This window comes from Xylocopa sonorina, unplaced genomic scaffold (assembly GCF_050948175.1).
Source record: "Xylocopa sonorina isolate GNS202 unplaced genomic scaffold, iyXylSono1_principal scaffold0014, whole genome shotgun sequence".
NCBI lineage: Eukaryota > Metazoa > Arthropoda > Insecta > Hymenoptera > Apidae > Xylocopa > Xylocopa sonorina.
The window spans coordinates 5,097,489-5,166,065 of NW_027490090.1; the positions used below are offsets into that span (position 1 = coordinate 5,097,489).

The 68,577-nt window shown below is 43.5% G+C and overlaps 37 non-coding genes and 1 pseudogene across 37 annotated transcripts; all 38 read left to right on the plus strand.

The window, feature by feature from the left end:
* Positions 1-12,965: 12,965 nt before the first annotated feature.
* On the plus strand, positions 12,966-13,085 carry LOC143432024 (5S ribosomal RNA; annotated as a pseudogene).
* Positions 13,086-18,076: 4,991 nt separating this feature from the next.
* On the plus strand, positions 18,077-18,196 carry LOC143431997 (5S ribosomal RNA). The gene has a single exon (XR_013102843.1). It is a non-coding gene; the product is annotated as a 5S ribosomal RNA (ribosomal RNA).
* Positions 18,197-18,520: 324 nt separating this feature from the next.
* Positions 18,521-18,639, plus strand: LOC143431984 (5S ribosomal RNA). The gene has a single exon (XR_013102830.1). It is a non-coding gene; the product is annotated as a 5S ribosomal RNA (ribosomal RNA).
* A 325-nt stretch (positions 18,640-18,964) lies between these two features.
* LOC143431985 (5S ribosomal RNA) lies at positions 18,965-19,083 on the plus strand. Its single transcript, XR_013102831.1, has one exon. It is a non-coding gene; the product is annotated as a 5S ribosomal RNA (ribosomal RNA).
* Positions 19,084-19,408: 325 nt separating this feature from the next.
* LOC143431914 (5S ribosomal RNA) lies at positions 19,409-19,527 on the plus strand. The gene has a single exon (XR_013102762.1). It is a non-coding gene; the product is annotated as a 5S ribosomal RNA (ribosomal RNA).
* Positions 19,528-19,852: 325 nt separating this feature from the next.
* LOC143431987 (5S ribosomal RNA) lies at positions 19,853-19,973 on the plus strand. The gene has a single exon (XR_013102833.1). It is a non-coding gene; the product is annotated as a 5S ribosomal RNA (ribosomal RNA).
* Positions 19,974-20,298: 325 nt separating this feature from the next.
* On the plus strand, positions 20,299-20,417 carry LOC143431915 (5S ribosomal RNA). Its single transcript, XR_013102763.1, has one exon. It is a non-coding gene; the product is annotated as a 5S ribosomal RNA (ribosomal RNA).
* A 325-nt stretch (positions 20,418-20,742) lies between these two features.
* Positions 20,743-20,861, plus strand: LOC143431916 (5S ribosomal RNA). The gene has a single exon (XR_013102764.1). It is a non-coding gene; the product is annotated as a 5S ribosomal RNA (ribosomal RNA).
* Positions 20,862-21,186: 325 nt separating this feature from the next.
* LOC143431917 (5S ribosomal RNA) lies at positions 21,187-21,305 on the plus strand. The gene has a single exon (XR_013102765.1). It is a non-coding gene; the product is annotated as a 5S ribosomal RNA (ribosomal RNA).
* A 325-nt stretch (positions 21,306-21,630) lies between these two features.
* On the plus strand, positions 21,631-21,749 carry LOC143431918 (5S ribosomal RNA). The gene has a single exon (XR_013102766.1). It is a non-coding gene; the product is annotated as a 5S ribosomal RNA (ribosomal RNA).
* Positions 21,750-22,074: 325 nt separating this feature from the next.
* On the plus strand, positions 22,075-22,193 carry LOC143431919 (5S ribosomal RNA). Its single transcript, XR_013102767.1, has one exon. It is a non-coding gene; the product is annotated as a 5S ribosomal RNA (ribosomal RNA).
* Positions 22,194-22,518: 325 nt separating this feature from the next.
* LOC143431920 (5S ribosomal RNA) lies at positions 22,519-22,637 on the plus strand. The gene has a single exon (XR_013102768.1). It is a non-coding gene; the product is annotated as a 5S ribosomal RNA (ribosomal RNA).
* A 325-nt stretch (positions 22,638-22,962) lies between these two features.
* Positions 22,963-23,083, plus strand: LOC143431988 (5S ribosomal RNA). The gene has a single exon (XR_013102834.1). It is a non-coding gene; the product is annotated as a 5S ribosomal RNA (ribosomal RNA).
* Positions 23,084-23,403: 320 nt separating this feature from the next.
* LOC143431947 (5S ribosomal RNA) lies at positions 23,404-23,522 on the plus strand. Its single transcript, XR_013102795.1, has one exon. It is a non-coding gene; the product is annotated as a 5S ribosomal RNA (ribosomal RNA).
* A 325-nt stretch (positions 23,523-23,847) lies between these two features.
* LOC143431921 (5S ribosomal RNA) lies at positions 23,848-23,966 on the plus strand. Its single transcript, XR_013102769.1, has one exon. It is a non-coding gene; the product is annotated as a 5S ribosomal RNA (ribosomal RNA).
* A 325-nt stretch (positions 23,967-24,291) lies between these two features.
* On the plus strand, positions 24,292-24,412 carry LOC143431989 (5S ribosomal RNA). The gene has a single exon (XR_013102835.1). It is a non-coding gene; the product is annotated as a 5S ribosomal RNA (ribosomal RNA).
* A 325-nt stretch (positions 24,413-24,737) lies between these two features.
* On the plus strand, positions 24,738-24,856 carry LOC143431922 (5S ribosomal RNA). The gene has a single exon (XR_013102770.1). It is a non-coding gene; the product is annotated as a 5S ribosomal RNA (ribosomal RNA).
* Positions 24,857-25,181: 325 nt separating this feature from the next.
* Positions 25,182-25,302, plus strand: LOC143431995 (5S ribosomal RNA). Its single transcript, XR_013102841.1, has one exon. It is a non-coding gene; the product is annotated as a 5S ribosomal RNA (ribosomal RNA).
* Positions 25,303-25,627: 325 nt separating this feature from the next.
* LOC143431923 (5S ribosomal RNA) lies at positions 25,628-25,746 on the plus strand. The gene has a single exon (XR_013102771.1). It is a non-coding gene; the product is annotated as a 5S ribosomal RNA (ribosomal RNA).
* A 325-nt stretch (positions 25,747-26,071) lies between these two features.
* LOC143431925 (5S ribosomal RNA) lies at positions 26,072-26,190 on the plus strand. The gene has a single exon (XR_013102773.1). It is a non-coding gene; the product is annotated as a 5S ribosomal RNA (ribosomal RNA).
* A 325-nt stretch (positions 26,191-26,515) lies between these two features.
* Positions 26,516-26,634, plus strand: LOC143431926 (5S ribosomal RNA). The gene has a single exon (XR_013102774.1). It is a non-coding gene; the product is annotated as a 5S ribosomal RNA (ribosomal RNA).
* Positions 26,635-26,959: 325 nt separating this feature from the next.
* LOC143431990 (5S ribosomal RNA) lies at positions 26,960-27,080 on the plus strand. The gene has a single exon (XR_013102836.1). It is a non-coding gene; the product is annotated as a 5S ribosomal RNA (ribosomal RNA).
* A 325-nt stretch (positions 27,081-27,405) lies between these two features.
* Positions 27,406-27,526, plus strand: LOC143431991 (5S ribosomal RNA). The gene has a single exon (XR_013102837.1). It is a non-coding gene; the product is annotated as a 5S ribosomal RNA (ribosomal RNA).
* A 325-nt stretch (positions 27,527-27,851) lies between these two features.
* Positions 27,852-27,970, plus strand: LOC143431927 (5S ribosomal RNA). Its single transcript, XR_013102775.1, has one exon. It is a non-coding gene; the product is annotated as a 5S ribosomal RNA (ribosomal RNA).
* A 325-nt stretch (positions 27,971-28,295) lies between these two features.
* Positions 28,296-28,416, plus strand: LOC143431996 (5S ribosomal RNA). The gene has a single exon (XR_013102842.1). It is a non-coding gene; the product is annotated as a 5S ribosomal RNA (ribosomal RNA).
* A 325-nt stretch (positions 28,417-28,741) lies between these two features.
* LOC143431928 (5S ribosomal RNA) lies at positions 28,742-28,860 on the plus strand. The gene has a single exon (XR_013102776.1). It is a non-coding gene; the product is annotated as a 5S ribosomal RNA (ribosomal RNA).
* A 325-nt stretch (positions 28,861-29,185) lies between these two features.
* On the plus strand, positions 29,186-29,304 carry LOC143431929 (5S ribosomal RNA). The gene has a single exon (XR_013102777.1). It is a non-coding gene; the product is annotated as a 5S ribosomal RNA (ribosomal RNA).
* Positions 29,305-29,629: 325 nt separating this feature from the next.
* On the plus strand, positions 29,630-29,748 carry LOC143431930 (5S ribosomal RNA). The gene has a single exon (XR_013102778.1). It is a non-coding gene; the product is annotated as a 5S ribosomal RNA (ribosomal RNA).
* A 325-nt stretch (positions 29,749-30,073) lies between these two features.
* Positions 30,074-30,192, plus strand: LOC143431986 (5S ribosomal RNA). The gene has a single exon (XR_013102832.1). It is a non-coding gene; the product is annotated as a 5S ribosomal RNA (ribosomal RNA).
* A 325-nt stretch (positions 30,193-30,517) lies between these two features.
* On the plus strand, positions 30,518-30,636 carry LOC143431931 (5S ribosomal RNA). Its single transcript, XR_013102779.1, has one exon. It is a non-coding gene; the product is annotated as a 5S ribosomal RNA (ribosomal RNA).
* A 320-nt stretch (positions 30,637-30,956) lies between these two features.
* Positions 30,957-31,075, plus strand: LOC143431932 (5S ribosomal RNA). Its single transcript, XR_013102780.1, has one exon. It is a non-coding gene; the product is annotated as a 5S ribosomal RNA (ribosomal RNA).
* A 325-nt stretch (positions 31,076-31,400) lies between these two features.
* On the plus strand, positions 31,401-31,519 carry LOC143431933 (5S ribosomal RNA). Its single transcript, XR_013102781.1, has one exon. It is a non-coding gene; the product is annotated as a 5S ribosomal RNA (ribosomal RNA).
* Positions 31,520-31,844: 325 nt separating this feature from the next.
* Positions 31,845-31,963, plus strand: LOC143431948 (5S ribosomal RNA). The gene has a single exon (XR_013102796.1). It is a non-coding gene; the product is annotated as a 5S ribosomal RNA (ribosomal RNA).
* A 325-nt stretch (positions 31,964-32,288) lies between these two features.
* Positions 32,289-32,407, plus strand: LOC143431945 (5S ribosomal RNA). The gene has a single exon (XR_013102793.1). It is a non-coding gene; the product is annotated as a 5S ribosomal RNA (ribosomal RNA).
* Positions 32,408-32,727: 320 nt separating this feature from the next.
* Positions 32,728-32,846, plus strand: LOC143431934 (5S ribosomal RNA). Its single transcript, XR_013102782.1, has one exon. It is a non-coding gene; the product is annotated as a 5S ribosomal RNA (ribosomal RNA).
* A 320-nt stretch (positions 32,847-33,166) lies between these two features.
* On the plus strand, positions 33,167-33,285 carry LOC143431949 (5S ribosomal RNA). The gene has a single exon (XR_013102797.1). It is a non-coding gene; the product is annotated as a 5S ribosomal RNA (ribosomal RNA).
* A 325-nt stretch (positions 33,286-33,610) lies between these two features.
* Positions 33,611-33,729, plus strand: LOC143431936 (5S ribosomal RNA). Its single transcript, XR_013102784.1, has one exon. It is a non-coding gene; the product is annotated as a 5S ribosomal RNA (ribosomal RNA).
* Positions 33,730-34,049: 320 nt separating this feature from the next.
* LOC143431937 (5S ribosomal RNA) lies at positions 34,050-34,168 on the plus strand. Its single transcript, XR_013102785.1, has one exon. It is a non-coding gene; the product is annotated as a 5S ribosomal RNA (ribosomal RNA).
* The last annotated feature ends 34,409 nt before the right edge of the window (positions 34,169-68,577 follow it).

Below are 68,577 nucleotides of genomic sequence, written 5' to 3' on the forward strand. Positions count from 1 at the left end.
GGAATGTGAGGCAGCGATGCACTGCTGTAGTGTACCTGGGACCGTTGCTATAAATGCTGTGCCCCGGCCACGAGGCGGGACGATGTACGGTGGCCGCTCCCCACTGCATCGTATGTGCAGACTTTGGGAAGCCGGCCAACCATCCGTTGGGAGGGCCGCAATGCAGACCGCACATCCGTAGGGCTAGACAGATCGCTGTGAAAACTCCTTCAAGGAGGGAAATCACCACAACCGCCAAGGAGGTAACCGTGGTGGAGATCGTGAACGTGGGGATATCTGCCCTCCCCCCCTTAGGCATATAGATGAAAGCGCCGCGTTGTTTGCAACGACGCTGGTGGAGGGCACAAGCCGTGGGGAAGCTACGGAGGCGGACTAGCCTTTACCCGTGCTAGAGTCCTACAGGCGAATATCAATCACGCCCGCCGTGCCCACGGGAAGCTAGTCGAGGCACTGGCGGCGGGCGTGGTTGATATAATCATGGTCGCCGAGCCATATGTTCTTCCCGACCGTCCGTCTTGGGTAGTTCGGTGGCGATTTCCGAGCCTGACGGTTCATCGATGCCCCATACACCCGTAGCTTCACGGCGGAGCTACGTGGCCGTCAATTGGACAGGGTTTTTGTTGGTTGGGGTATATGCAGTGCCTCGTTGGCCTCTCGCAGACTTTGAGGAGTGACAGGCTTTGAAGCCCGTTGAGTCTTTGTTCTGAGGCGTAATATAATCCAATTTTTTTTTCAATGTGGGGAAATCCTTATGGACCACTCGGAACTGGGGTACTTCGGGGGTATGTCGGACTCCTACCGGCTAAAACCTCACGGTGACCGTCCTCGGCGCTGCTGGGAGGAAACCAGGAACTCTGGACGAACACGTCCGCTGCCCCCCCCCCCTACGGGGTCCTCCATGGTGACTGGGAGGACCCCCTTCCTGGAGGGGAGTATGGTCGACCAGACCCACTCTCCGGTCCGAGGAATGAACGATGGCTAGATCACTCAGCCACCGCTTCCGTCCCGGGGGACGCGTGCAATTGTCGGTACGATTCTCCAATCGCACCGACTGCACCCCCCGGACGACACCCGTGAAAAGACGTGGGGCACGACCACGTATGTGGTCCTTCCTGCACGGACGTCGTCGACGCCTCGGGCTAGGCTTGGCCTGGAATGACTAGGAGCCCTGGGTGCGTCAGACCCGATACCAAGACCCGACAAATACCGAGTCCTGGCCCCTGAGGCGTATTATTAGGCCCCTGGCCTTGAGTAATAGCGTGGATTTATGACACGGACACCCGACCGTACCACTTTTCAAGATTTTCAACATTTCTATAGTTCACTGCTTTTTAGTCTCCTTTTTTGCAAGCCAGAAGTCAAGGCACATGAGTTGGCCTGCACGTCTGCAGGCCAAATATACACTCTAATCTTCGCTTCTGAACTCAATGGTAATTGACGTATCCAAAACAGCGGTGACCCTGCAGTGAGCGAGTGCAGTATCACCTTTGGACTTGAACCCCAACCCGTCTCCCTCCCCTTACGAGAATTTTGGGTGGACATTTCGTCTTTAGGCCGGTCCGTTATACATGGGAGATAAAACATTCCTCATTCGCCAGCTTGATCACCTTAGTTTTAAAATAGTCTATGTAATGCATATGTTCACTAGTTCTAACATATTCGCTTAGACCTAGACATATACACATAGAATAAAAAATCGTTATCGTATAGAATAAACTGTTACTGAGCAAAAACTGAAAGCAAATAGTTTCGTCTGAAATACACTAGTTTTTCATTTCTAAGGAGACCCGTCAAAAGAATTACTAAAACCATCAATAGCTTAACGTGCGGCAAATACTTGTCGGATCAGCTCATTTCCTGCTGTGGAAATAGAAACTTACTGATCGTTACATATGTACAAGCGCTACTGTTCCGATAGGACATCATCTTTCGAAAAATCAGTTTTATTAAAATCTTTGAACAGTCCTTCCGAGACGACCACCACAAACAGCTACTGTAGGGGATATAAGAAAGGATATTGTCAGGTGAGTCGGTTGGGCTCAGGGATTCGGAGAAATCCACTACAAAGATAGTGTTACACAGTGTTCTATTAATGATAAATGCTATATTCCTAACTCTACTCTAGAGTTCTACTCTACTCTCTTCAATACCTTTTCTGAATCTACCTTCTTCTTTCTCCTACCCTTTAACTCTCTACTAGACAACAGGCATTGTCTTCCTGAACAATCATGTGCTTCCAAAAATTTTGACATCTACTCACTTATCTCCGCCCGAAGTGCTCTCACCCCGTGACGGAAATTTCCTGGCTCTCTAACGATGGTCAGGTTTCATGGTACCCACTTTACTCGAACCCCCTTTTGGTCCCTTTTCGGCAGGTCGAGTTAGCAGCAGTATAATAAAGCAATATTTGCTGCAGAAATAACTAGCGCGGTTTATCGTATGCAGGAAAATTTTAAGCTATCTTTGACGAGGCGTTTTAGCCTTTAATATTTTTAAGAAGTGTAGGCAAATCTCGCGGTCCCAGAAGGGTTCTCAAAATTTATAGGAAAATCTTCATTGCTGTTAATAAATAAGTATGTACTTTATTAACTAGCAATCCTAGTCACTAAACGCTCTGTACTTCCTAATGCTAAGCTTGCTCTTTACTTAGTCGCTGTTCGCTATTCTTCTCGATCTTTACTCAGTCAGTGCTCGCTATTTTTCTCGATCTTTACTCTGTCGCTGCTCGCTAAGCACTGACTGTTTTTCCCCTCGGATTCACCCTATTTTCTTTGGCACCTCGGCCTCTCAAACCCAGTCGCACGCAGTCACTTTATTTATTGCATTCGCACACACTCAGAATCAGTCACACTCTATAGAATCAATAGAAGTTATAAACTTTAATCAATGTCCTGGATAGCATATCCGGACCACATAAATCAAGGGATCATTAGGCTCTAGGTAAGCGAACTACTGGAAATCCTGCATTATCGAAAATTTAATATTTGACAATAGATTAAACCGCTAACGTCCACGTCGCCCTTCCCAAACGATGAGAAGGGCGGCACCAACGTGAACAAATAACGTGACTGGCTTACCCAAAAATGTAAGGTATCACCGAAACGAACGGGTAAAAGAGAGCATTTATAAGCGGATACAAAAATTTGTCAAACAGAATCATCGCAGAGATTTCTAGGTGGAAATTAGATACGCTATATCTAATAAACGTATCGAAAGAAACTTGTGACTTATTTATCATTCAACACCGAAGGCACTCTCTCCCCAAAAAAGTTCAAACCAGGCCACCACAGTAATAGAGCGGCATTGTTCTCCATGCACCAATATCAAAATCGCTAGGGTAAAAAAAAATAGCAGAAAGTTCAGTTCGCAATAATAAAATTTACAAAAAAGTTTTGTAAAGCAGGTTACGTTCTAGATTAAATCTAGTTCAAGGTGGTGTTAATAAAACCAATAGGATAAAGGGATTCCCTCTCATTTCCCGCGTTCATCAATTTGGCCTTAAAATGAAAATTAGTGAGAACTTTCTTTTCATAGTACTTCTCCCCTCTGTATCGTTCCATATTGAAATATCTGTTACAGAGAGTGCTATCTTATACAAAATTCTAAATTAATATCGTCATTAACGATCACAAATACCAGTACAGTAAATTCTTTTTTGCCTGCTACGTTTATGATTATTACTTGTAAGCACATGGAGAGGAAAGTAGTTTGTCGCAGTAATTTCGAGAGGTTGATTAATGTAAGTTGTTTGCTGTATTATATTATTGTTGGGGATGCATATGAGGACATGCCGATTATTCTAAGGTTAGTGAAACAGTTTATGTAGAATATTAGTATTTTGCTTGAAAAGTGATTTACAAAATGGCAATGTGGATTCCATCTTACGATCTGTACATACATATATGTACATACAATTACTCCTGCTAATTTCGGTCACTATGCATGTCCCGTATTTATTGCTGTATATAATTAAGAATAATCTAAATACTATGTTACTTGTTTTACAACAAAATAAATTATTTATTGTAATTTGTAATTTAGAACAAATTTTTTTCCCATGATGACATTATAGGTAGAATATATTTTAACCAAAAAGTTGTCAAATTAATCACACAACTGACACTAAACTAGTTTAATCAAGACAAATTGAAGCGAATATGCCATTTCATTTTTATACACAGGCAAAGCGATAACAGGAATTCATGAACAATTTATGAAATCTATTCCATGTTTATTATTCTGATCGTTCTAAAATATGGATGACTGGCATTGATGGATTAATATTAAGATATTTAATGAAAAGTAAATACTTTGTATATAATGCTTATGAAAAATTATGATTTTAATATTTTATCGTGTATCTATAGTGTTCAACCCAATGACATCATATTTTTTTTTTTAGTTTCTTATGAAATTTGATTTAAATCTTTTAGCAACAGGGATAGTAGCATAGCAATATTAAAAAAGAACATATAAAAACAAACAATAAGTATTTTTATCTGAAATTTTGCATGTGTAATAATGAAAGCATGAAATCTTCATCACTGATGGTCTCTAACACAATTGTAATGCATGGCAATGCTAAACATCGCTCAGAACCATTCTATTGGCTCCTTACAGTATAAAGGAATGAAATTATTTTTCTGTGAAAAAACATTGTCACAAACAAAGAAAAAATGATTTTGAGTAGACTTTACATTTTACATTGAGTAGACTCTAAATTGCTGCAGGATACATTTAAAAGCCATTTATCAGCTAGGAAGGAAGCTACATGCAGTTGTATATATTGCATATGATTTACATGCTGTAGGAACAGTTGCGAGTACAGCTAATCATATGATGCGAATGGATTAATAATCTCATATTGTTTAGACGTATTAAGAATAGTTTGTTTTAATACTTTGAAAACATACTGCTGAAGTCATACTTTTCTTTTGATTTGAAGTTGTGAAAATGAAGCAGTAGTATTCTTTTAATTTCGTTTGTTGTTCGTTGTAATTCAATTTTGGAATTTATTTGCATTTGTCTAATTTATCCTACAAGTTTTCTATGGGATTTAAAACCACAGATTACAAAAATGGATGTAAAACTTTTAAACCATTATAGAACAAATATTCCTATACAATTCTTGTCTTTTTCTTAGGATCGTTATGTTGATCAAATTAGAATACATTTTGGATTCCTATCTTATTTGCATATTATTCGCATTTATTTTTATATTATTTTTAGTAAATTATTGTTGGTTATTTTGAGTCTTTTAATTATATATTTATGTTAACACATTGTAATAAATAAACAAACGACTACACTTGTTAGATAAAGATTACAAGATGATGGAAGATATGACAACTTATATGCTATGGCATCGCAAACTAAACATTTCCAACAATTATTTTCTAGAAGGTTCAAATACCTAGTCTTATCTTAAATGTCTTTGATAACTACAAATACGTTGACTGCGATAGGCTAAATGGATGCCCATACAATTACAAAAACTCCTTTGTATTTTACAGTAGGTATTAAATTTGTTGATTACAAACCTCCATTTGTTTCCCTCCATTCTAAAATACTTTTTCTTTAAACCAAAAATCTACTCTTGTTAACAAAAGTAATATCTTTCCATCAATCTTGAGATTTTTTTAATGAAGTCATTGGCAAAAGTCAATCCTTTTCTTCTATTTACTTAATTTATATGTGGCTTTCTTCTTGCCATTTGACTTTGGGTTAGTAAATCTATTAAATTCATTTTACTCGTAACTCTATGCATTGTTTCACACTGGTTTTTCTTCATTTTTATGATGGATTTCTAAAGCCAATTGTGTGAAGTATTTACACGCAGATTTTTTTAATTGTCTGCATCATTATAGTATTTCTCTTTCAATTTATAAATTTTGGGATGGTTTTGTTTTCTAAATTCTATCTGGTCTTATCTTTCATATGTTTTAACAATATTCATGACTATAACTTCTTTTATTACAAACAATTGTACAACTCTATAACTTTTATCTTTTCCTCTATATTAAATTACAAGTTTTCCTTTTTTCAAAATTATTCTTTTTTTTATGTATTAAATTACAGATCTTAACAATCTGAGATACAACTTTCTATTAAGATAAATTTATATTTCAGCAGCTTGTATACAAAACAAAACTATTTTACTCTTTTAGTAATTTTTTTCAATTTGCTACGTAGTAGAATCTATGGAAGTGTTAGAATCTTAGTGCGACATCAAAATGATACAACCTTTTGTTTCTAGTATTGTATCATAAAATGTTACTGTTAGAAATAAATTTGTTTTATATTTTCAACCTACAGTAAATACATAGTTTATCTTTTTACAAAATATTTAATATAATATTTAAATTATTCCTACTTATACATAACAGTAAATACAGGGAATGTATAGTATCTAAATATATGCATATATGTTCAGTATGATGTATTAAATGCTTATTTCTTTCAAATGCGCCAATGTGACTTCTTCCAAGACTAAAGGTCGACTGCCCAAGAGGACACGGCGAAAGGCGAATGTGTGCCGTTTCCCAAGTTCACTTGGATCTGGTCTATATCCCCCACTCAAGACGGATAGGCAAAGCCATATATCAAACTCTAAATGGCTCTGAGAGATTCTGTCGACTAAGAATTTATTTTACGTATTCAAGATGTTCGAGACAGGGTGCAAAGATACGAAGTCGTCCTTAGAGCTTTTTATTTAATGCTTTACCGAGGGATTCTCGAAAGAGGCTGATGTCTGTCGACCGTCTCTTTACCTCGGCGCGATAGAGATTTCACGCGCCATTCAAATGGTTATTCCCGTCTTTCTTAAGTGCAAGTTGCTAACATTTTCTACCCTTAGGCCGCCGCCTTCTTAGAGAAGGGTGGTGGTGTCTCTGGTGGGAGCTGACTTTATCATTACCATATTTGGTCATGTAGTGAGATTTCCGCTGGGCCTGATACCTGCACCGGGTGACCAAGGACAGCTTCGCCTCTGGCAGTGGTCCTTTCGAAAATCACCGGTTCATGGCTTCCGCATGTGCCATCGAGTCTGATGGAGAAAGTTAATTATCGCATACCCGGAAAACGTTAAAAGTTAAAAACGGTTCCGCAAAAATGGCTTAACTGCTGCGCATACCATAAACCGTTATAGTTGTTTTTAGCGGAAGGCCTTCTATTGTGCCGTACTGCTAGCCGCTACAGTCTGTTGCTTCACCTTCGTCAACGATCATACCACGCATAACTCACCACTTCCCTCCGTGGAGCGCGGCGATACGGACGTATTATTCTTGAATTTAGTAGTGTTTAACACGAAAATTAAGACTGTTAGGTGTAAATAACAGAACAGTATATAAAAGTGCACCCAAACTGGGCAGAAACCTTGGAAATAATCAATGAAAGTGAAATTTTAAAAAATGACGTGTCTCAAGCGTCGATGGAAGTGAATGAAGCACAGTTAACCTATAAAGTGAGCACGTGGCATGGTGATGACATAAAGGAATTCAAAAAATTCCTAGATGAAACAGTGGCAAGAAGAAGTGCAAAGCAAGTGATCAAGAAAATCACAGAAAGAAAAGTACTAAAGAGAAAGAAGGACGCAGTAACAGCAATGCCGAAAGTAAATAAAATGAAGCGAATCAACCAAGAGCAAACATCGGATTCAAAAACAACAGTTAACCAACAACTACAAAATGAAAACAAGAAATTGAGGGAGCAATTAAAAAAACTTACAGAAATAATAAAAAACCTCAAGAAAGAAGCGAACGAGTCGACAGAGGACGAAACGCCAGCAGCATGCAGCGACAACATGCAGGTGGAAGCATCGATAGAAGAACACCAAGTGGACCACCAAGAAGATTTCATACAAGTACTAAAAAGAAGAAACGTATTAAGGAAAGCATCAAATAACAGAAGCAATGATAACCAACAACAAAATAGAGGGAATCCGCAGAAACAGCAGACAGCAGAACCTGCGACGACCACAGGAGAAAACAGCAAAAGCAGAGAAACAGATAAGTCAGCAGATAAACCAACACCCTCCGTTAATTATCCTAAACCTCCACCCATTAACATCATGTATCAGGACCCAAAGGAAACGATACAATTAATAAATAGTACTAATACTCATGTAAGATTTCATATAAAAAGAGTAAGTAAGATAAAGCATGTGTTGCAATTCAATACTCTGGAAGATCACCAGAAAGCCAAAAATACCTTATCAGAAGCGCAAACCAGTTTTTATACTTACACACCAAAGGAATTGAAAAACCATAATTTCCTACTCAAAGGGCTGCCAGAGTCTTTTACCGAGCAGGAAATTATAGATGGTCTGCAATCCATGGCAACGAATGAACTACATTTTGAGAAAATATGTAGATTTAAGACACCAAAATCAATTAAGGAAGGGCGATCATTACCTATATTCCTGTTACAGATATCGCCAAACAGCGACCTGAAAAAGTTAAGTAGTATAAGATACGTCGGTCACCACATAGTTAGGTGGGAGAAATTAAACAAGAAGGGCGATGCTCAGGGCAGGTGTCCAAAATTCGGACACTCGGCAACCAACTGCAACTTAACGTTCAGATGCGTCAAATGCAGCGACCAGCATGCACCAGGACACTGTAAAAAGGGTAAAGAAGAACCAAGTAAATCTACCAGCAAGCCCTATTGTGTGAATTGTAAAAACGAAGGCCACCCTGCCTCGTACAGAGGATGCCCAAAGTTTAAAGAATATAAACTTAACCCTGAGCTACAGAGGAACAAAAATAAAAATAGTGCACCAATCATAATTGCTAACCCAGCCTTCATAAAACCAGGAATGTCTTATGCAAACACATTGCGTGAAGCAAAAAAGGATAAGCACCAAACCTCCCAAACAAATAACATAGATATAAATGCACGAAACACTCAACACAAACAGGAAGACCAGCAGGACATTTATAATCTGCAGGTTAGAACAGGAGCAATAGAAAAAACCATAGACACGCTGGTAGCCAAACTAGACGCAATGAGTACGCAGATCAACCAGCTAACTAACCTGCTATATTCAGGATACCACATTCAATAACGCACATACACCTACACAAAAACTCAAGCTGATTTCGGCGAACATCAACTCAATAGTAAGTAATAGCAAACGAATAGCCCTCACAATGCTAATGGAAAAGGAAAACCCAGACATTGTGACTCTAAACGAAACTAAATTAAACGAAAAACATACAATATACTTCAAAAATTATAAAATTATTAGGAATGATAGTACAGCAATAATAATAAAAAAAGATATAAAATACGAAATGGTTCAAATAAATACAAAAACAGAGCTGCTGGAAACAACAGTAGTACGTCTAAACACATCAGGCAACAACAAACTTGTAATAGTAGCAATTTATGCGAAAAGAGGACCAAACGCGAAATTTAGAGACGAATTAGAAAAGCTATTCGAAGAGCTAGACTTGACGAACCAATGCAACTACTATATTATAGCCGGGGATTATAACGCAAAGCACGAAGCACGGGCAAATAAAACTAATGACGAGAGAGGCATAGCGCTGAAGGGTTGGTTAGATAATAATGATATCAAATTTAGAATAAACCTATACCACACTGCGGGGCCCTCCTTCCCTCGCACTGGATCCTATATAGATCTAATACTAGCGGACGCAAGATTAGAATTCACAAATACAAACGGAAATAAATTAAATACATTACAAGCAGCAAACGACCATGAAGCCATCGCGGCGCAAATCAGAATACCGAATCAAGATATCGCTAGGGCCCAAAGCAGGGAAGACACATCCTATAACTTCATAAAAGCTGACTGGACGAAATTTCGAAACATACTACAGACATACAAGCCAAATATAGAGATAGAAAGAAACTTAACAATAGAAGAAATAGACAAATACACACAGGACACCGAACACAGAATAATAGATGCAATGGAAGTCGCAATACCTAAACTACAACCCCAGAACTCTATAGACAAATACTTAACGAAAAAAATTAGGCAACTAGTGAAACAGGAGAAGGACACCGTAACCATGCAGAGAAGAATCCAAAGAGCAGGGACGTTCGGTGCACAAACTGACCACAAAATGGAAATATTAAAAAATAGGATCAAAGCAATAAAAAACAAAATCAGGGAAGAAACACAGAAAACGGTTAGCAATTATTGGTACAAAACAATCAAACAGGTAAACCCAAGCAAACCGGATCAGATGTTCAAAGAAATAAATCGCATGTTCAGGAAAAAGGCAATACTACAACTACCAACGCTGAAAATACAAGAAAAGAATTCGGATATACTGGGCATCGCAGAAATAGACACAACCACACTGACCAGAGATGACATGGATAATTATGAAATAGACAATAGGAAGGACAAACTAAATTTACTAGGCGCCCAATATGCCGCAGTACACAGAGCAAATGACAAATTGAACAGCCCAGCATTGAATAATATAATAGAAAATAAATATAAGCAAATTCTCGCAGAGTTGGCAGTCAAAATACCGAACACAATTAATGAATTTTCAAAAAGCAACAACGCACTCTCTCCGTTAACACAGGAAGGGCAACCGGAATATTTCACAAACACCGCACAAGTACAAATAAAGTTTAAGACATTAAACAACAAAAAATCTGCTGGGAACGACAAAATACCTAATTTAATATTAAAAAAATTACCAAGTAATATAATAAAAATCTATACAATTCTAATTAATAACATGTTAAACCACGCATATTTCCTACATTACTGGAAGAAGGCAAAAACAATACCAATACTGAAGAAAGGCAAAGATAAATCGAATCCCAGCAGCTATAGACCGATAAGCCTGCTATCAAACGTGGGCAAAATATTCGAAAGAATAATCAACGATAGGATAATCTCAGTGAGCAAAGAAAAGAATATAATCCCAGAAAATCAATTTGGATTTAGGAGAAATCACTCAACGATACATGCAATAAACAAACTATCATCGGATGTTAACTGGACTCTGAATAATGGAGCATGCGTAGGGGCGTGCTTAGTTGATATTGAAAAAGCGTTTGACGCGGTATGGCTGAATGGTCTAATAGTAAAACTGCATAGAAAAGAATTCCCGTTAGGCATCATTAAACTAGTACACAACATGATTTATGGCAGAAGCTTCCAGATCAGCATGCACAAAGAAACATCATCGAAAACATTCTGCATTGTAAATGGGTTACAACAAGGAACAATCAACTCACCGATACTTTTTAATATATACACTAGCGACACACTAAATTTATTTGGACCAGACAACACAGGGTGCTCCATGATAGCATTCGCAGACGATCTGATAATATACAGGGCAGATAAAACACCATCAAGAATTCAACAAACGTTGCAGGAAGCAGTACGTAAAATATTCGAATATTACAAAGCCTGGAAGCTACAAGTGAACACCAGCAAATGCGAAACAATACTCTTTAGACCCTCCTGCAGAAGAGCATCGCCCGCTATTGTAAGCCAATATAAACATTTTTCCATAGCAGGGGACTCGAAAAGTGGGGTAAAAATTAAGCACAAGAACGAAGTAAAATATTTAGGTATATTGCTAGATAACAGGTTCCATATGAACAAACATGTAGAGTCCCAATTGCAAAAAGCTAAAAACACATTCGTAGCGAATGCAAAATTATTCTTCTCCCAAAATCTGAACAAAAAAGTTAAACTAATATGCTATCAGTTACTAATAAGACCCATAATTACCTATGGGTGCGAGATATGGTACAATATCGGAGCCTCGATAATGGAAAAACTCAGAAAATTAGAAAGGATATGTTTAAGAGCATGTCTAAGCTTCTATAGATCAGCTAGCTCAAACTACAAAAAATATATAAGCAATGCAAAAATTTACAACGCAGCCGAAATAAATCGAATCGACAATTTTATCACAAAAATTATTAGAAATTATTTTGCAACAGCAGTCACAATCAAAGACAATAGTATGATTTTCCCAATCCCGCATCCGGACGACAATTACATTAAAAAAACAATTAACACAGGATATATACCGCCGGAAGCATTCATGTTTCTGGAGAGAAAAGGCTACATACAAAACGAAGAAGCAATACCGATATTGTACCACATCCCGCGCCATAAAAGCAATAAAGCTATGAAACTAGCTCCAGAATCGATTGCAGACAAAACGTACAAAGCACTACTCAAATATAATACAGCGATTCCGCGAAGAGACTATATAGAATATAAGAAAAGGGACCACAAAAAGTTTTGGTGGCTGGAAACCACTTAAATTAAGTTAAATTCCGAGTATTACAATCAGAACCAAGTGCCTTCAAATGTGCATTACTAGAATAGAAATATAAAACGCAATATAGGATAATAGGATTAAAAAGAGAAATAGACCCTTATACTTTTATTTGTTCATACTTGTACCTGTGTAATATATATTTTTAAAATTGTTGTCTTAGATACATAGTGTCGCAGTAAAATATGAAAAAGCGGAACATTATATAAGAAATAACTACAAACAGATAACAGAATAAGAAAGAAAAGAAATGACGAATTAGTACTAGCATTAGCAGTAATATAAATCATAAAGTTCCTATGGCGCCCTCATCTCCTTCTCTCACTGTTGTAAATATGTTCTTCACTATTCTATTCATTCCTTTATTTAATTCTCTCTATATGTTCATACTTAGTTTTAAGAGCATAATTGTGATGTTAACTCCCATTTTTGATGGCTATTTTTAAGGAGTAGTACCTAAAACAAGATACGCTTATTAAATAAAGTAATTATAGACAAGATAGATACAACGTGCAAAATTAGAATATATTGATCGTGATAACAGATGCAAAGGTAAAAGACTGAAAATAGTACAAATAAGTCTAAAGTGTAAATAAAAAGAACAAATACTTTTTGTTTATTTAGAGTAAGTACCATTCTAAAACATGTTATTAGCCATAAATAAACATATTAAAAAACAAAACAAACGCATAACTCACCGGTTCTCGTCCGATCACCGAAGTTAAGATGTGTTGGGCGTGGATAGTACTTAGATGGGTGACCGCTTGGGAACTCCACGTGTTGTTGGCTACACCTTTTTTTTCTTGCCTCTTATTACCTTTTTGTCCGTTCTGAGAATTATTTTCTCTGCGTTTTCCTCTGTTTTCGGTATCGAAGGGCGAAAAGCTGTTAGAAGCGTTCGCTGCGTCCACGACAAAGAGGCACGCCAGCATTGGCGCACTAATTTTATTTCATCGCTTCGTCTTGTACCTGACTGAAAAGGATTCGCGTCCTGCCGTGATCCACTCGAAACCAGGAGAACGTCACAAGTGCGCGCAACAAGGAGACAACGCACCACAAACAACACGTTGGCAGCTTTACATAACAAAAGCAACATCTGTAGCTTCACCTTCGTCAACGATCATACCACGCAGTCCGGTCCCAACCCTCGTAGGGTACGGACATCCCTTGCGAGCGACTGAAAAAACTACCTGCGACCAAGTGCCTTAGACCGCACGGAAAACCACGCCGCGAACGCACGCGAAACAACGAACCCGCAACATTCGTGTCAACTTAGTATCAATCAAGTGATATCAGTGTCAGTGTCAGTGTCACATAAACGTGACCAAATATACTTCTCAAACCCAAGATGCGGGACTCCAGGTCCTGGACCCATTAACCACGAGGAGGTCGACCGCCGCAACTAAAACCAAAATACACATTATACCACCGAGTCAAGCAAAGGAAATTATGAAGCAGGTGAAGCAAGCCTCCCTAAACCCAAAAACACGCCCCAAAAAACAAACAAGGCCAGATACCGAATCCGAAATGGATACAGACTCTGAAGTGGCAAACGTGCCGACATCGAACTCCTTCGCGTTGCTGTCAAACGCGCCAGAGTCCCCGCCTGAACCTCCAACGAAGGAGAAAACCCCGCCTATAGTTCTAAACGGAACCCCAGCGGATATCAACGTATTTATCAGTGAACTATCTAAAATAACTAAGAAATTTCAACTGAAGTACACTGGAAGAACCACCCAGATACACACCACTACCCCAAAGGACCACCAACAAGTTGCAGCAATGCTAAAGCAGAAAAATATTGAATTCCATACATACGGGCTCAAATCTGAGCTCAAGAGGAAGTATGTAATCAGAGGCCTCCCGTCCACCTTCCAACCATGCGATATCCAAAAGGACATCGAAAGCCAACTCGGCAAACCCATCACCATCCACCAGATGACGAAAACACTGGAGGATGGCACTAAAAAACCGCTCCCACTCTTCATACTACTCACCCCATCAGAGATAACACTAAACCACCTAAGGACTGTAAGCTCAGTCCTTTACCATAAGTGTACATACGAAAAGTATCTACAAAGAGCATCTATCACGCAATGCTACAGATGCCAGCATTTTGGACACTCCAGCGCGCACTGCAATCTAAAACAAAGGTGCGTCAGATGCGGTAAGGACCATGACGCAAAGCAATGCGACCGCACAAGCACCCAAATTAGATGCGCAAACTGTAACCAGCAACACGTTGCCAGCTACAGGCAATGCCCAGCGAGGCAAAATTACGCAGAAAAAAAATCCAGCAGACCCACGGGCCCGCACAACCCGGCAATCGCCCATCCTCTTCAACAATATAGAAGAAGGACGGACAACTTCTCCTACGCGGAAGCAGCTAGGAACCAGATGCGCACCGCGCACCAACCAGTCAACCCTCCGCCTGCCGTAAACCCTCCGAAACCAACCAGGCAAGACCCCCCGCGACCTCCGCCTGGACACCCATCGGAGCTCCAAGGACTATTCGAGGAACTAAACAGCTTGAACATCACCCAACTCATTTCGCAAATCAAAGCATTCATCAGCGAGTACAAGCAAGCCAGCTCAGGTATAGATAAAGCAAAGGCCATTCTGAAATACAGCCACATTTTCGAACAGAACGATCCCTAAACGAACCCAACCCCTACACTAATGATTTACAACCTACAAGGCATCCGCAAACATGCACTCGAGCTCCAACACATACTACATACAAACGACACTGACCTGGCAGTTATAACCGAAACCTTACTCTACCCATCCTCAAAACTAACCATTAAAGGATACAATATAATCAGATTCGATCGCCCTACACATGGCAGGGGCGTTGCACTTTTAATAAAAAAACAAATCTCACACCTACAATCCACCCCCCCACCCACCAAAAACAAATCAATAGAAACAGTATCGGCCAAAATTAAAATCAACAATCGCACAATCACACTAATAGGCATTTACAACCCCCCGACCTCCCACCTCACCACACAAGACCTCCGAACGCTACTGGGAAATACCCCTACCATCCTGGCAGGTGACTTCAATGCCAGACATCAACTCTGGCACTGTAAGACTAAAAATCGCAATGGTTCAGCCATCTGCGATCTCATCACAAATCACCCAATCACCATCTCCGCCCCCACCCACCCCACTTACATCCCCTCCACCCCAAATCGCTCCCCAAGCACCATAGACTTCATCATAACAAATAAAAAGCACATAGTAACAAACCCTCGCACCATCACCGCTGGCCCCTCCGACCACGTACCTGTCATATACGACCTACCGGCCATCCCTCCCCCCCTCACTGTCGCACTCACCAGGCCAGACTATAGCCGCGTAAAATGGTCAGAATACAAAACATTCATAAACGAAGCCATTCCAAACGCCAAACCCATACTCCACTGTCCTGAAGATATTGAGCAGGAAGCATCCCGCTTTACCAATATCATCTCCGAAGCCGCAAAACACACAATCCCGCACAAACAGATCCGAATACACCAACCAAAACTGCCGGCTTACATCATCGACTTAATCAGGAGGAAGAATCGGTTAAGGGCACTCTGGCAAACCCACAGAACCAAAGGACTCAAAACAATTCTAAACCGGTACAGCAAAAAAGTAACGCATCTCCTCACCACCTGGCGTAATACTAACTGGAATAGTAAACTAAAAACATTAAACCTAAGCGACAATAGTTTCTGGAAAGTGACCAAATTCTTCAACATGACCAACCATAAAACAGTCGCACCGCTCACTACCACCAACCCCCCAGCATACACAGACCTAGAAAAAGCAGACACCTTGGCAGCGCACTACCACAACATACACCTCAATACCCTCAAAAATGGAAATCGCTCATTCACACAACAAATAAACGCAGCCGTTAAAAAAACACTTGGAAAACAAACTCCCGCCGTCGAAACTCCTCAAATCAAGCTCTCATCCCCTAAAGAAATCTCCGCCATCATTAGAAAACTGAAAAACAATAAAGCACCTGGACAAGATAACATACATAACATCCTCATCAAAAATCTACCAAAAAAAGCAATAGTACGCTTAAACTACCTAATTAATGCCATCTTCACGCACTCCTATTTCCCTACCCTCTGGAAACTAGCCACAGTCATCCCCATCCCTAAACCAAACAAAAACCCTTCGCAACCCTCCAGTTACCGCCCAATCAGCCTCCTCCCCTGCCTCTCAAAAATCGCCGAAAGAATCATCCTCAACCGTCTCACTCCCATCCTAGAAAGCAACAATATAATCCCGTCAACCCAATTCGGATTTCGCCAAAAACATTCTACAATCCATCAGCTCGCAAGGGTCGTAAACGACCTCAAGACCCACATGGCAAAAAAAGAAACCGTGGCTCTCATCCTCCTCGACACCGAAAAAGCCTTCGACTCCGTATGGATCGAAGGACTGACACACCACCTCCTAACATACAACATCCCCTTACAAATAGTTAAACTTGTTCACTCCTTTCTCACCAATCGCCAAATTAAAGTCAAAGTCAACCAATCCACTTCAACCACACACCTTATACCCGCCGGTGTCCCACAGGGCTCCGTCCTTTCACCGACACTCTTCAACATATTCATAGCACACGCATTCACCAACCTGCCCAAAGAAGTACGCATCGCAGGATTCGCAGACGACATCGCGTTATACACAGCCAGCACATCCCCTAAAAAAGCCATCAACCGCATCCAAAACGCAGCCCACCTCATCATCAGCCGAACGACCAAATGGAAACTAAAAACAAACACCGAAAAAACTGAAGCCATCCTCATCACACACAAGAAGAAAATCCCACAAACAATAAAAATACACAACACCCCGATAGACATACAAAAAACGGTCAAATACCTGGGAATCTTGATAGACTCCAGACTAACCTGGGCAAAGCACATCTCCGCATCCACCAACAAAGCAAATAGCATCCTAGCCCGATACTTTAATCTCCTAAAATCGTCCTCTCTCTCAATAAATCTGAAACTCCTCCTATACAAAACCCTCATACGCCCGATACTCACATACGCTAGCCCAATATGGCACACAGCAGCACCCACCCACACACAAAAACTACAAGTCACACAAAACAAATGCCTGCGAGTAGCTGCCAACATCCCAAGACGCACACGCATCTCCGTTATACACAGCCTCCTAAACATACCCACACTCCAGGACCATATAATGAAAATAGTCACCACCTTTAACACAAGGCTCCCAATCCACCCAAACCCACACATGAAAAACATACAAACCAACCGCAAACCCACATGGGGCCGCCCCCACAGATCACCTACACACGCTTAACCCACAAGCTGGCTTGCTTGTTCCCAAACACTCACCAAGCAGCCGATAACAATGTAAATAGTATAAATAAGTAACAATGTAAAAATGTAAATATGTACCAAAAACAACCGTAATTATAAATACTAACCCACTAACCTAAAATAAGGGATCCAACTAACCAACCGTAACTAACGTACCCCCACCCCTCCTCACCCCCCATAGTAAATAAGACCAACCCTACCTCCCATGTATATAGGTTTTGTCACAATTTTCCCTAACCACCTACCTTAAACCACACCAATCAAAACAAGCATCGAAAGTTAACCCATGCATAAAGTAAAGCGTCAGATGTCCCCGGACAGGAAACGCAATTGTAAACACCAGATACATGGTAAAATATTGTATACTACATGTAACAATATCTAAGTTAATAAAGACATTTAAATGGTAAAATCGTAAATGGATCATACCACGCATAACTCACCGGTTCTCGTCCGATCACCGAAGTTAAGATGCGTTGGGCGTGGATAGTACTTAGATGGGTGACCGCTTGGGAACTCCACGTGTTGTTGACTCACACCTTTTTTTTCTTGCCTCTTATTACCTTTTTGTCCGTTCTGAGAATTATTTTCTCTGCGATTTCCTTTGTTTTCGGAATCGAAGGGCGAAAAGGGGTTAGCAGCGTTCGCCGCGTTCACGACAAAGAGGCACGCCAGCATTGGCGCACTAATTTTATTTCATCGCTTCGTCTTGTACCCGACTGAAAAAGATTCGCGTCCTGCCGTGATCCACTCGAAACCAGGAGAACATCACAAGTGCGCGCAACGAGGAGACAACGCACCACAAACAACACGTTGGCAGCTTTACATAACAAAAGCAACATCTGTTGCTTCACCTTCGTCAACGATCATGCCACGCATAACTCACCGGTTCTCGTCCGATCACCGAAGTTAAGATGCGTTGGGCGTGGATAGTACTTAGATGGGTGACCGCTTGGGAACTCCACGTGTTGTTGGGTTACATCTTTTTTTTTCTTGCCTCTTATTACATTTTTGTCCGTTCTGAGAATTATTTTCTCTGCGATTTCCTCTGTTTTCGGTATCGAAGGGCGAAAAGGTGTTAGAAGCGTTCGCTGCGTCCACGACAAAGAGACACGCCAGCATTGGCGCACTAATTTTATTTCATCGCTTCGTCTTGTACCTGACTGAAAAGGATTCGCGTCCTGCCGTGATCCACTCGAAACCAGGAGAACGTCACAAGTGCGCGCAACAAGGAGACAACGCACCACAAACAACACGTTGGCAGCTTTACATAACAAAAGCAACATCTGTTGCTTCACCTTCGTCAACGATCATGCCACGCATAACTCACCGGTTCTCGTCCGATCACCGAAGTTAAGATGCGTTGGGCGTGGATAGTACTTAGATGGGTGACCGCTTGGGAACTCCACGTGTTGTTGGGTTACATCTTTTTTTTTCTTGCCTCTTATTACATTTTTGTCCGTTCTGAGAATTATTTTCTCTGCGATTTCCTCTGTTTTCGGTATCGAAGGGCGAAAAGGTGTTAGAAGCGTTCGCTGCGTCCACGACAAAGAGACACGCCAGCATTGGCGCACTAATTTTATTTCATCGCTTCGTCTTGTACCTGACTGAAAAGGATTCGCGTCCTGCCGTGATCCACTCGAAACCAGGAGAACGTCACAAGTGCGCGCAACAAGGAGACAACGCACCACAAACAACACGTTGGCAGCTTTACATAACAAAAGCAACATCTGTTGCTTCACCTTCGTCAACGATCATACCACGCATAACTCACCGGTTCTCGTCCGATCACCGAAGTTAAGATGCGTTGGGCGTGGATAGTACTTAGATGGGTGACCGCTTGGGAACTCCACGTGTTGTTGGCTTACATCTTTTTTTTTCTTGCCTCTTATTACATTTTTGTCCGTTCTGAGAATTATTTTCTCTGCGATTTCCTCTGTTTTCGGTATCGAAGGGCGAAAAGGTGTTAGAAGCGTTCGCTGCGTCCACGACAAAGAGACACGCCAGCATTGGCGCACTAATTTTATTTCATCGCTTCGTCTTGTACCCGACTGAAAAAGATTCGCGTCCTGCCGTGATCCACTCGAAACCAGGAGAACGTCACAAGTGCGCGCAACAAGGAGACAACGCACCACAAACAACACGTTGGCAGCTTTACATAACAAAAGCAACATCTGTTGCTTCACCTTCGTCAACGATCATACCACGCATAACTCACCGGTTCTCGTCCGATCACCGAAGTTAAGAGATGCGTTGGGCGTGGATAGTACTTAGATGGGTGACCGCTTGGGAACTCCACGTGTTGTTGGCTTACATCTTTTTTTTTCTTGCCTCTTATTACATTTTTGTCCGTTCTGAGAATTATTTTCTCTGCGATTTCCTCTGTTTTCGGTATCGAAGGGCGAAAAGGTGTTAGAAGCGTTCGCTGCGTCCACGACAAAGAGACACGCCAGCATTGGCGCACTAATTTTATTTCATCGCTTCGTCTTGTACCCGACTGAAAAAGATTCGCGTCCTGCCGTGATCCACTCGAAACCAGGAGAACGTCACAAGTGCGCGCAACAAGGAGACAACGCACCACAAACAACACGTTGGCAGCTTTACATAACAAAAGCAACATCTGTTGCTTCACCTTCGTCAACGATCATACCACGCATAACTCACCGGTTCTCGTCCGATCACCGAAGTTAAGATGCGTTGGGCGTGGATAGTACTTAGATGGGTGACCGCTTGGGAACTCCACGTGTTGTTGGCTTACATCTTTTTTTTTCTTGCCTCTTATTACATTTTTGTCCGTTCTGAGAATTATTTTCTCTGCGATTTCCTCTGTTTTCGGTATCGAAGGGCGAAAAGGTGTTAGAAGCGTTCGCTGCGTCCACGACAAAGAGACACGCCAGCATTGGCGCACTAATTTTATTTCATCGCTTCGTCTTGTACCCGACTGAAAAAGATTCGCGTCCTGCCGTGATCCACTCGAAACCAGGAGAACGTCACAAGTGCGCGCAACAAGGAGACAACGCACCACAAACAACACGTTGGCAGCTTTACATAACAAAAGCAACATCTGTTGCTTCACCTTCGTCAACGATCATACCACGCATAACTCACCGGTTCTCGTCCGATCACCGAAGTTAAGATGCGTTGGGCGTGGATAGTACTTAGATGGGTGACCGCTTGGGAACTCCACGTGTTGTTGGCTTACATCTTTTTTTTTCTTGCCTCTTATTACATTTTTGTCCGTTCTGAGAATTATTTTCTCTGCGATTTCCTCTGTTTTCGGTATCGAAGGGCGAAAAGGTGTTAGAAGCGTTCGCTGCGTCCACGACAAAGAGACACGCCAGCATTGGCGCACTAATTTTATTTCATCGCTTCGTCTTGTACCCGACTGAAAAAGATTCGCGTCCTGCCGTGATCCACTCGAAACCAGGAGAACGTCACAAGTGCGCGCAACAAGGAGACAACGCACCACAAACAACACGTTGGCAGCTTTACATAACAAAAGCAACATCTGTTGCTTCACCTTCGTCAACGATCATACCACGCATAACTCACCGGTTCTCGTCCGATCACCGAAGTTAAGATGCGTTGGGCGTGGATAGTACTTAGATGGGTGACCGCTTGGGAACTCCACGTGTTGTTGGCTTACATCTTTTTTTTTCTTGCCTCTTATTACATTTTTGTCCGTTCTGAGAATTATTTTCTCTGCGATTTCCTCTGTTTTCGGTATCGAAGGGCGAAAAGGTGTTAGAAGCGTTCGCTGCGTCCACGACAAAGAGACACGCCAGCATTGGCGCACTAATTTTATTTCATCGCTTCGTCTTGTACCCGACTGAAAAAGATTCGCGTCCTGCCGTGATCCACTCGAAACCAGGAGAACGTCACAAGTGCGCGCAACAAGGAGACAACGCACCACAAACAACACGTTGGCAGCTTTACATAACAAAAGCAACATCTGTTGCTTCACCTTCGTCAACGATCATACCACGCATAACTCACCGGTTCTCGTCCGATCACCGAAGTTAAGATGCGTTGGGCGTGGATAGTACTTAGATGGGTGACCGCTTGGGAACTCCACGTGTTGTTGGCTTACATCTTTTTTTTTCTTGCCTCTTATTACATTTTTGTCCGTTCTGAGAATTATTTTCTCTGCGATTTCCTCTGTTTTCGGTATCGAAGGGCGAAAAGGTGTTAGAAGCGTTCGCTGCGTCCACGACAAAGAGACACGCCAGCATTGGCGCACTAATTTTATTTCATCGCTTCGTCTTGTACCCGACTGAAAAAGATTCGCGTCCTGCCGTGATCCACTCGAAACCAGGAGAACGTCACAAGTGCGCGCAACAAGGAGACAACGCACCACAAACAACACGTTGGCAGCTTTACATAACAAAAGCAACATCTGTTGCTTCACCTTCGTCAACGATCATACCACGCATAACTCACCGGTTCTCGTCCGATCACCGAAGTTAAGATGCGTTGGGCGTGGATAGTACTTAGATGGGTGACCGCTTGGGAACTCCACGTGTTGTTGGCTTACATCTTTTTTTTTCTTGCCTCTTATTACATTTTTGTCCGTTCTGAGAATTATTTTCTCTGCGATTTCCTCTGTTTTCGGTATCGAAGGGCGAAAAGGTGTTAGAAGCGTTCGCTGCGTCCACGACAAAGAGACACGCCAGCATTGGCGCACTAATTTTATTTCATCGCTTCGTCTTGTACCCGACTGAAAAAGATTCGCGTCCTGCCGTGATCCACTCGAAACCAGGAGAACGTCACAAGTGCGCGCAACAAGGAGACAACGCACCACAAACAACACGTTGGCAGCTTTACATAACAAAAGCAACATCTGTTGCTTCACCTTCGTCAACGATCATACCACGCATAACTCACCGGTTCTCGTCCGATCACCGAAGTTAAGATGCGTTGGGCGTGGATAGTACTTAGATGGGTGACCGCTTGGGAACTCCACGTGTTGTTGGCTTACATCTTTTTTTTTCTTGCCTCTTATTACATTTTTGTCCGTTCTGAGAATTATTTTCTCTGCGATTTCCTCTGTTTTCGGTATCGAAGGGCGAAAAGGTGTTAGAAGCGTTCGCTGCGTCCACGACAAAGAGACACGCCAGCATTGGCGCACTAATTTTATTTCATCGCTTCGTCTTGTACCCGACTGAAAAAGATTCGCGTCCTGCCGTGATCCACTCGAAACCAGGAGAACGTCACAAGTGCGCGCAACAAGGAGACAACGCACCACAAACAACACGTTGGCAGCTTTACATAACAAAAGCAACATCTGTTGCTTCACCTTCGTCAACGATCATACCACGCATAACTCACCGGTTCTCGTCCGATCACCGAAGTTAAGAGATGCGTTGGGCGTGGATAGTACTTAGATGGGTGACCGCTTGGGAACTCCACGTGTTGTTGGCTTACATCTTTTTTTTTCTTGCCTCTTATTACATTTTTGTCCGTTCTGAGAATTATTTTCTCTGCGATTTCCTCTGTTTTCGGTATCGAAGGGCGAAAAGGTGTTAGAAGCGTTCGCTGCGTCCACGACAAAGAGACACGCCAGCATTGGCGCACTAATTTTATTTCATCGCTTCGTCTTGTACCCGACTGAAAAAGATTCGCGTCCTGCCGTGATCCACTCGAAACCAGGAGAACGTCACAAGTGCGCGCAACAAGGAGACAACGCACCACAAACAACACGTTGGCAGCTTTACATAACAAAAGCAACATCTGTTGCTTTTGTCAACGATCATACCACGCATAACTCACCGGTTCTCGTCCGATCACCGAAGTTAAGATGCGTTGGGCGTGGATAGTACTTAGATGGGTGACCGCTTGGGAACTCCACGTGTTGTTGGGTTACATCTTTTTTTTTCTTGCCTCTTATTACATTTTTGTCCGTTCTGAGAATTATTTTCTCTGCGATTTCCTCTGTTTTCGGTATCGAAGGGCGAAAAGGTGTTAGAAGCGTTCGCTGCGTCCACGACAAAGAGACACGCCAGCATTGGCGCACTAATTTTATTTCATCGCTTCGTCTTGTACCTGACTGAAAAGGATTCGCGTCCTGCCGTGATCCACTCGAAACCAGGAGAACGTCACAAGTGCGCGCAACAAGGAGACAACGCACCACAAACAACACGTTGGCAGCTTTACATAACAAAAGCAACATCTGTTGCTTCACCTTCGTCAACGATCATACCACGCATAACTCACCGGTTCTCGTCCGATCACCGAAGTTAAGATGCGTTGGGCGTGGATAGTACTTAGATGGGTGACCGCTTGGGAACTCCACGTGTTGTTGGCTTACATCTTTTTTTTTCTTGCCTCTTATTACATTTTTGTCCGTTCTGAGAATTATTTTCTCTGCGATTTCCTCTGTTTTCGGTATCGAAGGGCGAAAAGGTGTTAGAAGCGTTCGCTGCGTCCACGACAAAGAGACACGCCAGCATTGGCGCACTAATTTTATTTCATCGCTTCGTCTTGTACCCGACTGAAAAAGATTCGCGTCCTGCCGTGATCCACTCGAAACCAGGAGAACGTCACAAGTGCGCGCAACAAGGAGACAACGCACCACAAACAACACGTTGGCAGCTTTACATAACAAAAGCAACATCTGTTGCTTCACCTTCGTCAACGATCATACCACGCATAACTCACCGGTTCTCGTCCGATCACCGAAGTTAAGAGATGCGTTGGGCGTGGATAGTACTTAGATGGGTGACCGCTTGGGAACTCCACGTGTTGTTGGCTTACATCTTTTTTTTTCTTGCCTCTTATTACATTTTTGTCCGTTCTGAGAATTATTTTCTCTGCGATTTCCTCTGTTTTCGGTATCGAAGGGCGAAAAGGTGTTAGAAGCGTTCGCTGCGTCCACGACAAAGAGACACGCCAGCATTGGCGCACTAATTTTATTTCATCGCTTCGTCTTGTACCCGACTGAAAAAGATTCGCGTCCTGCCGTGATCCACTCGAAACCAGGAGAACGTCACAAGTGCGCGCAACAAGGAGACAACGCACCACAAACAACACGTTGGCAGCTTTACATAACAAAAGCAACATCTGTTGCTTCACCTTCGTCAACGATCATACCACGCATAACTCACCGGTTCTCGTCCGATCACCGAAGTTAAGATGCGTTGGGCGTGGATAGTACTTAGATGGGTGACCGCTTGGGAACTCCACGTGTTGTTGGCTTACATCTTTTTTTTTCTTGCCTCTTATTACATTTTTGTCCGTTCTGAGAATTATTTTCTCTGCGATTTCCTCTGTTTTCGGTATCGAAGGGCGAAAAGGTGTTAGAAGCGTTCGCTGCGTCCACGACAAAGAGACACGCCAGCATTGGCGCACTAATTTTATTTCATCGCTTCGTCTTGTACCCGACTGAAAAAGATTCGCGTCCTGCCGTGATCCACTCGAAACCAGGAGAACGTCACAAGTGCGCGCAACAAGGAGACAACGCACCACAAACAACACGTTGGTAGCTTTACATAACAAAAGCAACATCTGTTGCTTCACCTTCGTCAACGATCATGCCACGCATAACTCACCGGTTCTCGTCCGATCACCGAAGTTAAGAGATGCGTTGGGCGTGGATAGTACTTAGATGGGTGACCGCTTGGGAACTCCACGTGTTGTTGGCTTACATCTTTTTTTTTCTTGCCTCTTATTACATTTTTGTCCGTTCTGAGAATTATTTTCTCTGCGATTTCCTCTGTTTTCGGTATCGAAGGGCGAAAAGGTGTTAGAAGCGTTCGCTGCGTCCACGACAAAGAGACACGCCAGCATTGGCGCACTAATTTTATTTCATCGCTTCGTCTTGTACCCGACTGAAAAAGATTCGCGTCCTGCCGTGATCCACTCGAAACCAGGAGAACGTCACAAGTGCGCGCAACAAGGAGACAACGCACCACAAACAACACGTTGGCAGCTTTACATAACAAAAGCAACATCTGTTGCTTCACCTTCGTCAACGATCATACCACGCATAACTCACCGGTTCTCGTCCGATCACCGAAGTTAAGATGCGTTGGGCGTGGATAGTACTTAGATGGGTGACCGCTTGGGAACTCCACGTGTTGTTGGCTTACATCTTTTTTTTTCTTGCCTCTTATTACATTTTTGTCCGTTCTGAGAATTATTTTCTCTGCGATTTCCTCTGTTTTCGGTATCGAAGGGCGAAAAGGTGTTAGAAGCGTTCGCTGCGTCCACGACAAAGAGACACGCCAGCATTGGCGCACTAATTTTATTTCATCGCTTCGTCTTGTACCCGACTGAAAAAGATTCGCGTCCTGCCGTGATCCACTCGAAACCAGGAGAACGTCACAAGTGCGCGCAACAAGGAGACAACGCACCACAAACAACACGTTGGCAGCTTTACATAACAAAAGCAACATCTGTTGCTTCACCTTCGTCAACGATCATACCACGCATAACTCACCGGTTCTCGTCCGATCACCGAAGTTAAGATGCGTTGGGCGTGGATAGTACTTAGATGGGTGACCGCTTGGGAACTCCACGTGTTGTTGGCTTACATCTTTTTTTTTCTTGCCTCTTATTACATTTTTGTCCGTTCTGAGAATTATTTTCTCTGCGATTTCCTCTGTTTTCGGTATCGAAGGGCGAAAAGGTGTTAGAAGCGTTCGCTGCGTCCACGACAAAGAGACACGCCAGCATTGGCGCACTAATTTTATTTCATCGCTTCGTCTTGTACCCGACTGAAAAAGATTCGCGTCCTGCCGTGATCCACTCGAAACCAGGAGAACGTCACAAGTGCGCGCAACAAGGAGACAACGCACCACAAACAACACGTTGGCAGCTTTACATAACAAAAGCAACATCTGTTGCTTCACCTTCGTCAACGATCATACCACGCATAACTCACCGGTTCTCGTCCGATCACCGAAGTTAAGATGCGTTGGGCGTGGATAGTACTTAGATGGGTGACCGCTTGGGAACTCCACGTGTTGTTGGCTTACATCTTTTTTTTTCTTGCCTCTTATTACATTTTTGTCCGTTCTGAGAATTATTTTCTCTGCGATTTCCTCTGTTTTCGGTATCGAAGGGCGAAAAGGTGTTAGAAGCGTTCGCTGCGTCCACGACAAAGAGACACGCCAGCATTGGCGCACTAATTTTATTTCATCGCTTCGTCTTGTACCCGACTGAAAAAGATTCGCGTCCTGCCGTGATCCACTCGAAACCAGGAGAACGTCACAAGTGCGCGCAACAAGGAGACAACGCACCACAAACAACACGTTGGCAGCTTTACATAACAAAAGCAACATCTGTTGCTTCACCTTCGTCAACGATCATACCACGCATAACTCACCGGTTCTCGTCCGATCACCGAAGTTAAGAGATGCGTTGGGCGTGGATAGTACTTAGATGGGTGACCGCTTGGGAACTCCACGTGTTGTTGGCTTACATCTTTTTTTTTCTTGCCTCTTATTACATTTTTGTCCGTTCTGAGAATTATTTTCTCTGCGATTTCCTCTGTTTTCGGTATCGAAGGGCGAAAAGGTGTTAGAAGCGTTCGCTGCGTCCACGACAAAGAGACACGCCAGCATTGGCGCACTAATTTTATTTCATCGCTTCGTCTTGTACCCGACTGAAAAAGATTCGCGTCCTGCCGTGATCCACTCGAAACCAGGAGAACGTCACAAGTGCGCGCAACAAGGAGACAACGCACCACAAACAACACGTTGGCAGCTTTACATAACAAAAGCAACATCTGTTGCTTCACCTTCGTCAACGATCATACCACGCATAACTCACCGGTTCTCGTCCGATCACCGAAGTTAAGAGATGCGTTGGGCGTGGATAGTACTTAGATGGGTGACCGCTTGGGAACTCCACGTGTTGTTGGCTTACATCTTTTTTTTTCTTGCCTCTTATTACATTTTTGTCCGTTCTGAGAATTATTTTCTCTGCGATTTCCTCTGTTTTCGGTATCGAAGGGCGAAAAGGTGTTAGAAGCGTTCGCTGCGTCCACGACAAAGAGACACGCCAGCATTGGCGCACTAATTTTATTTCATCGCTTCGTCTTGTACCCGACTGAAAAAGATTCGCGTCCTGCCGTGATCCACTCGAAACCAGGAGAACGTCACAAGTGCGCGCAACAAGGAGACAACGCACCACAAACAACACGTTGGCAGCTTTACATAACAAAAGCAACATCTGTTGCTTCACCTTCGTCAACGATCATACCACGCATAACTCACCGGTTCTCGTCCGATCACCGAAGTTAAGATGCGTTGGGCGTGGATAGTACTTAGATGGGTGACCGCTTGGGAACTCCACGTGTTGTTGGCTTACATCTTTTTTTTTCTTGCCTCTTATTACATTTTTGTCCGTTCTGAGAATTATTTTCTCTGCGATTTCCTCTGTTTTCGGTATCGAAGGGCGAAAAGGTGTTAGAAGCGTTCGCTGCGTCCACGACAAAGAGACACGCCAGCATTGGCGCACTAATTTTATTTCATCGCTTCGTCTTGTACCCGACTGAAAAAGATTCGCGTCCTGCCGTGATCCACTCGAAACCAGGAGAACGTCACAAGTGCGCGCAACAAGGAGACAACGCACCACAAACAACACGTTGGTAGCTTTACATAACAAAAGCAACATCTGTTGCTTCACCTTCGTCAACGATCATGCCACGCATAACTCACCGGTTCTCGTCCGATCACCGAAGTTAAGAGATGCGTTGGGCGTGGATAGTACTTAGATGGGTGACCGCTTGGGAACTCCACGTGTTGTTGGCTTACATCTTTTTTTTTCTTGCCTCTTATTACATTTTTGTCCGTTCTGAGAATTATTTTCTCTGCGATTTCCTCTGTTTTCGGTATCGAAGGGCGAAAAGGTGTTAGAAGCGTTCGCTGCGTCCACGACAAAGAGACACGCCAGCATTGGCGCACTAATTTTATTTCATCGCTTCGTCTTGTACCCGACTGAAAAAGATTCGCGTCCTGCCGTGATCCACTCGAAACCAGGAGAACGTCACAAGTGCGCGCAACAAGGAGACAACGCACCACAAACAACACGTTGGCAGCTTTACATAACAAAAGCAACATCTGTTGCTTCACCTTCGTCAACGATCATACCACGCATAACTCACCGGTTCTCGTCCGATCACCGAAGTTAAGATGCGTTGGGCGTGGATAGTACTTAGATGGGTGACCGCTTGGGAACTCCACGTGTTGTTGGCTTACATCTTTTTTTTTCTTGCCTCTTATTACATTTTTGTCCGTTCTGAGAATTATTTTCTCTGCGATTTCCTCTGTTTTCGGTATCGAAGGGCGAAAAGGTGTTAGAAGCGTTCGCTGCGTCCACGACAAAGAGACACGCCAGCATTGGCGCACTAATTTTATTTCATCGCTTCGTCTTGTACCCGACTGAAAAAGATTCGCGTCCTGCCGTGATCCACTCGAAACCAGGAGAACGTCACAAGTGCGCGCAACAAGGAGACAACGCACCACAAACAACACGTTGGCAGCTTTACATAACAAAAGCAACATCTGTTGCTTCACCTTCGTCAACGATCATACCACGCATAACTCACCGGTTCTCGTCCGATCACCGAAGTTAAGATGCGTTGGGCGTGGATAGTACTTAGATGGGTGACCGCTTGGGAACTCCACGTGTTGTTGGCTTACATCTTTTTTTTTCTTGCCTCTTATTACATTTTTGTCCGTTCTGAGAATTATTTTCTCTGCGATTTCCTCTGTTTTCGGTATCGAAGGGCGAAAAGGTGTTAGAAGCGTTCGCTGCGTCCACGACAAAGAGACACGCCAGCATTGGCGCACTAATTTTATTTCATCGCTTCGTCTTGTACCCGACTGAAAAAGATTCGCGTCCTGCCGTGATCCACTCGAAACCAGGAGAACGTCACAAGTGCGCGCAACAAGGAGACAACGCACCACAAACAACACGTTGGCAGCTTTACATAACAAAAGCAACATCTGTTGCTTCACCTTCGTCAACGATCATACCACGCATAACTCACCGGTTCTCGTCCGATCACCGAAGTTAAGATGCGTTGGGCGTGGATAGTACTTAGATGGGTGACCGCTTGGGAACTCCACGTGTTGTTGGCTTACATCTTTTTTTTTCTTGCCTCTTATTACATTTTTGTCCGTTCTGAGAATTATTTTCTCTGCGATTTCCTCTGTTTTCGGTATCGAAGGGCGAAAAGGTGTTAGAAGCGTTCGCTGCGTCCACGACAAAGAGACACGCCAGCATTGGCGCACTAATTTTATTTCATCGCTTCGTCTTGTACCTGACTGAAAAGGATTCGCGTCCTGCCGTGATCCACTCGAAACCAGGAGAACGTCACAAGTGCGCGCAACAAGGAGACAACGCACCACAAACAACACGTTGGCAGCTTTACATAACAAAAGCAACATCTGTTGCTTCACCTTCGTCAACGATCATGCCACGCATAACTCACCGGTTCTCGTCCGATCACCGAAGTTAAGATGCGTTGGGCGTGGATAGTACTTAGATGGGTGACCGCTTGGGAACTCCACGTGTTGTTGGGTTACATCTTTTTTTTTCTTGCCTCTTATTACATTTTTGTCCGTTCTGAGAATTATTTTCTCTGCGATTTCCTCTGTTTTCGGTATCGAAGGGCGAAAAGGTGTTAGAAGCGTTCGCTGCGTCCACGACAAAGAGACACGCCAGCATTGGCGCACTAATTTTATTTCATCGCTTCGTCTTGTACCTGACTGAAAAGGATTCGCGTCCTGCCGTGATCCACTCGAAACCAGGAGAACGTCACAAGTGCGCGCAACAAGGAGACAACGCACCACAAACAACACGTTGGCAGCTTTACATAACAAAAGCAACATCTGTTGCTTCACCTTCGTCAACGATCATACCACGCATAACTCACCGGTTCTCGTCCGATCACCGAAGTTAAGATGCGTTGGGCGTGGATAGTACTTAGATGGGTGACCGCTTGGGAACTCCACGTGTTGTTGGCTTACATCTTTTTTTTTCTTGCCTCTTATTACATTTTTGTCCGTTCTGAGAATTATTTTCTCTGCGATTTCCTCTGTTTTCGGTATCGAAGGGCGAAAAGGTGTTAGAAGCGTTCGCTGCGTCCACGACAAAGAGACACGCCAGCATTGGCGCACTAATTTTATTTCATCGCTTCGTCTTGTACCTGACTGAAAAGGATTCGCGTCCTGCCGTGATCCACTCGAAACCTGGAGAACGTCACAAGTGCGCGCAACAAGGAGACAACGCACCACAAACAACACGTTGGCAGCTTTACATAACAAAAGCAACATCTGTTGCTTTTGTCAACGATCATACCACGCATAACTCACCGGTTCTCGTCCGATCACCGAAGTTAAGATGCGTTGGGCGTGGATAGTACTTAGATGGGTGACCGCTTGGGAACTCCACGTGTTGTTGGCTTACATCTTTTTTTTTCTTGCCTCTTATTACATTTTTGTCCGTTCTGAGAATTATTTTCTCTGCGATTTCCTCTGTTTTCGGTATCGAAGGGCGAAAAGGTGTTAGAAGCGTTCGCTGCGTCCACGACAAAGAGACACGCCAGCATTGGCGCACTAATTTTATTTCATCGCTTCGTCTTGTACCTGACTGAAAAGGATTCGCGTCCTGCCGTGATCCACTCGAAACCAGGAGAACGTCACAAGTGCGCGCAACAAGGAGACAACGCACCACAAACAACACGTTGGCAGCTTTACATAACAAAAGCAACATCTGTTGCTTCACCTTCGTCAACGATCATACCACGCATAACTCACCGGTTCTCGTCCGATCACCGAAGTTAAGATGCGTTGGGCGTGGATAGTACTTAGATGGGTGACCGCTTGGGAACTCCACGTGTTGTTGGCTTACATCTTTTTTTTTCTTGCCTCTTATTACATTTTTGTCCGTTCTGAGAATTATTTTCTCTGCGATTTCCTCTGTTTTCGGTATCGAAGGGCGAAAAGGTGTTAGAAGCGTTCGCTGCGTCCACGACAAAGAGACACGCCAGCATTGGCGCACTAATTTTATTTCATCGCTTCGTCTTGTACCTGACTGAAAAGGATTCGCGTCCTGCCGTGATCCACTCGAAACCAGGAGAACGTCACAAGTGCGCGCAACAAGGAGACAACGCACCACAAACAACACGTTGGCAGCTTTACATAACAAAAGCAACATCTGTTGCTTCACCTTCGTCAACGATCATACCACGCATAACTCACCGGTTCTCGTCCGATCACCGAAGTTAAGATGCGTTGGGCGTGGATAGTACTTAGATGGGTGACCGCTTGGGAACTCCACGTGTTGTTGGGTTACATCTTTTTTTTTCTTGCCTCTTATTACATTTTTGTCCGTTCTGAGAATTATTTTCTCTGCGATTTCCTCTGTTTTCGGTATCGAAGGGCGAAAAGGTGTTAGAAGCGTTCGCTGCGTCCACGACAAAGAGACACGCCAGCATTGGCGCACTAATTTTATTTCATCGCTTCGTCTTGTACCTGACTGAAAAGGATTCGCGTCCTGCCGTGATCCACTCGAAACCAGGAGAACGTCACAAGTGCGCGCAACAAGGAGACAACGCACCACAAACAACACGTTGGCAGCTTTACATAACAAAAGCAACATCTGTTGCTTCACCTTCGTCAACGATCATACCACACATAACTCACCGGTTCTCGTCCGATCACCGAAGTTAAGATGCGTTGGGCGTGGATAGTACTTAGATGGGTGACCGCTTGGGAACTCCACGTGTTGTTGGCTTACATCTTTTTTTTTCTTGCCTCTTATTACATTTTTGTCCGTTCTGAGAATTATTTTCTCTGCGATTTCCTCTGTTTTCGGTATCGAAGGGCGAAAAGGTGTTAGAAGCGTTCGCTGCGTCCACGACAAGGAGACACGCCAGCATTGGCGCACTAATTTTATTTCATCGCTTCGTCTTGTACCTGACTGAAAAGGATTCGCGTCCTGCCGTGATCCACTCGAAACCAGGAGAACGTCACAAGTGCGCGCAACAAGGAGACAACGCACCACAAACAACACGTTGGCAGCTTTACATAACAAAAGCAACATCTGTTGCTTTTGTCAACGATCATACCACGCATAACTCACCGGTTCTCGTCCGATCACCGAAGTTAAGATGCGTTGGGCGTGGATAGTACTTAGATGGGTGACCGCTTGGGAACTCCACGTGTTGTTGGCTTACATCTTTTTTTTTCTTGCCTCTTATTACATTTTTGTCCGTTCTGAGAATTATTTTCTCTGCGATTTCCTCTGTTTTCGGTATCGAAGGGCGAAAAGGTGTTAGAAGCGTTCGCTGCGTCCACGACAAAGAGACACGCCAGCATTGGCGCACTAATTTTATTTCATCGCTTCGTCTTGTACCTGACTGAAAAGGATTCGCGTCCTGCCGTGATCCACTCGAAACCAGGAGAACGTCACAAGTGCGCGCAACAAGGAGACAACGCACCACAAACAACACGTTGGCAGCTTTACATAACAAAAGCAACATCTGTTGCTTTTGTCAACGATCATACCACGCATAACTCACCGGTTCTCGTCCGATCACCGAAGTTAAGATGCGTTGGGCGTGGATAGTACTTAGATGGGTGACCGCTTGGGAACTCCACGTGTTGTTGGGTTACATCTTTTTTTTTCTTGCCTCTTATTACATTTTTGTCCGTTCTGAGAATTATTTTCTCTGCGATTTCCTCTGTTTTCGGTATCGAAGGGCGAAAAGGTGTTAGAAGCGTTCGCTGCGTCCACGACAAAGAGACACGCCAGCATTGGCGCACTAATTTTATTTCATCGCTTCGTCTTGTACCCGACTGAAAAAGATTCGCGTCCTGCCGTGATCCACTCGAAACCAGGAGAACGTCACAAGTGCGCGCAACAAGGAGACAACGCACCACAAACAACACGTTGGCAGCTTTACATAACAAAAGCAACATCTGTTGCTTCACCTTCGTCAACGATCATACCACGCATAACTCACCGGTTCTCGTCCGATCACCGAAGTTAAGATGCGTTGGGCGTGGATAGTACTTAGATGGGTGACCGCTTGGGAACTCCACGTGTTGTTGGCTTACATCTTTTTTTTTCTTGCCTCTTATTACATTTTTGTCCGTTCTGAGAATTATTTTCTCTGCGATTTCCTCTGTTTTCGGTATCGAAGGGCGAAAAGGTGTTAGAAGCGTTCGCTGCGTCCACGACAAAGAGACACGCCAGCATTGGCGCACTAATTTTATTTCATCGCTTCGTCTTGTACCTGACTGAAAAGGATTCGCGTCCTGCCGTGATCCACTCGAAACCAGGAGAACGTCACAAGTGCGCGCAACAAGGAGACAACGCACCACAAACAACACGTTGGCAGCTTTACATAACAAAAGCAACATCTGTTGCTTTTGTCAACGATCATACCACGCATAACTCACCGGTTCTCGTCCGATCACCGAAGTTAAGATGCGTTGGGCGTGGATAGTACTTAGATGGGTGACCGCTTGGGAACTCCACGTGTTGTTGGCTTACATCTTTTTTTTTCTTGCCTCTTATTACATTTTTGTCCGTTCTGAGAATTATTTTCTCTGCGATTTCCTCTGTTTTCGGTATCGAAGGGCGAAAAGGTGTTAGAAGCGTTCGCTGCGTCCACGACAAAGAGGCACGCCAGCATTGGCGCACTAATTTTATTTTATCGCTTCGTCTTGTACCTGACTGAAAAGGATTCGCGTTCTGCCGTGATCCACTCGAAACCAGGAGAACGTCACAAGTGCGCGCAACAAGGAGACAACGCACCATAAACAACACGTTGGCAACTTTACATAACAAAAGCAATATCTGTTGCTTCACCTTCGTCAACTATCATACCACACAGCAGTCCGGTCCCAACCCTCGTAGGGTACGGACATCCCTTGCGAGCGACTGAAAAAACTACCTGCGACCAAGTGCCTTAGACCGCACGGAAAACCACGCCGCGAACGCACGCGAAACAACGAACCCGCAACATTCGTGTCAACTTAGTGTCAATCAAGTGATATCAGTGTCAGTGTCAGTGTCACATAAACGTGACCAAATATACTTCTCAAACTCAAGATGCGGGACTCCAGGTCCTGGACCCATTAACCACGAGGAGGTCGACCGCCGCAACTAAAACTAAAATACACATTATACCACCGAGTCAAGCAAAGGAAATCATGAAGCAGGTGAAGCAAGCCTCCCTAAACCCAAAAACATGCCCCAAAAAACAAACAAGGCCAGATACCGAATCCGAAATGGATACAGACTCTGAAGTGGCAAACGTGCCGACATCGAACTCCTTCGCGTTGTTGTCAAACGCGCCAGAGTTCCCGCCTGAACCTCCAACGAAGGAGAGAACCCCGCCTATAGTTCTAAACGGAACCCCAGCGGATATCAACGTATTTATCAGTGAACTAACTAAAATAACCAAGAAGTTTCAACTGAAGTACACTGGAAGAACCACCCAGATACACACCACTACCCCAAAGGGCCACCAACAAGTTGCAGCAATGCTAAAGCAGAAAAATATCGAATTCCATACGTACGGGCTCAAATCTGAGCTCAAGTGGAAGTATGTAATCAGAGGCCTCCCGTCCACCTTCCAACCATGCGATATCCAAAAGGACATCGAAAGCCAACTCGGCAAACCCATCACCATCCACCAGATGACGAAAACACTGGAGGATGGTACTAGAAAACCGCTCCCACTTTTCATACTACTCACCCCATCAGACATAACGCTAAACCACCTAAGGACTGTAAGCTCAGTCCTTTACCATAAGTGTACATACGAAAAGTACATACAAAGAGCATCAATCACACAGTGCTACAGATGCCAACATTTTGGACACTCCAGCGCGCACTGCAACCTAAAACAAAGGTGCGTCAGATGCGCTAAGGACCATGACGCAAAGCAATGCGATCGCGCAAGCACCCAAATTAGGTGCGCAAACTGTAACCAGCAACACGTTACCAGCTACAGGCAATGCCCAGCGAGGCAAAATTATGTAGAAAAAAAATCCAGCAGACCCACGGGCCCGCACAACCCGGCAATCGCCCATCCTCTTCAACAATATAGAAGAAGGACGGACAACTTCTCCTACGCGGAAGCAGCTAGGAACCAGATGCGCACCGCGCACCAACCAGTCAACCCTCCGCCTGCCGTAAACCCTCCGAAACCAACCAGGCAAGACCCCCCGCGACCTCCGCCTGGACACCCATCGGAGCTCCAAGGACTATTCGAGGAACTAAACAGCTTGAACATCACCCAACTTGTTTCGCAAATCAAAGCATTCATCAGCGAGTACAAGCAAGCCAGCTCAGGTATAGATAAAGCAAAGGCCATTCTGAAATACAGCCACATTTTCGAGCAGAACGATCCCTAAACGAACCCAACCCCCTACACTAATGATTTACAACCTACAAGGCATCCGCAAACATGCACTCGAGCTCCAACACACACTACACACAAACGACACTGACCTGGCAGTTATAACCGAAACCTTACTCTACCCATCCTCAAAACTAACCATCAAAGGATACAATATAATCAGATTCGATCGCCCTACACATGGCGGGGGCGTTGCACTCTTAATAAAAAAACAAATCGCACACCTACAATCCACCCCCCCACCCACCAAAAACAAATCAATAGAAACAGTATCGGCCAAAATTAAAATCAACAATCGCACAATCACACTAATAGGCATCTACAACCCCCCGACCTCCCACCTCACCACACAAGACCTCCGAACACTACTGGGAAACACCCCTACCATCCTGGCAGGTGACTTCAATGCCAGACACCAACTCTGGCACTGTAAGACTAAAAATCGCAATGGATCAGCCATCTGCGATCTCATCACAAATCACCCAATCACCATCTCCGCCCCCACCCACCCCACTTACATCCCCTCCACCCCAAATCGCTCCCCAAACACCATAGACTTCATCTTAACAAATAAAAAGCACATAGTAACAAACCCTCGCACCATCACCGCTGGCCCCTCCGATCACGTACCTGTCATATACGACCTACCGGCCATCCCTCCCCCCCTCACTGTCGCACTCACCAGGCCAGACTATAGCCGCGTAAAATGGTCAGAATACAAAACATTCATAAACGAAGCCATTCCAAACGCCAAACCCATACTCCACTGTCCTGAAGATATTGAGCACGAAGCATCCCGCTTTACCAATATCATCTCCGAAGCCGCAAAACACACAATCCCGCACAAACAGATCCGAATACACCAACCAAAACTGCCGGCTTACATCATCGACCTAATCAGGAGGAAGAATCGGTTAAGGGCACTCTGGCAAACCCACAGAACCAAAGGATTCAAAACAGTTCTAAACCGGTACAGCAAAAAAGTAACGCATCTCCTCACCACCTGGCGTAATACTAACTTGTTGCACTAGCTTGATGAATCTGGAGATATTGTTTCTATAAACACCTTTTTAATGTTTGTAGCCTCCGTTGCGTCTTCTATTGACTCTGTCTCTTCGTATTTGACTACAAGTTACAATTTTGTGTAGTTAGAAGGTCCATATGGTAGTGAAATATTGTCGAAAGTTTCTCCGAGTGGAAACAATGCTTCCTCTGTTTCTCGACTGAGAAGTTACAATCTTTATCCTTTTTACAGATTGAGGTGTTATATTAAGGCAATTACTGCCTTGTCGTCAAATAGGTCCAAAGAACATTCCATGAATCACGAATACAACTCCCAAAGTGATTAACCAATGAATTCAGCACGAACTGGGCGATCCCAGATCGGGCGATCCCGATTCTTTATCTCTTCTGAACACAGTGTGATATCAATCACCGATGACCCGTTCCACCTCCTACATGTCGGCTTGTCCCATTCGTTCATACATACTAAGCTACATTCACTCATTATCTCTGTAATTATCCTGCCTCTTACATCTGATTTACTTGACCACGACCTGATTTTACTTTACTTACCCTATCCCAGTACCCCATAAACTCCTTTCTGCTGCAGTTTGGCCAGCAATACCCTACCAAATAAACCATATCTTCCACCTGTACCACTATTATTCCCTTTTCTTGCTCTAGCACCTTAACCTTTAACCCAACTTCCTTATTAACTAACACTGCCGCTTTATTGTCTGCGCTCCTAAACCATATTCCCGCTCCTTCAGTTGCTGTTTCCGTTATACATACAATCCCTATCTTCTTGTGTACCGTATGGGTCATTAATAGGTCCTGTGCTGCCCTGCTGTTATTTACATTCGTCAGGATGACTTTATATCTCTCTGTCTCTATAATTGTAACTTCCCATGATTTCTTCCATGATACTCCTTACCTCCCGCAGGTTCCTTAGCGCTCCTACGGATTCCCTATCAATGTCTATATCATTGTTTGAGTCATTCATTTCCTCTGTTCTTTTCTCTTTCGTGATTCCCTTCTTTTCTTCTTTGTCCTCTATGATTTTCCTTTCATCATTCCTTTTGTTAATGTGAATTTCTTTCCTGCATTGTGTATTGATGTGACCCCACATCCCACATCTCCCACATCTGTATATTGAATTGGGCAATATCCTAACTCTATTCTTCGTTCAGCCTATCCTTATGCCTTCTCCTTCTTGCAGTATCGTCGCTATCCTATCTGAAAGCCTGACGAACGCGACTTTTTCCTGCCATGGCTCAGTTATGATTCTTTGCACGACTATCTGTTCCTCCTCCTCATCTTCACATTCCACGCTCTTCCTTATTGCTTCCACTATGTCATTCTTTTCAATTAAGGGATCTAAGCCTCTTATTTTGGCCGTCACCCTATTCCCTAGGACCCTTATGGTCTTGTTCTCCTCCGCATCCATGGATCCCCACCCATTTTTAATCGAGTATACTTTCTATGATATTTTTTTTGTTTCTTGTTTTTCCTTTTTATAAACACAAATATTTAAGGTGTTTTACTGTTAGTTTATTGATATATTTTAGGCTGGAGTCGTCCAGTCTAATGTTTTTGTCATATGCTATTCTTTTGTTGAAATATTTTCTGTTGTATAAGCAGATTAGTGATTGATTGGATGGGATTTGGATAAGGCCTTTTTGGTCTAGGTGTATGAAGGATTCAGGGGGTTGTGACCTGTTTGGATGGTTTTCATATGGTATTGAGGGTTTGGATAGGATTGCGAGTATATATGGCTGTTAGTTTCTCTTAAGTGTTTGTTAGCTCAGTGTTTTTTTATGGTTTTTATAATGTATAGGTCTAGTCGTATTATTTTTGCTTTACTGTACAGTTTGATGTTGCTTATTGTTTTTATGTACTTGGATTCGGGTGCTTTGTACATGGTGATGCATATTCTAAGGCACTTTCTTTCGAATAGTCGGGAGTTATTCTATTTGGTTTGCGCTGATGTTGAACCACATTTGGCAGCCGTAAGTGAGGATTGGTCGGATTAGGAACTTGTAACAGAGTATCTTGACTTTTTTGTTCATGTATTTAGAGTGGAATAGGCGTTTATTGATCAGATATGCGCATTTCGCTTTTTGTAAGTGTGTTGTGATGTGATGGTTGTAGTTTAGATTGAAGTCTAAGTGTACGCCTAAGTATCGTACTGCGTTTTCGTGGGAGATTTCTATGGCTAGGTTTTGGTTGTCTGTTATTCTGAATTTTGTGGCATATTCCTTTATGTTGTGACTTGTGTAGGAGATGCTTCAGATACTCGGTTTGAATAGGATAGTTGGATTTGACAAAAGTATCTTGGAGTTGCGATTGTTTTTTCACATTCGCCTGGGTTATGTTTTTGGTCGCATTTAACGCATCTATATTCTAAGTTAGTGATGTATGATATCTCATACAACAATTGCCAAGATGCATGCCTGGTTTTTTAGAATAATTATCCCAATATTATCTTGTTTAATGTCTTTTGCCAGGTTCATTTCTCTGAGAGCAGATGTTGCGATCCTTCTATTCTTACCTGCCAGCAGTTAAAGCATTTCATTCGAACGTGTTTATTATTATTACTAATTACTTTTATACTATTTAAAAGTAGTAATGACTAACACAAAAAATTTGTCTGGTTTTTACTTCCAACAAAGACTTTACACCATGTTCTTTAGAATTAGTTCTGGTTGACGAACTTAAAATGTCAAATAATTTATCAAAATGATCAATGAATTCTACTGTTCGCCGACTTCATTTGGAAGTAAACGGTTAAGCAGTAGTGTGTACATACCTGCAGCTACATGGTTACCAAATACTTGTACAGCATATTTGACTTTAATTTTGAAAAAGTTATTCATTGTTTGCTATCTCGGTTATAAAATTGAACAATATGCGAGCACGAAGCAATTTTATCATTAATTTCAAAATTATGTTTTAATCAATTGTTTCGTGTAGCTTTTATTAAGTGTAGCGTGTCAAACATATAAATCATATTCTGTTCATTAACCGAAAAAGTGGAATTTTGGATGGATATTCCTAAATCACGGGACAACTGTACAAAATTAGAGACGCCATGCACTGTAATTAGTGCATGCACTATAGAATGAACTGAGAAGCGCCATCGCATTGTATAGAACACTAGAACTCGTTTATTTTGACACCTAGACACTTAGAAGCGCCACCCTGTTGCATCGATCTGTAGAAATTACATATTTTGTAGTATAGAAGCTGATAAACAGTATTTCGGTGTATAGAAATTTACAATGTATTTACTTTGAAACATTGAACTGAGAAGCGCCAACGCGTTGTATACAACTTTAGAACCCAATTACTTAGAAGTGCCATTGTGCACCATAAGCACCGTAACATGTTATTAGGACATGCAGACTCCACGAAACAAAAGTAAATTGGCATTTTCCAATTACTTGCAATACTACTTGTCATTATAAGTAAATCATTCTTTGCAGTTTTGGATGTCTGGTAAGCTCTACAATTTTCGAAGCCAATTATTTCATCATGTGATACATTATAGAATAAGTGAGTCTTGAAATTAATTTCATCTGCACATAATAAGCAGTGATGCTCTAAGTATAAGTGAACAAGAATTGCCGCGCGTTGCGCAAAATCTTAATATATAATTTAAAATATGGGAGCTCTAAAGATGGAACAATAAAAATTGGACGCTTTAGGGATTAAGCATTCACGCTAGTTCTTTTTGATTTGTTGGCTCGGTTCAATATTCGTCTTATTGCTCGCACTCGTGCTGTGGAAGTGTTTGGATGACGTGTCCTCTTCTTCCAAGATCTTTGGGTGTTCTTAATGGGCTGGACTGTGCGTTTCGATATTGGTCTGTAGCTAGTTCTCTCATGAGGGGACTGATGACACTTAAATCTTGCTGAAAGATGCGATTGTTACTTTCTACGCCACATTTTCACTGGCCACCTAAAGGATCTCCTCGTTAGGTCACTCTTCGTTAAGGACTGTCCTTCTGCATTCTGTGGCCTAGTCTTGACGTTGCTAAAGTCATTGGGATTGTATTTATTGGCCTCTGTGGGTCATGAATCATCTGAGCTTCTGGTGTTTCTCTTTCAAAGCGTCCTTGTCGTTGTGCAGTGCTTCTTGGTTCAGAGGTCTTCCTGTAGAAAGAATGGTGCGTTCTCCTTGCTTCCTTTCTTTTCAAGGATTTTTCCTTGATCATCTCCGAGTTGTTGCAGACCTCTTCTAGAGTGTCTTCTCAAACCGTTCTCATTTGTTTTTTGTGTTGAATCTTGCTTCTAGTCGCGTTTTGGTATAGAATTAGGGCTAGGAAAAATGTTAGCATTAAGAGGCGAATTCCCTCCAATGTTCAGTTCTCTGAATCTAAGTTAAATACTGTCATGTGGAATGGTGTAGATAAGATGCCATTAGATCTGAGCATTTTTCTAGCTCTCAGTGTTTCTCTATGAGGACCTGGATCTGCATTGTCAGACAGAGTTCTGATATCAAAGTTAGGTCAAGGTGAATCTCGTTGAAGTGTTCAGTTTTGTCTTCTTCAGTTGGGCTGTCCTATAGTCACGTTAATTTAGATCAAGGCTATTACATACAATACTACCACTACTACATTATCTCCTTCGTTTACAACCATAGAATGTCTTCTTAGGCCTCGATCATCCGAATCCGTTTAGGCAAGGTCCCAGAGAGATTGCAAGGAAACGTGCGTGGCCCTTTTCGGCCGCTCATGTCACACCCACATGTCACCCACAGTTTAAGAAACTTTGATCTAATCCATGGAAAATCCTTGAGTGTTGGAGAATTCCAACAGGTTTTCAAGTGCTACGTCAGGTGGTATATTACCCTAATTAATTGAGTTTTGAGCTGCATTGAGGTTCAACCGACTCTTGTTCTCCTAATTTATATAAACATAAACATACACGACATGAATTGAATCTTGGAATTTATATTTGAATGTTTCTCGATGTAGTAGTACATTTTCTGTTTGAACTGGATGTCCTTTTAAAAACTGAAATTGATTTTAAGATATACAGGATGTGCCATGATATGTGTATCATTTGGATGCAATCATTGAAGTAATGCTTTGCACTCGACTCCCTTTCGGACGTTGGCAATAGAAACTATTGCTAAAATTGCAATATTTTGATAGAAAATTTGAAAATGGAGTGTATTGCTAAAATTAGAAAATTGAAAGTAAAATTAGAAAACTGGAACTATTGCAATATTTTCTAAAATAACAATATTTTAACAATAGGTTCTATTTATTCCAAAATAGTAATATTTTAGGAATAGCTTCCGTTTTTTAATTTTCTATTACTGGGTGACATTAACAATAAAATCTATTACTAAAATAGCAATGTTTTAATAAAAAAAATTAGAAACTAGAAAATTAGAAAATAAAAGCTATTGTTAAAATTAGGCAATAGAAATTAAAATTTGGAAATATAAACTATTACTGAACTGCTGCTAAAATAGTAATATTTTAATAACGAAAAATTAGAAAATAGAAACTATTGCAAAATTATTTCTATTATATATAAAATAGCAATATTTTAATTATTATAAGATCTATAGAGACTCAAATAATCCCATCGTGTTACATGGATTGAAAAATGTACTTATTATTACATTTCGAGCTCTAAAAATGTTCCACCATGCATCAAAAGCTGGAACATTTTTAATCCCACTGTGCTCCAAAGAGTCAACTCTGACAAGTGCTCTAAAAAATTAGGTTTATCTCATGTTTTTTTTAAAAACAAATTCTTATATTTTTTAACTGATGCTTTATTGAAAGAAGTGGAAAACTAACTCAGATCGCCAGAATTTAATATCGCAATAATACGTCTACGTTTTTGTAGACCTAATTACGTCTTTATTACCATTACAATCGAAACTCTCCATTTTTATCGAAGCTTTTTGTCATTGCCCAGAAAAATACCTCAAGAAATTCCTCGCAAATATGAACTTACGATGCTAACGACTTAACAAAATTGCAGGAACGAAAATTGGTGTTTTACATGTTACATATTAGTGCGCTAAGTATCGCGACTGTTTAACGTCAGGGTTTCTTGAAATTTTTAATATGAGGAGACCATAATATTTACGAACATTTGTTCTGGGACCTCATAAACATTGCTGGCAAATATTTTTTGCAATTCTAGCCGTAAGATAATGTGAAAATTTTCAATGAAAATCATTTTTAGCTACTCCAATTGGGCTCCCGACCCATGGTTTAAGAAACTCTGATCTAACGATTATAAAATGAACGCTTGATCGGAAAAACAATTGTTTGCAAATAAGGAAAATCGTTTTACATAAAAATAACCTAGAACTATGGCTACTTTTCTATTTGTCCGTAATTGCTCGACTGCTGTTATTGAATGGTGACTATTAGTATAAAAAAAGGCGTCGATACGACTCTAATTCTCGAACATGTAATGCAGTAATAAAACTGCACTTTGAAGCATGTACCCTCAGCAAGAATAATTAAAGGAATTATATCAAGAGCACGTGCAACTGGAATTTCCTTTAAGAAGAAGTCCTTCTTCTACTATGCATTATTGAAGCTGTGTTAGAAGTAATAATAACCAGTTCCTAAATTGATATAAGAAGAATTGTATTAGCAGCAAGAGTTCACTGAAAAATACAGAATCTTGCAATCACATTTTCATTGCTGTAGTGCAAATTATTGCATAGTCTGTGAAAGTAAAGAAGTAAAGAAGAAGAAAGTGATGAAAGAAGAAGAAGAAGAAAGTCAAGTCTGAAGTAAAGAAGTAATGAAAAGAAGAAGAATAAAGTGAAGTGTAAAGTAAAGAAGAAAAGTAGAAAGACAACAGGAATACGATATTGTATTTGGACAAAGGAGAAGATTATAGGAGATCTGTTGTTTTTTAAAAAGTTTTTGTTCTCCAATGAAGAACTACTGAATAATCCACATACACAATACAGAATAATCCTCGTTGGATGAGAGTAGTGGATGAATAAAGTAGTTTGAAGTCTTAATACGTACTATTTGGAATTTTTAACGATCAAATTATTGATCTGTATTTCTTCGAGTTATATTCAAGGTTTTTGTGTGGAATAAGCTGCCATATATTGAAAAATGTTAATTTAAGCCATTTTTAGAATGAATGGTTAGAAAACTTAATGGTGCTTTGAGGCGTACGGAAGGAAGAACATCGCTCGACTTCTCGCTCTCAATTTTAATATATAAATCAACAATAACAATAGTGATAATAGGATAAAACATTTCTTATCGTGGGAGCGGTGCTGTGGCTACAATTCTTTCGCGTCACTATACGCGACTGTATGGGAAGCTCTAAACGAACACAGAGCTCTCGATGAACTCCAAACTCTGAACGAATTCACGATTCTTAACGAATGAACGAACTGCTCTGAACGAACTGAGTGTTCTAAACGAACTGCCGCGAGAGCGAAAATGTCACCCCTTAAAAACGCGTACAGCAAAGAATGGAAAAACCAAGAACGAAAAGGATGGATGCGCGGATGAGAAAAGTGACCGCTTCCACGAAAATGCAAGAAACGGAAATTGGTCATAAGTAAAAAAAGGTCAAGGATCTACCGTACACGACTGGGCAATGCTCAGTCGCGATGAATTCTTGAGGAAAACAATTGCGTGGCTTGAAGGATCGGCACAAACCAGACGGATGTCGGAATTAGGATAGCGCGTGGACCTGGTCGCCAAGTGCTATAATCCGCGGTGACCAGATCTGCGCTGAGTCTTGGAAACGCAATGTGATTTAAACCGAAAATTTACGACTCTAAAAATCGCGGAATCGTGGCCGCTACAGTTTCATCCTATTATGAATATACACATTATTTTATTAACAGTAAGAGGATGTTTAAACAATGTAACAATAAGAAGATGTATAAACAATATTTCCAGTTCGATTGATTGGACGTGGATACCCTCTAAAATACCTGAAATAGAGAATTGTGTAAATCAGAATTGCTATAATTTTATTATGAATGAAAAGGAGAAAAGAAACTGTAATATGCAATACAGTTTTGAAAATTCGCGTCATTATTTCGTGGGCAGCTTGTACGTCGACTGGCTTCGTTTGGCTTCGACTAACTTCGTCCGACTTCGATTGAAGGAGGACAGAGATATAAAGCGCTGGAGGTGAAAGAGAGAAAGAAGAGGAGCGCATGCGTAGTAGCCTGTCTATCGACTATAAGAACTGTTGAAGGTGAGAACAGGAAAGAAGGGGAGTACATGCATAGTCACTTCTCTATCGAGTCAAAGGACTGCTGATAAGGACTACTCGAGATTGGAGCAAGAAAGAAGAGAAGCGCATGCGTAGTAACCTTCCTATCGAGTAGAAGCATTGCTGAGGGTGTGAGAGGGGAAGGAGCAACACGCATGCGTAGTAACCTTCCTATCGAGTTCGAGGTGCGACATAACTTTTTGTTTAAAGTATCATGAACAAATATATTAATAAAAGCAGCTGATGCACAGGTCATTATATATAAGAACAGAAACAATTGCACTTGCGTTCAGCCGTTCGTTTCACAATAACCTAGAGCAATATTTCGGAATTTTAAGTGAATATTTTGAAATTACACGATTGATGAACAAATTGATCGTTATCTGTTTTAAAGCTTTTTTCGTTCTTGCGATTTTTTATCATTTCAAGTACGTGTATTAAACTTGCTAATACGAAGATGGAAATATTGCATTTAAGAAACACGAGTATAACTTTAAAATATTGAACGTAAAGATTTTTCTTTCTCAGTGGTATTCTCATGAAGAATTATAATGATATCGTGGGATACTCTGTATATCAAAGCTTAGTACTAAATCATTATCATCATGCGATGATATATTTAATATCAGTTGAGCATGCTAGCGGTTAAGGTTATATCTACCATTGGTAGCTGTTTACTTTAACAACTTCTCACAATTTCTGCTATTTTAACTACTTTTTGTTTGAAGAACTTTACCGTATTATTGTAAGGAGAAATTAGTCGGAGGAACCCAATTGTAGGACTCTAGTTTGGATAGTTCCTGGGGAATAGAGTACAACATTTATCAGAAGACTTCATCTGAGCTATGGCGAAAACTAGCTGGTATATGGTTGAGGGTGAGTGAGTCAAGGTAAAAAGATCAGCGAACAAGTAAAGGACAGAGGACAGGATTAGTAAGCGAATATAAGATGATAAAAGAATTGGAATTTAGGAACTATAATTAACCCTTTGTACTCCGAATACTAGCTACTCAGTGCTACTTTGTCTATTTTTTAGAATTTTCGAAAGTTCGATAACATTTGAAGCAAACCCCAATATGCACTGCAGGCTGATATTGCGCATGCTTGATATTATTAATTGAGCTTTTTGTGCTAATGGTGCCTTTTCTGCTTGATAAATCGGCTTCGGTGGGTTGTTAGTTGTAACTGTTAGTTGTAACTGGTCGCGAAGCGTTGCCTTGAAAACTGGTTTTCACTGATTGTCTCAGTAATTGGTTGGAAAGGCGTTGCCATTCTCTTCTTTCTCCTCGAAGGTAGCGTTCTATGTCTATCGCCTTTTTCTTCGGCTTCCAACAGTGTGGTAGGCCTAATTGACAGTAATATTCTGCCAATGTTTCTGTCTAAATCACGGATGTAGATTCTTGGAGCTTTGGGGTTCAATATTTCAAGCGTTATACGTATTGTTAATGGTTGTGGATATTTGTTACCGATTGCATTTGTCAGTTTGTTGTATATGCGTCTGAATCTGATGTTAAATAATTGGAAACTCCCGTTCCTATCTTGTTTTAAATCGTACAGCTGTTCCTGGTACTCATTCGAGGTGATCTGAGTGGCGACGTTTGTCCGTAGAGCGTCATATACAATCACCGTAAGTAGAAATCGGAAAGTTGCGTATACCTTGTGCTGCTTTTCCTATTATCTTCTCTACTTTGATCGTTTTTAGTAAGAGATCCTTTTCGTTGCATCTGTTTCTCATGTCTCGAACCTCTTCGATAAAGTCTCCAACTCCAACATCATCGTCTCGGTTAAGAGTTGGAATGTATCGCACTGCGTCTTTTGCTCTTAGCATAGTGACTGGTGCTGGTAATTCGTCTTCTTCGTCCTCTTACGTAGGTAGCGGTAGTTCGAATACTGGAGTAGGCTGTTGTCTTACAGCTGTCAGAAAGCCCACCAACAACGTTGCCGCGTCGTAAAATATGGTTCGATATCCTCTTACGACGTGAATTGCGATTCTGCGCTACGCACTTCGCAGGATTTGTAAGCTTCTTTTCCCCATGCTAATCGCGTTGCTCCACACCGGGGCTCCATAAAGCGCGATGCTTCTGATAACACCGGCGTAAAGTTTTCTTACTTTCTCGTCTGGACCGTTTATGTTTGGCACGATACGACTTAAATAATTAGCCGCAGCATCCAATCGGACGGCCTGACGAGCGAAATGGCGATCAAAGGCCCATTTATAGTCGAGGTGCGCCGTGATAACACATGTCGCTTCCGACTTTGACTTTCGTTGGACCAATGGTAACCATTTCGTTGCCTTCACGCGGATTTCTTCTTTTCCCCTCGAAACAGAGGATTTCCGTCTACTCCGGCACCATCTGAAGCCCCAGTTCTTTCATCTTTTTGACGGCAGATAGCTTGTTTACGGCTCGTCTTAACCGCCAATACCAGAGTATCATCCGCGTAACACGTGAGATGAACTCCTAACAGCATTGGCAATTTTAAAACCGCGTTATAACCGATATTCTACAAGAGGGGACCGAGAACGGACCCCTGTGGAACTCCGCGGCTTATATTCTTCTTGACGAAGCCGTTGCGATTCTCGAAGGTCGCTCGCTCGCTCAGGCAATTTTCCACGACCCTTCGCAAGTATCGTGGAAATCTGTGTTCTTCGAGCGCTCTTCGAATCGCTTTCCACTCGAGGGAGTTGAAGGCGTTCTTTATATCTAAAGAAATCGCTACTGCGACTTCCCCTTCTTTGATCGCATTCTCCGCGAGACATTTTACTTTTTGTATCGCGTCGATAGTCGATCTTCCTTCTCTGAAGCCATATTGGTTTTCATCTAGATCTGGTCCGACTCGCGATAGATGCTGGACGAGACGGTCGTGAACTATTCTTTCGAATAATTTTCCGAATTCGTCTATACGCGGACGGAGAATCTTCGGGCTTTCCTGGCTTCTTGAGGAGGACCAATCTGCCGGTTTTCCAACTTGTGGGCAGCATCCCGGTCTTCAAGCACGTCGAGAAGAATTTCCGAAGTCTTGTGCCGAGGATGCTGTTCGCCATGGACCACGCACGGCCTGGAATTCCGTCTGGACCGGGCGCGGTATTCTTCTTTGTCATACGCTTTATGGCGCGGAACATTTCCTCTTCCGAAACTACGAATTCCTGCGACCAGATGTTCGGGTCATTCATCGATGTATTGATCGTTGAATTTTGTATTCTGGCGCCGACGTTGGATCTTCCGACGGGAAGAGCGTGTCGACGACCCTTTCCAGGAGCGAAGTTTCCATAGTTTCCGTCACTGGGGGCGTCTATGGTCGTAATTTATTCATTACTATCTTGTAAGGGCGCCCCCACGGGTCCTCGCGCAGCGTTTGAAGAAGCCCGTCCCAGGCTCGTACTTTCGATGTTTAAATCGCAGCTTGCAGCTCTATTTTCTTTCCTTTGTAGATGTCGTACAGCTGCTGTCTTCTTTCCGGAATGGAATTTCGCCGTCTCCGGTATCTCGTGTAATTTCTTCGTGCGATCGTCGTATCCGCACGGAGTCTCGAGATTTCGTCATTCTACCAATAGACGGGATTACGAGGAGGATTAGATTTTAATTTCGGCATGCTTGCGTTGCATGCCGAGGTCAACGTCCTCGTAAACCATTCGGCCTCGCTCTCGACTGTGGCCTCTTCGGTCGGTTCGTCCGGCCAGGTAGTCGCGAGGGTCACTGCCATAAAAGCATCCTCGTCCATGCGTTTCAGCGACCATTTATTTTGATTTTTGGTCGTTGATCTTCTTTCTTGAATCTTCGATACGCTGATCCTTATATAAAGATGATCCGATAAGGTCTCAGTCGTATCTACAATCCATTTCGTGACTCTACGAGCTGCGGCGCCATTCGCGAACGAGAGGTCGACCTTACTCTCGCCCTGTTGACACACGCATGTACTGGCGTTTCTGTGGTTTAAAAGCTTTAAATTTGAGGAAGCTGCTCAGTCCATCGTAGAGTGGCCGCGTTGATTCGTTCTTGATGAGTTCCAAAGCATTGAGTGCGCGTTGAAATCTCCCAAGACGAACGTTGGTAGGTGGGCGTGGCGTCTTACCACCCCTCCCACTTCATCCAGAAGCTGGTCAAAATTTTGCAATGACCAGCTCGGCGGCGCGTATAATCCCACGACAACGCAATCCGTCCACGAAACAGCGACAAATCCCCGCCCTCGCGCGATGAGCGAGATTGGCCGGATGCGTGTCGGCGTCGCCTGGATAATCGCGACCTTTTTCTCGTCGTCCCCGATCCACGATGGTTTTTGCAGGATCGAGTACGGTTCAGCAACAACGGCTAACTCGATTTCCCCGCCTTGCAAGCTTTCGATTAACAAATCTTGTGCTCTTGCGGCGTGGTTTAAGTTAGCCTGGAGAATTTTCGCTTTAAGGTTGAATTTTAAGCGATCTCCATCGCCTCTTCGCGACTCGTGGTCGCTTTAGAAGCCTCGCGCGTTGCTTCTGTCTCTTTCTTTTCGACGGCGACCTTTTTCGCGCCGTCCTTTTTCTTCTCGACGGTCGCCTGTCCTTGTTTGGCGGCCGTCTTGGAAGGTGGGACCCTTCCTCCGTCCTTCTTTACAGGCAGGGCCGGCTTGCACGCTTTGGCGCCCACACGGTGATCGGCTTGTCTGCCCGCTTTTTGGCACATCGGACACGTCGGAATTTTCTCCTCGCATTCCGACGATCGATGGCCTACTTTACCGTTCCTGTAGCAGGCGTTGCGGCGGTCCTCGGCGGCTGTGCACTTTGCGAGCACATGCTCGATCTCCCAACATTTGAAGCAGATTAACTGCTTCTTTTCCAGTGCTTCGATTTTCACCGAGGTCCAATCTACGCGCACTTTTCCCTCTTTCAGGATTTTCTTCGCTGCCGCTACCGGGCATTGCACGAAGATGTGCCCCATTCCGTTAAAGCCGATTTTTTTCGGCCCTGAACGGATATCTTTCTTCTGGCAGCCTCCTGCTGCCGCGATCGCCTCGACGACTTCGTTTGCCGAGAGGGAATTTTCTATTCGGTAGACCCTCATGTCTACCTTCTTGCAGGGGCGTGTCACTTTGACTTCGCCCCCGGCGAATAATTCTTGCAGCTTTTCTGCGAGAATGTCCGCTTTTTCTTCTCGTTTTCCCCCCGTGATTTCCAGCACGAGGGCTCCAGTGGGGGCTTTTTTCGCCCTCACCTCTTCGATTCCGATGTCCGACAGCTTAATATACTTTTTGGCTGTCGATAGGACATCGGCGTGTGTCGCTTTGCTTCCGATTGGAAGCGCGAGCGAGACCGCGGCCGTCGACGGATTCTTCGCAATCTTAACGGCCTCTTTCTTCGCTGTCTCCTTCTTTGGGGCCGTTTTTGCGGTTTCTGCGCCCTTCTGCGCGTTCACCGTCTTTTTCGGCGCCTCCTTTTTGTTTTCTGCGGCCTTTTTGGCCTTCCTGCCGAGGACTTTCGTCCACGGCGTCTCTTCCGCGGTTTTCGCCACCGCAGTATCTTTCTTGGTGTCGTTTTGCGCGTTTTTCGCCTCATCATTGGCGATTTGCGCATCCTGAATCGCGTTCATGCGTTTTTGCACGAACGATTCTTCTTTTCGACCGGTTTTCTCGGTCGATTTTCCCGGTTTTTGTGGCGGAGCTTCCTTCCCGCTTTTTGCCGGAACTTTTTCCGGCTTTTTCACCTGCTTTCCCCCTTCCATCATGGGTGGTTGGGGGCGATTTTCCGGCGCGAGAAAGTCGCGTGCAGGCTCCGTCGCTTTCTGGGCAAATCGCACTTCTGCCTTCGCCCAGAAGTCGCTCATTTCTGACTTAACCAGTTTGCTGAGCTGCTCCATAATACAGCTCAGCATCCCCTCTGATACCGCTTCCGCGGTCGCGAGGGGTTTCTCCCGCTTCTCCTGTCGGGGAGTTCCTGGTTTTCCCTGGCTGAGAAGCACAGGGGAAGGGTCTCTAGCCGCTCTTTCTTCGAGAGCGGCGAGGCGCGCTTTTAGCTGCGCGTTTTCTTCTTCGAGTTCGCGTAGCTTATTCTTAACGCGAACTTCTTCATCTTTCCCCTCGACCGTCTGTCTTGTCCTCTGGACAGCTTCGGTCGTGGCCGCTTGCAGTATTCGCGCCGCAATTTTCATTTGGCGCTTGATCGCGCCGTTCAATTGCGTACTCTTCGCTGCCGCCATCTCCACCTGATTCGCGGCTTTGAGAGCTATCGCCGCTAAATCAGGCGTCGGCATAAGCCGAGCCTCCTCACCGTAGTCCTCTTGTGGGGGGACTGGATTTGAATACCGCCCTGCGGGCGGCGGAACGCAGTCTCCGTATAAAATCTCTCTTTCGAGAGCACGTTCCTCGTCTTTTTTTTGCTCTAAACGAGCATTCCTCTTCGCCTGAACGAGGCCGATGTAGTCTCCCGTGGTCGGGGGACGTCCCTTCTTCTTTCTATAGATGATCGACGTCTCCGACGACGCCGTAAGGACCGACGCCAGGGAGACGTCGGATTCCTCGCCTGAGTCTTCTATGACCCTCCTCTTCGTTGTTTTCTTCGTGGCCACGCATGTCTGCCTCGTTGTTCGCACGAACCACGAAGAATCATCTGAAAAAAGGCTACTTGGGCCTTCCCCCCCCCCCCCCCCCCCCCGTCGCCACTCGTCGCGGTCGCGATTTCGCGCGAGGCCATGCTTGGAATTCCAAGCAAGGCGTCGCGCGATTTTATATTTGGCGAGTTGGTCGCGCACTCGATTTTCTCCCGAGAGAAAATATCGATTCGCGCACTGCACTGACACGCGCGCGTGGAAAAAACCGCACTTTCCACGGATTATTCGGTCGCACTGCGTGTCCTTGTCGCTCGTACACGGCGGTCGATTGTCTCTCCTTTACTATTGCACGGTTGGCCGACTATAGTTCTGTCTCTTTCACACTACGGCGCAACCGGCTCTCTCTCTCTCTCCCTCCCACACACACACACACACACACACACACACGCACGCACGCACGCACTGTGGCGTTACCGTCGATTCCTATCTGCGAGCGTTTTTCAGTCTTTTTTCGTTGTTTTAACCCTTTCGGAGGGTTAAAACAGCGTCTCTAGTAGTCCTCGGATAGTTCCTCGGCACTGGGAGGATGTAAACCCGTTCAAAAGGGGCGAGAGAAGCCGCTCTAATCGCAAAATGCGATGGCGTGGCGTACGTGCCACGCCCGCGAATCAAGATGGCGGCGGCGACGCCCTCGCTCCTCTCGGCTCTTTTTCGCAGATTTATCACCCTTTCACACACTTTTCACCGTCACTCGCGTGAATAACAGTTCTTATATTGTCTTTGGAAGCGACTATGGTCGCTTTCCAGCGCTCGAACGCGGTGAATTCGACGAACTCACACACTCGCGCGCACGCCACGTGGCAGGGAGACGGGTGCACGTATTTCCCGTAAGAACCACAAAATTATCGCTAATCGCTCCTGGATTTCACTCCGGGAGCTTCCGCGATCCACCACGGAAGACGTAAAACCAAAGTTTTACGTCTTTTTCGACACAAGTCGCGTCTTTGTGTACAACGTTTACGGAGCGCTCGAAAACCCCACCTAGCCTAACCTTTTTTTTTTTAACGTGGGGAAATCCTCATGGATCCCCCGGAGCTGGGGAACTCCGGGGGTATGCCGGACTCTTACCGGCTAAAACCCCACGGTGACCTTCCTCGGCGCTGCTGGGAGGGGACCGGGAACTCTGGACGAACACGTCTGGTCCCCTCCCGTGCCGGGGTCCTCCGTGGTGACTGGGAGGACCCCCTTCCCGGAGGGGAGTGTGGTCGACGATACACCCTCCCCCATCCGAGGAATGAACGATGGCTGAGTCACGCAGCCACCGCTCCCGTCGCGGGGGACGCGTGCAATGATCGGTGCGATCCCCCAATCGCACCGACCGCGCTCCCCCGACGACGCCCGTGCAAAGACGTGGGGCACGACCAAATGATCCACCCCGCACGGGCGTCGCCGACGCCTCGGGCCAGGCTTGGCCCGGTATAACTGGGTGCCCCGGGTGCGTCAGACCCGATACCACGACCCGACAAATGCCGAGTCGTGGCCCCTGAGGCGAACCTCACCTAACCTAACCTTTTTTTTCCTCGCATCAGGAATGCTGGATCCGGCAGATGCCATATCATCAACACTCCCGCCCTGGCCACTCACCTCCTGAGTAGAAAAAAAAAACGCGAGCGCTCCAATAAAAGGTTAACGAAAAGCTGTTTCTAGGCTCAAATAAACCAATTAAATCGACTAGGATTCAACTGAGTTGAGTTAGAAACCGCCTGGTGGTAGTTAGTTAGTTGGTAGTTAGGTGGTAGTCGTTAAAACATTTTAAACATAATTGAGGTGACTGTGGACACTCTGGACAATATGTTATTGTCTTTCACACATTTTTTTGCGTCCTGGCGTTCGAGAGTTTCCCTCTGTTTTGCATAGCACCGAACGCACATTCTTCTAATAGATTTGCCCTAAGGATTTTTGCGAATTTGTAGGCGGTGAGATGCTTTCTTTACTGCTTGGGGTCTTGCGTTTTCGGATTCCAACCACTCCCGAACTATAAGCTCTCGGAATTTTCTTATTTGTATATTCCGGTTCGTTGCTTTTTGATAAACAACGTGTGCATTCACTAGAGAAGTACCTATTAGGAAATGAATTGCTAGTTTCCGATACCATTTTATGCTCTTTCGAATTGTTGTTGCATATGATGCCATTTGGTCACTTCTGTCAATGCCAGACTTTCCAGTATTGTAAGCTATAACTGCTAAAGGTTTTATTTTTGGAGGACGTCCGCGAAGAGTGGACGAGTTCGAAACTGATACCATAATAGGTGCATGTTTCGATGATAATATTCTGACGTCACGGACATCTCTCTATTTCAGCACTACAATGCCATTATCGTCCTCCCGTGATATTATTTCACCTCTCTTCAGTGGGTGAAGCATAACAGCTTTTGGCATAAATTTCCTATTATGGCGTACCGTTCCGACAATACGGGTTATAAAATTTAACAATTTTACTGCTAATTCGTAGCTAATATAGAAATTGTCGATAAACAAAGTTCGCCCTTCGTTCAACAGCTTGTTTATGAGTTCGAAGCAAACGGTTTCGGCCATGCCAACTCGCTGGATTCCGCTGGAATCGCGTCCAGCATATATTTTAGTGGACCACGTATATCCTTCTGTAGAATACAATTTGAAGAGTTTTATCCCATATTTATGTGATTTTGTCGGTATGTACTGCCTGAATATGAGCCTTCCTCTCCAAGAAACCATAGTCTCATCAACTACAATTTCTGCGCCGGGTAAGAATATTTGTTGTTAATTATTTGTAAGTATCTCCACTAATGGCAACACTTTCCCAAGTCGATTATTACACTGTATGGCTTCGTTGTTTGCGAAATGTAAATTCGACAACAATAATTCGAATCGATTGCGAGACATTTTACTTCGAGGAAACGGAAAATTATAAAGAGAATCCGTTGACCAATATTTAGTTAGTGGAACTTTCACTAAACCCATCCAAAGCAACAGTCCAAGAAGTATTTTGATCTCTTCGGAATTTGTAGGTTTCCATCTGTTCATTCGAGCGTGTTCGCTACTTGTATTGTGATCTAATTTGTTTTCTGCATACCTGTTTGTTTCTTTCATCATAAGGTCTATCACTTGTTCATTCAGGAAGAGAGAAAGGGCTTCACCCGCTGTAATATTGGAAGGTAGTTCCACAAGAAGTCCACTTTTCCGGGGAATTCGAATGATTTTTGTTTTCCGGTGAACTCCTTCCACTGGATATTGTCAGATGAACCGACAGTATCAATCTGTTCATCCTCTTCCTCTACAGCCAGGTATTAGTTCTTCAAAATCTTCACTCTCATACAAATCCTCATTTTCCGAGCTTGAACTTGACACAACAATATTTCTAACTTTTCTTGGAAACCTGAATACTTCTTCGTCACTACTCGGCTCACTTTCATCTACACTTTTGCGCTGTCTAACGAACATTTTAGGGATCAAGAAGTAAATGAAAATGTCAAAAATATGCAAAAAATACTGTTTGACTGACTGATTTGAAGAAACTGAAAGTTCTGAGACAACTAAAGGTTCTGAGGAGACTGAAAGTTCTAGTGTAAATGCCATGAGATCTGTCATAGTGAATTTTGTCCGGAACGCTGATCGCATTCCCCACTTCGAGGCCCTTTATACTTTGTAAGCACTTTCTACAAAGTTATCTTCTAATACTCTTTCAAAAAAATAAACTGTGGTTATATTTATGCGACGCATTGCATTGTATCGCTCTTCCTTATCGCGCTGTTTATACTCCCAGATTTGGGTCCCGGGAGAAACTCCACCGATTTACGCTGGGCGTTCAACGTGTTAAGACTGTTGGAATGTGTTCTAAAATGTTATTTGTGTTGTGTACGACTAAGGTTATTCTACATGATTTCAAACGGTTGGTTAGATAAAAAATTGTTTATCCGTAATTAAACAGCCTAGCTATTGCTAAGGTAAAATTCAAAATGTTATTTGTATACCACTGCGCAAAGGTTATTCTATCCTATTTTTAGTTTTGCTTTCCTTCTTCTTCCTTTCTCACCCTTGAGTATTGTGTTGCCCCGCGTTCGTGGCATCACACACAATAGGCGTGGTCGCAGCCGGGCGGTCTCAGGCAGACGAGCGCCTACCAGACTACGGACGCGGGGCAACTTTCCGCTCACAGGAGTGGTGGGCAGCGTTATTTATCTATCTGTTCACCATTCTTGGGCGGGTTATCTAACCTAACCTACCCTAACCTAATCTTTATTTTCACGCTGGGAAATCTTCATAGCTACCATGGATTTTTTTGGAAATCCGTGGTTATTTCGGACTATTCGGAACCCGGTCCCAGAAGGGGTCACAAGGGCATACGCAACTGGTTATGCCGGACTTTTACCGACTAAAACGCTGCTATGGTCATCCTCGCACTTGACAGCAGAAAGCCGGGATCTCTTTCGAACACTTACAGCCTTCTGCCTCGTGCCTGGATTAATGAACTCCTGCACTTATCTCTTAAACCAGAATTTTAACCCTATTCCTAAAAAAAACCACGTCGCATAATCACTGCATTCGGAGCGCTTAAGAACACGTCCACACGCTATGGCTGCCTAAACGAGACTCCCCTTTACCTTCTTTACAGCGCCTCTGCAGAGTCCTCCGGTAAGGCCTTGCCGCTTTTTCTTGTTTTCTGTCAGGGGGTTTCGCGACGTGCCGTCTGGCGACAGCTGTATGAATGGTGGTATTATTCACCAGACAAAAAGTCGTACTGCCCGTGGTACCGCCCTAATTGGCGGTGGTCGGCCTAAGCCTTCATCCTTCCTCTCCTAGTTTTCAGTCCTTCTCCTTTCGCCCCTTTATTGTGCAATCAAGGCCCATCCGCTTAGCTCTCCTAGCGTATCCTTCATCCTACCCTCTATCCGTAACAGGTGCTTGCTTAAACGTCCTAGTCTTATACCCCGGGATCCAAGAGCTCTACGAACCATAATGTCGCCCATTTCTTAATATCCCACCCTCCCATACCTGGGCTCCACTCTTTCCGTCGGTGTGGGGTGTTCCCACTCTCCGCACATACATCCGGTATACACGCGGAGACTCATCCTTTTGCGCAGTATTATTAGGATCGGTCCATATCCTGCTCTACATCCTTCCTCCTCTCTACCTTCGCTCACTAATTTCCTCTTGTAGTTGCTGATCATCCGAAGGGTGACATGTTTCAGGTCCTACAGACTAGCTGGGTCTGGAATCGTAACTGGCCAATAAGGCAGCGCAGGTAGTACCGGAGCCACTTCCACGAAGTCAGAGTGAGTGTCCCGTACCAAAGTCGATTTTCCTAGACCCTATGTAACGACTAATTGGATAATAATCCTTTCACGTTCCGATTCACTTAATTTCCATCCCAATCGATCAAACCGATCCATCCATGCCCCTAGGTCTCTTTTAATCGACTTCATCTCCTTCTTTACTTCCATGGTGTTACACCTCCCGTCAGAGGCCTCTGTTAACCACGCACCGAGCCTACTCTTGGCGTCTACCCCACACCCGCCTAGGGCGCTGGGTGTTACAGTGTATGCGGTGGCCGTCTTCCTGTCTAGACCCTCACATCCATCTAGTGATGCAGTGCGCAGCCATAGCAAGTGCCACTGACTTAAGTTGGAATATAAACGCTCTCCCGGAGTGAGAGGGAATGCCTATACCGGGTTCCTAAACCTGATGTTTACATAACTGCGGGCCAGGTACCCGGTTACCTCACCGTCCTCATAAATCTCCTAGCAATTCTACTCTCCCTCTAGATATGTACATCTTCAGAGGATGCACTTCGTACCCCACCCCCTGGTAGCAGTTGATGAGCGTCTGAATAAAGTCCAAATTTTGAGAAGCAAAAACCACATCATTTCCCTGTGCGTAGAAATGCTCAACGGTAGCTTTGTTCCCTAGGATTGCCTCCGCAATTCGTTTAATAGCTTTGAAGCTACATATGTTAAGGATCGTGTCAAATACTGCTGTCCTCCGCCAGCCCGAAGGTAGCCCGTTTCGCCAGACGAATCGTCTGTCCCCAATATCAAACAGCAGAGATAGACACAACGCTTCGTCTGATGAATCACGCTCATGCTTGATTTTCCCTCCATTCACTTGCAGGTTTTGACCCATTTGTGGATGGTGAGAATCTTCCTAGGTATTTTCCTCCCGTTGGATATAAACCGACGCACCTCTTCGGCGAGTAACGACATGTAGTCGCATCCATTTCTTCGTATGGAAGGAACCCGTAGCTGAGCTCTCAATAACAGATTTCGCGCCAGTAAGGGCAAATGTTTATCCCCCCCCCCCCCCCCTTTATACAATCCCGTCTCCGTCTTCAGCAATCCCTGTACGCCCTGGTGGCAAGCAGCTGGTACCTTGTTCTTTATTTTCTTAGTCCTTACCAGTATTGCCTCACCAACGCGAGCGAAGGCGGCACGGTACATCAAGTGGACATGGTCTTCAATTAAAACATGCCCCAGAGAACACCCGGCACATGTGGAATGTACTACTGTGGGTTTCCGTAGTTCCAACAGGAAAGTGTCGTATTCGAGATGCCAGCCCGGCTGATCACACAATTGAGTTCCTCACCGAATTCTTTCCTTATCTCATCCTTACTTGCCTCCCTCATCAGGTCAAAAAGGGCGGAAGACCATAGCCCTTCAGGTTCATTGTTATTCTCCCACCAGGACGGTGTTCGATATGCTACCTCACCCATATAGGTATATACCAATGGGTTTCTCTTCTACCTCCCAGTTACACCGAGCCAGTAAAACGGGCGATGGAAAATCCAGATGTGCCGCGGCGTCTTTCCCGCGGGTGAGTCCTTCAGTTACTCCGTCAGGAGGAACGAGTCCCAACCGCGGCGAACTTACTACGTACATGCGTGCACGCACACCCTGACCCTGATGTTTTAATTTCTGTATAGAAGGACTTTGACCGACTGAACAATTGTCGGTCAAAGTGAGTTTCGTCAACTGGATGACCACACGAGACGACAACGATACAACCACACCCCTGTATATTCCGGCGAGAGAGTCGAAGCGAAGTCCCCACGTACACGTCGCCAGCTTACTAAGTCTCCCGAACAACGACCCAAAGGGGGTCGCTCCGTCTTTATGACCGATACCTCAATTTCAGCCAGCTTACACTAATGGATAATTTGGTTAACTACCTGCTGGCCATTATTCTCTAGTTCTCTTCTATTGCTTCCACTTACGGGAACTATGAAATCGTCCGCGTAAGCGACATATCTATTCTCGACTGTGGTCTGGAGTGACCGCAGGAGATTGTCGAACATGAGGTTCCAGCAAGCAGAGCCAAGTATGGAGCCTTGTGGGCATCTTCTCGTCGCTTCCTTCGAAACCTGTTCGGAACCTATTGAGAATTTTACCCGTCGACCGTCGAAGTAATTTAACATCAATTAACGATTTTAAGACAAAGAGCCACCAGACATTACCGAAGGGCCCAGAGATATCGAAGAGCAACGCCACAACATATGGATGTTCTGAGACATCGACCATGCGGCGCAGCTCCACGATTGCATCTTTCGTCAACTTTCCAGGTGTAAACGCGAATTGTCTACCCGAACTGGATACCAAGACGTTGATAATACATGGCCTTCTTCATTCTCGTTAACTCTGCTGTCCACCACGGATTGGACTTTCTAAATTTCCTTTTTAGTGGCCTTGACGCGGCACAAGAGTCAGTGATGGCTCCCGTGAGCGTCTCCGCCATCCTATTCACATCCTCCATAGACTCCAGCCTTACTACTTTCCAGCCTCCGATGAATGGGAGCATGGTTGGCAAAGCCAGAATATCCTCGATATACGATGATCCTCTGGTCGATCAATAGGTAGGCGGCTGGTTATGGTCATTAATAATTTCCATGCTATGCTCCCAAATGAGCTCCTCGAACTTAGCTCCTCCCTCGTCTGTACTCTGTGGCCTCCAGAGTGACGATCGGGAGTCTAGGACACTAGGAGTCTCTTCCCCCTCAAAGTATGAAACACCATTTTGAGGTACCTGAGGTGCATCTCGATATCGTCGCAGAGTTGGAAGTAACACGATGCAACGTATACCGACACTTCCGCTCAAACACAGTGCGCCGTACTAAGCTGCAAGACAAATATCATTTCGATAAGAGGGTTGCTGACGGCGACAGCCACGCACGGATATTGCGAGCTAACAGCCGCCACTGTCATACCGATCCCTAATCCACAAATAGTATACTTCACGCCCAGTGTCCTGACGTATGGTTCCTGCAATAAAAGAACGTGTTGGCACTTATGTGCAGTGAGCTGAAGTACCTGTCCTGTGACTGCAGCTGAACGTTGCATATTCAGCTGCAGTATCCTAATTCCTGTGACCGCAGTACCGTACGCGGACGTCGACGTCGACGCCTGAGCTTCATCAGTAACGGGCGTGGACGCGCTGGGGTATGGTGGGATCGCGATCACGGAGAGGTTCGCGGAGCTAACATTTCTAATTTGATTTCAGTTCCTATTTATATTTGACTCAGCCAAAGATTCCGGATCTGGCCTGAGTCTTTCGTCGCATCTACTTAACCGGATTACAACAACACGAAGGCTGAAACCTAGAGACCTTTCCAAAATATCGCTGGCAGTAGCTCACCCGGCCTCGGGTTGTCGACGCCGCTTGAGAACAGCAGTCATCGACCGAAGTACCGGACGGATCCGCCGTTCGACTATGGGCCTAATTCCATGGGACGGAGTCACAGGCCGAAGATTCTTTGCCCGTCTCGACCCATCGCACGCCATGATCGCCTCGCCCGTCTCGACCCATTGCACGCCATGATCGCCTCGCCCAGCTCTGCCCTCACGATCCGAATGGAAGACTATTTTACCTACGGAATATTTAAAGTCGGGTGTGGCTATCATGATAAATTGCGTTTCTGGGAGGGGGGGGGGGGTGATGCAGTAAAGGTGGAATCGTCACTTCCCATCGGCGCTCATCGAACGCCGCTCTGCTTCTTGATGTTTTTCTACCTCGGAACGATGGGATTGTTGCTCCCATCAGCGCGCACCAACGCTGCCCTACCGGGACCGCTGTCTCCAGCTGCTAGACGCAGGGATACACTCCCTAGAGCCGTTTCCGTTTATGAAAAGTTTTGTTTCTGTTTGTGTGGGTGTTATACATTCTATTTCTGCAGTGAGCACTGTAGAGATATACATGTCAGGGTCTCATTCTGCTGGTATTACAGAGTGAGGCCTCTTTTGTATTTAGATCGTCGTTAATTATCAGTCTTCAACGATTTGCATATCTCTACTTGGGATTATGTTCCTGATCTGGCTTCGGACGCTTAATGCGCCTGATCGTAGTCAGGACCCGTACGACGTCTATTCTTAAGCTATACGCCTTTTAGATTTATCGTTGAACCTTAGGCTCGGATGAGACACTTTAGTTGTTTCGTCGAGGCTGCGGTCTCCTAATTCGGGACTCGCGCAGGAGCCTCATTGGCGACTGCGGTCCTGATGAATTCAAGACTCTCGCTAGAGTTGCCGGTTAAAGCCGCGGTCCTGTTCAGAACAAGACACTCGCCAGGGCTTTTCGCACTCGTGTTTGTGTTCCTGTCTGGTGTGCGTGTTGTGTACCTCTTTGCGATAGCGAACGCTGTCAAGGATACACGTAAATCGAGTCTCCTCTTTGTTTGACCAACCGATGGAGGAATAAACTCTTCCCAGGCGATACCTGGAAGGTCAACAAGTTCTTGAGCGACTTGGAAGACCATTCCAGCCTGGGGTACTCCAGCCCTTAAAATCCGAAGCAGCGGAAGCAGCTGCCGTGGTGCATACGTTAGCACACCATTCAACTGGCCGTCTCGATGTTCGGCAAGCACAGGTGTGACGATACCGTCACTCGTCTTGACGTTGCCGATGCACTCAAGGTACATGGCTAAGGGCAGGGGTAGCGAAGCCATCATATCGTTGATATCCTTCAGCTCTTCAGCTGTATAATACCGTCGTCCCGGAAGATCTTCATCAGGTTTATCAATATGGGCCCTATGCGCGAAAGCAAGTTTAGCTTCTGAGATGATCAGTATAGCCTTCGCAAAGATCTGCCTATTTCCATGCACGTTCAAGGCCTGGAATGGACGCGTCCCAATGGCCTCCATGGCATTCCAAGTACGCGTGATTAGCGCGTGTTGTTGGCGGAATGTGATGGGAACGGTCGTTGGATGACGTTCGTTATAGATTTCAAGAGCTGTGACAGCTGTGGGGTCACTTATCCCTAATCTCGCAAAGATGCCAGCTGTAATAGCTTTGTCGGTATCATCATTCTTCTTCAGATGAAAAGCATCAGTCCGTCTAGAACGAGATCCCGATCCAGTCTTTGTGGGTTTCTTCTTGGGCATTGTGTCCACAGAGTCGGTAGGCTCTGACTTCTTAATGTCGTTCGATGACATAACTAAGAATGAATTTTAGGCTCCGCTACTATCAGTCGAAATAAAAATTCAATCAGTTATTTTTTGTTTTATTTCTTTTATCTTCGGACAACCTCTATGGGATGCTGGATGACCGTAACTTTTACAATTTATGCAAAAGGGGCGAATTTCCGCACCTTCTTCCATTGAATTTAAGGAAGCAGAGAGGGGGCATTCTCCCGGGTTATGCTGCACGTTACATTTTACACATCTATATTGCAGATTACAATTTACTGCCACGTGTCCGATACGTTGGCATCGCTTGCACTGTAATCTATCCCTTCTGATTATTTTCTCCCAGGAGATGATGGAGTGCAGGAGGGTTTTTACTTGTTTTAGGTTTTCTGGATTACTATCCGCCGGAAGTTGTATAAGATAAATAGGAAATTTTCGATTTTTTGTTTAATTAACTCTTCAAGAACGATTTCAGGTCCGAAATCCCCTTCTAGATTTTCCAATAATATGGATCAGTTTTTCATATTTAGGGGTGTATGAGAAATATTCGATATTATTTTCTTTCAGAATTTGGCGTGCCCTTCGGTAATTTTCGCTATTGTTAATACTACTCGCGAGCGCATTGATGGTTTGTTTGCTTGGGTTGTTATATACTATTATTGGAGGTGGCCTGTTTTTTGGTGGTGATTGGTACTGTGGTGGGGAGGTTACCTCGGGTGCGACTCTTGGTCGTTTGCTGCTATCTTTGCTGTCCTCGTCCGTTTTGCTCGGGTTGACGGGCCTCGTTTTGTACTGTACAGGGTTTACCTGTTTCGTGTCATTTTTTTCAATCTTCCTTTTGGAAGAAACTTTTATCCACGGGCCTTCATTTTCCGCCGGCCGGTTAGGGTCCTTGGTGCGGTTGGGCTGAAGGGTCGTAGTACCTGCGACGTTGGGTCTTGGGGTTTTTCCTTCCAGGGCCGTGGCTGTTCCTGTTTTCTGGACGAGTCTGGCCTTCCGTTCTTCCTCTAGTTATTTAGACAAATTCTCAATCATCTTGTTGAGATTGTTTATCATTTTTAATAAGTCCTCATAACTGGGTTTATCGGATTCCATTGGCGCTGGTTTAGTTTGAGAGGATTGAATGCCCTCATCCGTAGCAGATTCTGTGTTCTCTTTTTCCATTTTTTTGATCTTTTTGCAAGCACTTGTTGATCCCGAGGCGGAATTTAGCTTTCTTGGTCTAAGTTTGCCTCTTGAATTTAACTTCATTAGGGCAGTAATATTAATATTTTCTTTGTTTAATATGTTTTTTCGTTTGATGAACGTAATCAGGTCATTTATATTATCACCTGACCAGGGTATATTCTGCTCGATATTTTTGCATCGATTACTTTCGATATTGTATAGTTTCTCATTTGGTAACTGGGACTGGAGGGCCCTCTTGGGGCTCTCCTCTTCGCTTTTCGTGGCTATAGTTGATGACTCAGTTTGTGGTGATGCACACACTCTATACCAGTTTTCTACCAGCTACTTTTTAATTTTCAATTTTGTTTAATTACCTTAATACACTGCACTTCACCGTTGCCGCATTAGTTCAATGCGTATTACGATAACTATCAAGATTTTTCGAGCAACTCACTTTCTCTACACTTTATGAGCAGGTAGCTAAGCCGCGCGGTTAGGGTACGTCCGACACCTCCGAAAGTCAAGGGTCGACTGGATGAGTTATGCGTGGTATGATCGTTGACGAAGGTGAAGCAACAGATTTCACCTTTGTTATGTAAAGCTGCCAACCAGTTGTTTGTGGTGCGTTGTCTCCTTGTTGCGCGCACTTTTGACGTTCACCTGGTTCCGTGTGGATCATGGCAGGACGCGAATCCTTTTCAGTCAGGTACAAGACGAAGCGATGAAATAAAATTAGTGCGCCAACGCTGGCCTCCCGCTCTGTCGTGGACGCAGCGATCGCTTCTAGCCCCTTTTCACCCTTCGATACCGAGAACAAAGGTATTCGGAGAGAAAATGAATCTTTGAACGGAAAAAATGTAATAAGAGGCAAGAAAAAAAAAGGTGTAAGCCAACAACACGTGGAGTTCCCAAGCGGTCACCCATCTAAGTAGTATCGACGCCCAACGTATCTTAACTTCGGTGACCGGAACCGGTTTTTTTTTGTAATAATACGTTTATTGTGCCAAAATTAACAGTATTTACAATGAGAACAATAAACAGAAACGCACAACAGTTTCCTATCTATAACTTACAACTAGATTAATGGCTTTATTGATCTAAAACACTCGTAATCTGATCGGTAACTTGGGATTTGATGATTGCACTTAATGCCGCTTATTTTCTATCTGTTGGTTGTAACCTATTTGGTAAGGGTTTCTTGGGATTTTTTTTGTAGATTCCAGCACGCGAACGTACAAAAGGTCGATTAGATATGTTTTTGGGTATAGCTGTGTGTCATTTGGGATTAGCCGAGGTAGACTACTATGATGGTACTTTTATTGGAGCCACCAATATTTTTTAGTGTTGGTTCTGTGTTTGATTTTCGTACCGTAACTTGTAAGTTTGGTTACGAACCGTAAATCTTTGTGCGTGTGAGGAATGTTTTTGTCGTATTTTATTGATTTGTCGCTGATTTTTCTGTTGTAATGGTATATTAGGGGTAGGTTGTTTCTATATTGTCTTAGTTCTAAGCTGTCCAAATGTATAATTGCCTGTGGTGGGGATAGTCCTGTAAGTCTAATTCTATCGTAGTATAGTGGATTTGGGTAAGTGGAGCTATATATTAGGCTGTTCTCTGTAATAAGTGGGATGTTTGCCCAGTGGTTTCTGATTAGTTTGATTATAAAGATGTCTATTCTTTCAATTTTTGCGTGTTCGTATAGGATTTTGTTGTTTATGTATTTGGTGTAGTTTGTTTTAGTCGATCTGTACATGTTTAAGCACGCTCTTAGGCATCTTCTCTCGAACTTCCTAAGTTTTTCCGCGGTGGTTGCGTTTATGTTAAACCAGATCGGGCTTGCGTATGTTAATATGGGGCGAATCAGCAGTTTGTAACAAAGGATTTTAACTGTTTTATCTAATTCCTTCGCATAGAAGAGTCTTTTGTTAGCTATGAAGGCTTTTTGTGCCTTGTTGATTTGGATTTCGACGTGTTTATTAAAGTTTAGGCTAAAATCTATATGTGTGCCTAAGTATTTAACAATTTGTTTGTGGGGGATTTTTTTGTGTGGGTTACTTGTGTCGTGTAGATGAAAATGTTTTGAGTGTGCTCGGACTGCATGGTTTGCGTTGGATGTTCTTGAAATGTATGGTCGGAATAAGATTGTTTCGCATTTTTGTGTGTTTACTTTGAGTTTCCAGGTTCTTAGGTAGTTTTGTATTTTGTCGAATAAGGTTTGGAGAGTGTTTTTTATTGTTGCCGGGCTGTTGCATTGTGTGTAAATTACTAAATCATCCGCGAAGGCTATTGCTTTTTTGTTGTGTGTTGTGTTTAATCCGAACATTAGGTGCAAGTCACTGATGTAAATGTTGAAAAGTAGGGGTGAGTTTACCGTCCCTTGTTGTAATCCGTTCGTCACTGAAAATGTTGTTATCGATGTGTGATGTCCGTCCGTTACTATGAATTTTTTGTCATGGGTCATTTCCCATAGGATTTTTATAATGTGTTTAGGGAAATTTTTTTTAATTAATTTGTAGAAAAGTCCGTCTAGCCAGATGGTGTCGAAGGCTTTCTCCATGTCTATTAAGACTACTCCTAAGCATTCGTCTTTGTTTCTCGCCCAGCAGATGTCGTCTATGAATTTGGTGATTGCGTGTATTGTGCTGTGTTTGTGTTTGAATCCGAATTGATGTTCTGGTATTATGTCATTTTTCCTGCAGTGGTGGGTTAATGATTCGTTTACAATGATTTCAAATATTTTACTAATGTTGGGTAAGAGGGAGATTGGCCTGTAACTTGACGGATTGCTTCAGTCTTTGTTTTTCTTTTTTATTGGGATTGTTTTTGCAATTTTCCAATCCTGTGGGAAATGTGAATTGTTTAGGCAGTTATTGAAAAGTATTGTATAGTGTTTTGTATAATTGTGTGGTAGGTTTTTAAGTGCTATGTTGGGTATTTGGTCGAAGCTAGATGATTTCTTGTTGTTTAGCTTTTTTAGTATGGTCTGTAGTTTTCTGAATGTTGTGAAGAAGTTGGGTGGTGTTTGTTTTTCGTCTGGGTCGTCGGCGGTGTTGGAGTTTGAGAAAGTGCATATTGTGTTTTTTTTTGTCGAGTCGTTATTTATTTCTTCTTTGAGTTGCGTTATTTTTGTGTTTATGATGTTGTTTAGCTGTTCCACTCCCATTTCGTTATTTTGTGAATGTACTGCCTCGAAGTGTAGTCCTAGTATGCTTAGTTTTAGTATTGCGTCTGTGATGGTTGTGTCCGGGTTGGTTGATGTAGGTTTTGTGGTTATTGTTCACTTAGTTGAGAATTTCTGGATTGCTGTGGATTGCTATTTTTAGGTGATCTATTGATGTTACGTCTTTTCTTCTGAATATTGAGTTAATTGCTTTGAATGGGCTGTTACTTTTGTTGTTTTTTAGTGTTATGTTTCTGATTTTGTTTTTCCAAAATGTGCTGACAGAGTTGTGGAATGCAATTCTTATTCGCTTTTTTATTTCTTTCAATTGTGTTGTTAATGCCGTTATAGTTTGTGCTTTGTTTGCTGTATAGTTTTGGATTTTTTTTAAATTGCGCATTTTTGTGATGGTGCGACTTTTTATTTTCCGTAAGTATTTGAATTCCTCTGTGATGTATTTGTCGGTAGTGCTTATGTTTGAGTTTATTTTGGGGGATGCGTGCTCTAGGGCTTCGGTTATACTATTGTTTATTAGATGAAGCTGTATATCTATTTCGTTGTTTGATATGTTTTTGTTGTTCGGTATGTTTGTGTTGTCGTTTTCGGTGAGGTATTTTTTGTATTTAAGCCAGTCTGTTTTGTATAGGTTTATTCTTGGTTTTTGTTCTTCTGTATCTATTTGTAGGTTGTTTGAATGTTTTATTGTAATTTGAATCATGGCTGCTCTATGGTCGTTGTCGTAGTATTGAGATTTTAGGTGCTGGTTGTTTGTCAAGTTAATGATGTCTAGCCTTGTGTCAGCTAGGCATAGGTCTATATATGATCCTGTTTTTGGGAATGATGGTTTGTCTGTTCTGTATAGTGTGACACGGTGTTTCATTTTGTTGTTGTGGACCCATCTGTGTAAGTTTCTTCCTCTGTTATCGGTTGTGGTGTTGCCCCATTCGGTGTGTTTTGCATTTAGATCGCCTGCTAGTATGTAGTAGTGTTTTAAGCTTAGTAGGTTTAGTGTGTGGAAAAGGTGATCCAGTTCGGGTGTGAATTCTGTGTTGCCTGTGCTAGAGACGTATGTAGCTATTATGTACAGTTTGTAGTTACGTTGTAGGGTTATTTTGATTTGGGTGGATTCGAAATGGGAGCTTGGTGACATGTTTGTTATTTGTATTTCTCTGTATTTTAGTGGTCGTTTGATTATGATGGCGGTGCCTCCCCCCTGTTTTGAGTTCGGCCTGTCTGTGCGTATTATGTTGTAATTTTTTATGTGGAATGAGTGTCTATGGTTTAATTTGGTTTCTGCTAGTAGTGCTATGTCTGGTTTGTGTTTGTATAGGAATTCTTGTAGTGATGCTCTTTTGTCGTTTGATATTAAGGAGTTTACGTTTATCTGTATTATTTTTAGTGAGTCTTGTAATTTTTTGTTATTTTGCTTGTCAGTTGTGTGAGTGTTCTGATTCATTTGTGGGTTAGGAAATCTAATCCCAGTGCCTCCGCGATTAGGTTGATTTTGTTCGAGTTTTGTTCGATGTTGTTTGTGATATGTGTTATTCGTTGTTTGATCGTGTCTTCTATGGTGTTTCTGATTTCCTGTAGTATGCGGGTTGATTCCGATTTTGTTGCCGTGGTTGTACTTGTTTGTTGTTGTGTTATGTTCTGAGTTTGATTGTTTTTGGATAGGATCGCGCTGTAGGAGATCGTAGGGTTTGTGTATTTATTTATTTGTTGGAACTTCTTTTCCTTGTCTACTTTAGTTTTCGTTATTTTCTTGTCGATTTTTTGTTTTATCTCTTTTATCTTTGGGCACCCTCTGTATGATGCCGGGTGGCCGAAGTTTTTGCATATTACGCAGTAAGGTTTGTTATCGGGGTTTTCTTTGTTGGTGTGGTTTTTGGCGGCAAGTGGGCACTCCCCTGATGAGTGGGGGGTGTCGCACTTCACGCACCTGTATTTTAGGTTGCAGTTTGCTGCTGCATGGCCGATGCGTTGGCATCGTTTGCATTGCAGCCTATCTGTCTTTATTATT